The 54372-nt window shown below is 49.7% G+C and overlaps 1 protein-coding gene across 1 annotated transcript; it reads left to right on the top strand.

Moving 5' to 3' along the window:
• Positions 1–4638: 4638 nt before the first annotated feature.
• On the top strand, positions 4639–30584 carry LOC148435674 (guanine nucleotide-binding protein G(i) subunit alpha-2). Its single transcript, XM_088465660.1, has 8 exons — positions 4639–4691; positions 6642–6783; positions 8021–8181; positions 17283–17411; positions 24546–24675; positions 25489–25642; positions 26500–26697; positions 27271–30584. The coding sequence occupies exons 1-7, from the start codon at positions 4687–4689 to the stop codon at positions 26688–26690; spliced, it is 912 nt and encodes a 303-aa protein (XP_088321786.1). The 5' UTR covers positions 4639–4686; the 3' UTR covers positions 26691–26697; positions 27271–30584.
• The last annotated feature ends 23788 nt before the right edge of the window (positions 30585–54372 follow it).

Genomic DNA, 54372 nt, shown 5'->3' with positions numbered 1-54372 from the left:
CAGCCTATCTGCAGCCCTGTAATCTCTATCATGCACTGAATGCAGCCTGTAAAGTGGGAGAAACCATCTATTCCATCACAAAGTCTGTTAATGACTAAATGTTCATTTACAAGCTCTGGAACATGCTGCATTTCATGAACTTCCACTTTTATTTTATATCTGTTTACTCGGCACATTTGTGAGATGACGGCTGTGCCATCTATCCAGCGAGCCCCCCCCCTCCTTACTCTCCTCCCCTATAACACTGACAGGAAGGGAGGGGTGCAGGAAGTTGGGGTATAATGACATCTCTGCTGCTTTCAGTAACAAATCTCTGCTGTACACAAGGGAAATGCAGATCAATGTAACAACTGACTCCTGCACTGACAGCAGCGCATGTTACCATGATGTAACACGCAGTATGTGCAGTGACTGACAGCAGCGCATGTTACCATGATGTAAGATGCAGTATGTGCAGTGACAGCAGCGCATGTTACCATGATGTAAGACGCAGTATGTGCACTGACAGCAGCGCATGTTACCATGATGTAACACGCAGTATGTGCAGTGACTGACAGCAGCGCATGTTACCATGATGTAAGACGCAGTATGTGCAGTGACAGCAGCGCATGTTACCATGATGTAACACGCAGTATGTGCACTGACTGACAGCAGCGCATGTTACCATGATGTAACACGCAGTATGTGCAGTGACTGACAGCAGCGCATGTTACCATGATGTAAGATGCAGTATGTGCAGTGACAGCAGCGCATGTTACCATGATGTAAGACGCAGTATGTGCACTGACAGCAGCGCATGTTACCATGATGTAACACGCAGTATGTGCAGTGACTGACAGCAGCGCATGTTACCATGATGTAAGACGCAGTATGTGCAGTGACAGCAGCGCATGTTACCATGATGTAAGACGCAGTATGTGCACTGACTGACAGCAGCGCATGTTACCATGATGTAAGACGCAGTATGTGCAGTGACAGCAGCGCATGTTACCATGATGTAAGACGCAGTATGTGCAGTGACAGCAGCGCATGTTACCATGATGTAAGACGCAGTATGTGCACTGACAGCAGCGCATGTTACCATGATGTAAGATGCAGTATGTGCATTGACAGCAGCGCATGTTACCATGATGTAAGACGCAGTATGTGCAGTGACTGACAGCAGCGCATGTTACCATGATGTAAGACGCAGTATGTGCAGTGACAGCAGCGCATGTTACCATGATGTAAGACGCAGTATGTGCACTGACAGCAGCGCATGTTACCATGATGTAAGATGCAGTATGTGCAGTGACAGCAGCGCATGTTACCATGATGTAAGACGCAGTATGTGCAGTGACAGCAGCGCATGTTACCGTGATGTAAGATGCAGTATGTGCAGTGACAGCAGCGCATGTTACCATGATGTAACACGCAGTATGTGCAGTGACTGACAGCAGCGCATGTTACCATGATGTAAGATGCAGTATGTGCAGTGACAGCAGCGCATGTTACCATGATGTAAGACGCAGTATGTGCACTGACAGCAGCGCATGTTACCATGATGTAACACGCAGTATGTGCAGTGACTGACAGCAGCGCATGTTACCATGATGTAAGACGCAGTATGTGCAGTGACAGCAGCGCATGTTACCATGATGTAAGACGCAGTATGTGCACTGACTGACAGCAGCGCATGTTACCATGATGTAAGACGCAGTATGTGCAGTGACAGCAGCGCATGTTACCATGATGTAAGACGCAGTATGTGCAGTGACAGCAGCGCATGTTACCATGATGTAAGACGCAGTATGTGCACTGACAGCAGCGCATGTTACCATGATGTAAGATGCAGTATGTGCATTGACAGCAGCGCATGTTACCATGATGTAAGACGCAGTATGTGCAGTGACTGACAGCAGCGCATGTTACCATGATGTAAGACGCAGTATGTGCAGTGACAGCAGCGCATGTTACCATGATGTAAGACGCAGTATGTGCACTGACAGCAGCGCATGTTACCATGATGTAAGATGCAGTATGTGCAGTGACAGCAGCGCATGTTACCATGATGTAAGACGCAGTATGTGCAGTGACAGCAGCGCATGTTACCGTGATGTAAGATGCAGTATGTGCAGTGACAGCAGCGCATGTTACCATGATGTAAGATGCAGTATGTGCAGTGACAGCAGCGCATGTTACCATGATGTAAGGTGCAGTGACAGCAGCGCATGTTACCATGATGTAAGGTGCAGTGACTGACAGCAGCGCATGTTACCATGATGTAAGACGCAGTATGTGCACTGACAGCAGCGCATGTTACCATGATGTAAGATGCAGTATGTGCAGTGACCGACAGCAGCACATGTTACCATGATGTAAGATGCAGTATGTGCAGTGACAGCAGCGCATGTTACCATGATGTAAGATGCAGTATGTGCAGTGACCGACAGCAGCACATGTTACCATGATGTAAGATGCAGTATGTGCACTGACAGCAGCGCATGTTACCATGATGTAAGATGCAGTATGCGCAACCATTGCTGATTGCATCGCTCCTGGCAGCGGGTGTAAGGGCAGCTTCTGGCACTTGCAGGCAGATCTTGGAAGGAACGGGCACATGTTGGACTGGATCCGCTTATTTAATGTTGGTGAGATAATACCTCGAGGATAAAGAGTTTAGCAGTTTAGAGATGATCAGATTAGCGCCTTATCTGCTAATAAACCTCTCATCATTTCAGGCTCACTGGGACTCGCGGGGTTAATAGATCCAGTACAAGTGGGCCATGGAGTGGGACTTTAACGAAAGCAGTGCCATATATTAACCCCTTGTTTGGCGGCTGCAGCTGTGACGGGGCAGGATTTGCGCCCTAGCAGATTGAGGAGTGTTGGCACGGGGAGGAATTTAGGAGACAAAACCCTTATTGTGGACATGACAGGACACATGGCGGTATCAGCAGGGACCGCCAGCTGTCAGGGCATGTGATGGGGGCTCTTTCTGTATTACCCATAACTACATATGGTCTTCCATGGTCTCTAAATCCTGTATATTCAGTGCTGAATCATTCAGGTGTAATTCATTTCCCCCGTCCCTCCTGCATAGGAAGATGAGAACGCCATCAGCCATACTTCCCATCAGCGCATGGCTGATCGCCGTTACTCCTGATCTGTCAGCTGAGTACGATTAATCCCGCGTCCACCTTACCCATCCCTTCCTCCGTCTGCTGTGAGAAGACCTTCGCTTCCCTTGTCTCATCACATATCGCTCTCTGGTGCTTTCATCTCTTTACACATGGCTTCCCCTATTACTCTCATGCCCAGTGCCAGGAGAGCACCGGCTTTCTGTCCTTCTACAGGTAACGCCTGGCGCTGATCCCCGCGTTATATTTGCGCACGGTGGCCTATCAGAAGTATTTGGGACAAGCTGAGTGGATATATATTTACTAAACTTCCTCTCCGAAGATGTCACTTTAACTTACAGCTATAGAAGAATATTGTTGATAGAGAACAATAGCTTCCACATAGCTGATGCAAATAATGGCAAACATTTCACGTTTTGTCAAGGTACGGAAACATCTGCAGAGCTTATTACGGGAGTCTTTGATTAGAACCTTCTAGTGTGAATGTGTTTTGAGAGATTACAAAGTATAAACAGTGGGAGAACATACAAACTCCACACCGATTGGGCCTTGGAAGGAATCGAACCCAGAGCTGTGGGGCAGCAATGCTAACCTCTGTGCTGACCATGTTACATCATGGGATTAGTAGAGCCAGTGGGGCATTAGCTAAAATGGTGCCTTCTATTCCACCCGCCCGTGGGCCGTTGTGGCTGTGAGCTGGCAGGTTTTGTGCCGCTGGTTTTACAGCAGAAGATTGAAGCCCCCTGAGGTGTTGGCACTGAATACTCTATAAGCTGTATACAGAGGTCTTTGTATTGTCTATTTCAGTTAGAGATAAACTGAATATATCACATGTGTAAGATACGGTATATTACCCATAACTACATATTGTGTATATATTTACGTGTCTGAGATCCCGGACACGCGTGTAATAGACGGTATATATGGTTTGTGTATATATTTACGTGTCTGAGATCCCGGACACACGTGTAATAGAGGGTATATATGGTTTGTGTATATATTTACGGGTCTGAGATCCCGGACACACGTGTAATAGAGGGTATATATGGTTTGTGTATAAATTTACGTGTCTGAGATCCCGGACACACGTGTAATAGACGGTATATATGGTTTGTGTATAAATTTACGTGTCTGAGATCCCGGACACACGTGTAATAGACGGTATATATGGTTTGTGTATATATTTACGTGTCTGAGATCCCGGACACACGTGTAATAGACGGTATATATGGTTTGTGTATAAATTTACGTGTCTGAGATCCCGGACACACGTGTAATAGACGGTATATATGGTTTGTGTATATATTTACGTGTCTGAGATCCCGGACACACGTGTAATAGACGGTATATATGGTTTGTGTATAAATTTACGTGTCTGAGATCCCGGACACACGTGTAATAGACGGTATATATGGTTTGTGTATATATTTACGTGTCTGAGATCCCGGACACACGTGTAATAGACGGTATATGTGGTTTGTGCATATATTTACGTGTTCTGAATAACCCTCCCTTTCGTGTTCCTGCAGGTGCTGGGGAGTCCGGGAAGAGCACGATTGTCAAACAGATGAAGTAAGAGCTCGCGGCATTTCTACACTGTATTGTGCTGTGTATTTATCTGAGATAACTGTATAATAATAATAATAATCCTCCTGTTCCTACTGAGAGTGATGTCAGACGGGCTTTTTAGAAAACCTAAAAAATTGTCAAAATTCTTTGGGTTATGCAGGGGCCCTTGTTGCTGGGGGGGAAGGGAGTGAGGGCCCTTGTTGCTGGGGGGAAGGGGGCGGGGCTCTTGTTGCTGGGGGCAATGGAAGCAGGGGACCTTGTTGCTGGGGGGAAGGGGGCGGGGGTTCTTGTTGCTGGGGACGATGGAAGCAATGGACCTTGTTGCTGGGGGAAAGGGGGCGGGGCTCTTGTTGCTGGGGGCAATGGAAGCAGGGGACCTTGTTGCTGGGGGGAAGGGGGCGGGGGTTCTTGTTGCTGGGGGCGATGGAAGCAATGGACCTTGTTGCTGGGGGGAAGGGGGCGGGGGCTCTTGTTGCTGGGGGCAATGGAAGCAGGGGACCTTGTTGCTGGGGGAAAGGGGGCGGGGCTCTTGTTGCTGGGGGCAATGGAAGCAGGGGACCTTGTTGCTGGGGGAATGGAAGCAGGGGACCTTGTTGCTGGGGGCAATGGAAGCAGGGGACCTTGTTGCTGGGGGGAAGGGGGCGGGGGTTCTTGTTGCTGGGGGCGAGGGAAGCAGGGGACCTTGTTGCTGGGGGAAAGGGGGCGGGGCTCTTGTTGCTGGGGGCAATGGAAGCAGGGGACCTTGTTGCTGGGGGGAAGGGGGCGGGGGTTCTTGTTGCTGGGGGCGATGGAAGCAATGGACCTTGTTGCTGGGGGAAAGGGGGCGGGGCTCTTGTTGCTGGGGGCAATGGAAGCAGGGGACCTTGTTGCTGGGGGGAAGGGGGCGGGGGTTCTTGTTGCTGGGGGCGATGGAAGCAATGGACCTTGTTGCTGGGGGGAAGGGGGTGGGGGCTCTTGTTGCTGGGGGCAATGGAAGCAGGGGACCTTGTTGCTGGGGGAAAGGGGGCGGGGCTCTTGTTGCTGGGGGCAATGGAAGCAGGGGACCTTGTTGCTGGGGGAAAGGGGGCGGGGCTCTTGTTGCTGGGGGCAATGGAAGCAGGGGACCTTGTTGCTGGGGGGAAGGGGGCGGGGGTTCTTGTTGCTGGGGGCGAGGGAAGCAGGGGACCTTGTTGCTGGGGGAAAGGGGGCGGGGCTCTTGTTGCTGGGGGCAATGGAAGCAGGGGACCTTGTTGCTGGGGGGAAGGGGGCGGGGCTCTTGTTGCTGGGGGCAATGGAAGCAGGGGACCTTGTTGCTGGGGGGAAGGGGGCGGGGCTCTTGTTGCTGGGGGCAATGGAAGCAGGGGACCTTGTTGCTGGGGGGAAGGGGGCGGGGGTTCTTGTTGCTGGGGGCGATGGAAGCAATGGACCTTGTTGCTGGGGGGAAGGGGGCGGGGGCTCTTGTTGCTGGGGGCAATGGAAGCAGGGGACCTTGTTGCTGGGGGAAAGGGGGCGGGGCTCTTGTTGCTGGGGGCAATGGAAGCAGGGGACCTTGTTGCTGGGGGGAAAGGGGGCGGGGGTCTTGTTGCTGGGGGCAATGGAAGCAGGGGACCTTGTTGCTGGGGGAAAGGGGGCGGGGCTCTTGTTGCTGGGGGCAATGGAAGCAGGGGACCTTGTTGCTGGGGGGAAGGGGGCGGGGGTTCTTGTTGCTGGGGGCGATGGAAGCAGGGGACCTTGTTGGGGGGAAGGGGGCAGGGCTCTTGTTGCTGGGGGCGATGGAAGCAGGGGACCTTGCTAGGGATGAATGCTATGGCTGCTGCAGATCTAGATCCAGGATGAATATTTATACCTGATTGTGGGGTGTACACACATGTGACATTACGTGACCGGTATGTGCAGCTGGCAGTGATGTGTTACAGTATATATGTATAGTTTATACAGGATGTCGGTGTTCTGAGCACTTATGTTGTGTTCCAGGATTATCCATGAAGATGGTTACTCGGAGGAAGAATGCCAGCAGTACAGGGCTGTGGTTTACAGCAACACAATACAGTCCATCATGGCCATTATTAAGGCTATGGGCAATCTGAAGATAGACTTCGGGGACACAGCCAGAGCGGTAAGTGATTACAGTGTCTGCCGTAGCCTGGAATGAATACAGGATAGAACGGCTGCAATTCCTACTTACCGTCATTATTATACACGGTCCCTAACACATCTGTCTGCACCAGCCCAAGCTTTCCCAGGTGGGATCTGTTGTAAGAGACATTGACAGACGAGCCCTCACCTGAGCAAGCACTAACGTACCCAGACGTCAGCAGGCAAAGAGCATTTGGGTCTAATAGGAACACTTCTAGCTAAGGTGGGCGGCTCTCAGGTCTCCAGCTGGCGTGGAACTACAAGTCCATGAAAGCAAGGTCACCCTCTGTCGGGGAGGAGGGGGGGGTGTCAGAATGAGCACCACTGAGGACTTTCCCGTAGTTTCTGTGCAGCGGTCTGTTACCCCCCTGTCACATTGTGAGTTTGTGATCTCCTTGTCATGGAGATAATCAGCCAGTGGAAATGCAGTCACTGGGGATGGGATAATCTAATTAGGAACGGGCGCCATTGCTAAGCTGCGTCCTCATTAAACTCCTCTCTGCAGGGTGCTCAATGCTTGTTGCTGGCGTGAAGTTAACCCCCTCCTGCCTGGCCACCACTCGCATATATGTATGATCACATACATCCTCTAACAGCGTCCTAATATCCAGGTAAAGGGGACGGAATTCACCTAATTTTGTTTCCCAAATATATTTATTTTATATTATTAAAAAAATGTCTGGTCCCGGGGCAGCGTCCTACATTTAGGATAACTCCAATTGATGTTTCATACTATACGTAAAACTCTCCCTGTGACTGACGGTCAGGGGTACAGTACAACAGATATACCCAGTCATTATTCGTACTCCCGTGTGGGGTGTGGGGCATGACTTGTTAGCCCACTCCCTGCACCCGATGGCGCACGTTTCTCAGCCCGCGGAAGGAAAGAAGCCACTAAAGCTCTGTATGTATCACAGTCCTATGTGTGAGCACCAAGAACTACTTCCCTCCTCCTTTTACCTTTCCTCATGGTCCTTGATAACCCGGCGGTGGGGACAGGCCCGTCTGAACCTGGGAGCGGACCCCCTGCTGGATTGATGAATTGTATAACAATATAGTTGTAGTCGGTCTGTGGCACTACAAGTCCCACATCAGCTGGAGGGGCACAGGCTGCTGACGGCTTATAATGGATGTGTACAGTAACCTATCACATGACGCTCGCCCCCTACTCAGCGTTACAGTCTGACGTCCCGCTGTTGTCCCTTCTCTATTTGCAGGATGATGCGCGGCAGCTCTTTGCGCTGTCTTCTACGGCAGAGGAGCAGGGCATCTTGCCAGATGATCTGGCCGGGGTCATTCGCAGGCTGTGGGCGGACCAGGGGGTACAGGCATGTTTCAACCGTTCCCGGGAATACCAGCTTAATGACTCTGCCGCCTAGTAAGTGTCTGATGGGGAGTCCTGTGTACTGGGAGACCCGCTCATAGCATCATTGCTATAATAACACACCTACATCTACAATACTTTATTACTGCATAATGTGCTGTCACTGGAAATATAGTAACTTCTGCCTCCAGAGAATAGTGATTTATGTTACATTGCTCATTAGCATAGAAACACAAGGGCCAGACACTTACGCTATGACTTGTGTGGTGTAATCTCTGAGATCTGTATGCTGGCAAATGGCCGGATCCTATGGCGCACAGGTGGTCCGGATCCTATGGCGCACAGGTGGTCCGGATCCTATGGCGCACAGGTGGTCCGGATCCTATGGCGCACAGGTGGTCCGGATCCTATGGCGCACAGGTGGTCCGGATCCTATGGCGCACAGGTGGTCCGGATCCTATGGCGCACAGGTGGTCCGGATCCTATGGCGCACAGGTGGTCCGGATCCTATGGCGCACAGGTGGTCCGGATCCTATGGCGCACAGGTGGTCCGGATCCTATGGCGCACAGGTGGTCCGGATCCTATGGCGCACAGGTGGTCCGGATCCTATGGCGCACAGGTGGTCCGGATCCTATGGCGCACAGGTGGTCCGGATCCTATGGCGCACAGGTGGTCCGGATCCTATGGCGCACAGGTGGTCCGGATCCTATGGCGCACAGGTGGTCCGGATCCTATGGCGCACAGGTGGTCCGGATCCTATGGCGCACAGGTGGTCCGGATCCTATGGCGCACAGGTGGTCCGGATCCTATGGCGCACAGGTGGTCCGGATCCTATGGCGCACAGGTGGTCCGGATCCTATGGCGCACAGGTGGTCCGGATCCTGTGTGCCATAGGATCCGGCCACCTGTGCGTCAAGACCATCGCGACCATCGGGCTTGCGACGAGACCCTTGTGGTAGGGTCTCGTTGCCACAAGCCCCAGAGAGATGTCTGCTCTCACAGAGCCGAAATCTAGTGGGGCCGCCCCCAAACGGAGGCGTTCACATGGGAACGCCTCTGTCTGGGCAGCCACGCCCCCGGCCCGCCCACCAAAGGGGGCGTGCTGTCACTCAACATCGACAGCACGCCCCCTTTGGTACGAGACCCGGAGCGACGGATTGCCCGTTGCTATCCAGGTCTCGCGCATGCGCGCTGGGCCACCATCGACCCGCTTGCATGCGCATAGCGCTCGCGAGCGGGTCGGAATCAGGCACTGAGTTACAGGAAAAGGGAAGTGACTGTAAACCAATAGGAATCTTGCAGCTGTGTGATCCGCACGGTCACTTTCCCCCCCTTCCCGATGCTGTAATAAAGCAGCAGTGAGTCCTTGGGATACACTTCCCGTGGCTCTGCTAAGGGGGAGGAGCATGCAGCCATATAGGCAATAGTACAGGCATGCTGGGAGCTGTAGTTCAGATAGTGGAGCGTATGGGTAGACGAGCTGCAGCTGTCCAGCAAATGTTGATCTGTTCACACCAGGGAAAATGTTTCTGTGACGATATATGAAAATTAAATGACATTTTAAAATAGATGTGTAAAGGAGACGGAATATATTTAGCTTGTGTGCAGGTGAATAAGCGTGGGGGGGGGGGGGGATAGAATAGCGATTTGCATGTAACATGCTCCTGGATGCAAATATCAGAGAGAGCTTCCTGTGTCCCAGCACACGCTCCATTAACACTGTCCTCGCTGAGAGACACCCAGATCACCGTGCATGGCTCTAATCCAGGGGTTCCCAACTGCGGTCCTCAAGGCACACTAACAGTCCAGGTTTTAAGGATAGCCGTACTTGGGCACAGGTGACTTAATTATTAAATCAGTTATTTTGATTTACCACTTGTGCTTTAGCATGGATATCAACAAAACCAGGACTGTTAGTGTTCCCTGAGGATGGGAATTACTGCTCTAATCTCTGCCCACACCCAGGAGTAGTGTATATCCTGCAATGTGCATCCTCTGCTGTGCTGGTGGCTGTCTGGCCAGGAGTAGTGTATGTCCTGCAATGTGCACTCTCTGCTGTGCTGGTGACTATCTGGCCAGGAGCAGTGTATGTCCTGCAATGTGCATCCTCTGCTGTGCTGGTGACTGTCTGGCCAGGAGTAGTGTATATCCTGCAATGTGCAGCCTCTGCTGTGCTGGTGGCTGTCTGGCCAGGAGTAGCGTATGTCCTGCAATGTGCACCCTCTGCTGTGCTGGTGGCTGTCTGGCCAGGAGTAGTGTATGTCCTGCAATGTGCATCCTCTGCTGTGCTGGTGACTGTCTGGCCAGGAGTAGTGTATGTCCTGCAATGTGCATCCTCTGCTGTGCTGGTGACTGTCTGGCCAGGAGTAGTGTATGTCCTGCAATGTGCACTCTCTGCTGTGCTGGTGGCTGTCTGGCCAGGAGTAGTGTATGTCCTGCAATGTGCACCCTCTGCTGTGCTGGTGGCTGTCTGGCCAGGAGTAGTGTATGTCCTGCAATGTGCACTCTCTGCTGTGCTGGTGACTATCTGGCCAGGAGTAGTATGTGTCCTGCAATGTGCAGCCTCTGCTGTGCTGGTGGCTGTCTGGCCAGGAGTAGTGTATATCCTGCAATGTGCACTCTCTGCTGTGCTGGTGACTGTCTGGCCAGGAGTAGTGTATATCCTGCAATGTGCACTCTCTGCTGTGCTGGTGACTGTCTGGCCAGGAGTAGTGTATGTCCTGCAATGTGCACTCTCTGCTGTGCTGGTGACTATCTGGCCAGGAGTAGTGTATATCCTGCAATGTGCAGCCTCTGCTGTGCTGGTGGCTGTCTGGCCAGGAGTAGTGTATATCCTGCAATGTGCAGCCTCTGCTGTGCTGGTGGCTGTCTGGCCAGGAGTAGTGTATATCCTGCAATGTGCAGCCTCTGCTGTGCTGGTGGCTGTCTGGCTGAATGTAATGTATTTCTTACTGCTAACACATCTGCTGCAGTCATCAATTGTCTTCAGCAGACGAGTGGTTAATGGCAAATGAGAAAATATGCAAATCGGGCTTTGCATGAAGAGCTCTGCGCTGAGCGACCCGTCTAAGGGGATCCGCCCGTGTGTCCTGGCTACAAAGTGCTCCAAACACCAACAGGACTATTAATAATATGCAAAGTCCCCACCCCATGTCCCCCACACACACAGACCCCAGCCATATTTGTCACATGCTTCCCGTGCTACGATTCATGGACTTACCTGAGCACAGGTGTATAGGCCACTTACCTCATCCTGACGGCTCAACGGAGCCAAAAATGTAACGTTTCTGGTCTTACTCCATGTATACACCGCGTACAGTGTGATGGAGTATTTCTTACTCCATGTATATACCGCGTACAGTGTGATGGAGTATTTCTTACTCCATGTATACACCGCGTACAGTGTGATGGAGTATTTCTTACTCCATGTATACACCGCGTACAGTGTGATGGAGTATTTCTTACTCCATGTATACACCGCGTACAGTGTGATGGAGTATTTCTTACTCCATGTATACACCGCGTACAGTGTGATGGAGTAGTTCTTACTCCATGTATACACCGCGTACAGTGTGATGGAGTAGTTCTTACTCCATGTATACACCGCGTACAGTGTGATGGAGTAGTTCTTACTCCATGTATACACCGCGTACAGTGTGATGGAGTAGTTCTTACTCCATGTATACACCGCGTACAGTGTGATGGAGTATTTCTTACTCCATGTATATACCGCGTACAGTGTGATGGAGTATTTCTTACTCCATGTATACACCGCGTACAGTGTGATGGAGTATTTCTTACTCCATGTATACACCGCGTACAGTGTGATGGAGTATTTCTTACTCCATGTAGACACCGTGTACAGTGTGATGGAGTATTTCTTACTCCATGTATACACCGCGTACAGTGTGATGGAGTATTTCTTACTCCATGTATATACCGCGTACAGTGTGATGGAGTATTTCTTACTCCATGTATACACCGCGTACAGTGTGATGGAGTATTTATACACTGCGTACAGTGTGATGGAGTATTTCTTACTTCATGTATACACCGCGTACAGTGTGATGGAGTATTTCTTACTCCATGTAGACACCGCGTACAGTGTGATGGAGTATTTCTTACTCCATGTAGACACCGCGTACAGTGTGATGGAGTATTTCTTACTCCATGTAGACACCGCGTACAGTGTGATGGAGTATTTCTTACTCCATGTATACACCGTGTACAGTGTGATGGAGTATTTCTTACTCCATGTATATACCGCGTACAGTGTGATGGAGTATTTCTTACTCCATGTATATACCGCGTACAGTGTGATGGAGTATTTCTTACTCCATGTATATACCGCGTACAGTGTGATGGAGTATTTCTTACTCCATGTATACACCGCGTACAGTGTGATGGAGTATTTCTTTCTCCATGTATACACCGCGTACAGTGTGATGGAGTATTTCTTACTCCATGTATACACCGCGTACAGTGTGATGGAGTATTTCTTACTCCATGTATACACCGCGTACAGTGTGATGGAGTATTTCTTACTCCATGTATACACCGCGTACAGTGAGATGGAGTATTTCTTACTACTTCACACATAGCCAAAGACCTATCCAGCTAGTTACCATTGGAGCCTTCAGGGTAGCCCAATTGCACATGGTCTGGCCATTTAGTTCTTCAGACCCTTGTCTGGGTCACTTCCGGCATCATAAGGGCTGTCAGTGTGATCAGAAGATGACTGTACACATAGGCAGATCGGGTATACCTGCAGGCATCTTCCAACCACCAGAACATACACGCCTTTCTGCTTGGCCAGGTGCCCTACATGGGCCTCAGCATTGCAGCAGGTCTGTCTTGCAATAAATTGAGTAAAGGCTGATGATATAGGACAACATGTCAGTACTGAGACCTGCTCTCTCCTACACCCCACCCTTATTCCTACGTGATACAAGTCCAACTAGTCCTGTCTACTAAGGGCCAGGTGTATCAAACCTTGGAGAGATAGTTGAGAATTTGCCCATAGCAACCGATAAGCGTCTAAAGGCACACATCCACTAGAAGACAGGCAAAAGACTGCACGATTACCACATTGTAATTGTGCAGTCGTTTGTCTGTCTGTGATGTGCCTACACTACGAGCAGTCATTCAGTGTAGGCACAATCAGGGGAGTATCTATAATGGGTGCAGGGAACATGGGCCCCTGGGTCCAGGGGGCCCCACACCGGACACCCTGCACCCATAGAATTACTTACCTCTCCGGAGTCCCACGTCGGCGCGGGGGTCCGACACTGTAAAAACGACTGGAAAATGGCCGCCACGGCCATTTTCCCGTCGTTTGCCATGCGAAGTGCAGGAAAAATGGCTGCCACGGCACTTTTCCCGGGGGCCAACGCATCCTCTATAGACTCTGGGCGCACTCTAGTGCCCAGAGTCTATAACTCCCAGCGCTGGCCGCACACAGCTCAGTGCGCTGCCGGTCGCCAGACAGAGAGGATGGGACCCCTGTCGGAGACTGCACACGGACCCCCTCTATAGAAACGTCCCTGGGCACAATCATCTGTAAGCATGCTGAACCTGACATTTTCATCAGGTTGACCAGCATGTTTACACGATGATAGATGTCTAAAAGACCAATTTTTTTAAACAATCTGTAAATGATTATCGAACGATATCGATATAGTTCAATCGCTCATTTTAATCATCTAGTGCAGTGATTCCCAACCTCTGTCCTCAAGGCACACTGAAGCTGGCCACACACTAGACCAACTTTCATCCAACCAGCCAACTAGGTGATTGGTTGGAATGAAAATCTGGTAACGTATGGGAGTAACTGATCAGCAATTTGCTCCTAAATGCAAGAAAACAGATGAAAATGGCGTCAGACAAGTTTGTTAACTGTTTGATCCAAATAATAATAATAATAATTTTCCGGCGTTTGGGAGCAAATTGCTGATTGTCATTTACTTTATACCTTACCAGATTCTCATAACAACCAATCAACTAGTTGGCTGGTTGGATGAAAGTTGGTCTAGTGTGTGGCCAGCTTAACCGTCCTGGTTTTAGTGATATCCATGATTGTGCACAGATGGTTAAATCAATATAACTGAGGTACTAATTAAGTCACATGTGCTCAAGTATGGCTATCCCTAAAACCTGGACTGTTAGTGTGCCTTGAGGACCGTGGTTGGGAACCCCTGGTCGATGACAGAAGCTGTTTGGTTGCTATGAGAAACCTCACAAAGCTTATAAAGTCCCTTCAGCTGCTGTAAATACAGATATGAGCATTAAACAATAGTCTTATGGATTAATGATTTGCAGAACATGAAAAGCAAAATGAGCCCATTATATAGCATCACCTCATGTAACAGATTGTTACCACAAAAGCCCATTATATAGCATCACCTCATGTAACAGATTGCTACCACAAAGCCCATTATATAGCATCACCTCATGTAACAGATTGTTACCACAAAGCCCATTATATAGCATCACCTCATGCAACAGATTGTTACCACAAAAGCCCATTATATAGCATCACCTCATGTAACAGATTGTTACCACAAAGCCCATTATATAGCATCACCTCATGTAACAGATTGTTGCCACAAAGCCCATTATATAGCATCACCTCATGTAACAGATTGTTACCACAAAGCCCATTATATAGCATCACCTCATGTAACAGATTGTTACCACAAAGCCCATTATATAGCATCACCTCATGTAACAGATTGTTACCACAAAGCCCCTTTAATGCAAGTTCCAGGAACTACTAACAACTCTCAAAAGTTCTGATCTAAAGTGAACACAATTTATAAAGTTTGCAGCTAGTTAAATAGAGCAGGGTAGGGATGAATTAATCCCTATGCCGTGCTGCATGTGATCCCCACACAGGTAGTAATGAAGTAATGAGATGTGTGGGGACAGTACATGTACTTCTGTGTGTTACTATGGGCTCACCAGGAAGATAGAGGATTAGTTTTCACTAGTTACATTATATTCAATTTAAAACCTCTGTTTCATGGTATTACACGTTACACACACATAATATATAGATATATACTTTTGTGACTGTTAGTTGCTGACCGAAAGACTCCGGACACTTGTCGGTCAGTATATATCCCCTCTCCTTACCCTAACCTTACCTCCCTGGTACCTGAAATTAAGCTCACCCCTAGTGCCTAACCCCTAAACCTTCCCCTCCCCCTAGTGCCTAACCCCTAAAACTTCCCCTCCCCCTAGTGCCTAACCCCTAAAACTTCCCCTCCCCCTAGTGCCTAACCCCTAAAACTTCCCCTCCCCCTAGTGCCTAACAACTAAAACTTTCCCTCCCTCTAGTGCCTAACCCCTAAAACTTCCCCTCCCCCTAGTGCCTAACCCCTAAAACTTCCCCTCCCCCTAGTGCCTAACCCCTAAACCTTCCCCTCCCCCTAGTGCCTGACCCCTAAACCTTCCCCTCCCCCTCGTGCCTAACCCCTAAACCTTTCCATCTCCCTAGTGCCTGACCCCTAAACCTTTCCCTCCCCCTAGTGCCTGACCCCTAAACCTTTCCCTCCCCCTAGTGCCTAACCCCTAAACCTTCCCCTCCCCCTCGTGCCTAACCCCTAAACCTTCCCCTCCCCCTAGTGCCTGACCCCTAAACCTTTCCCTCCCCCTAGTGCCTAACCCCTAAACCTTTCCCTCCCCCTAGTGCCTAACCCCTGAACCTTCCCCTCCCCCTAGTGCCTGACCCCTGAACCTTCCCCTCCCCCTAGTGCCTGACCCCTAAACCTTCCCCTCCCCCTAGTGACCTTTCCCTCCCCCTAGTGCCTGACCCCTGAACCTTTCCCTCCACCTAGTGCCTGACCCCTGAACCTTTCCCTCCACCTAGTGCCTAACCCCTGAACCTTTCCCTCCACCTAGTGCCTAACCCCTGAACCTTTCCCTCCCCCTAGTGCCTAACCCCTGAACCTTTCCCTCCCCCTAGTGCCTAACCCCTGAACCTTTCCCTCCCCCTAGTGCCTAACCCCTAAACCTTCCCCTCCCCCTAGTGCCTAACCCCTAAACCTTCGCCTCCCCTTAGTGCCTAACCCCTAAACCTTCCCCTCCCCCTAGTGCCTAACCTCTAAACCTTCCCCTCCCCCTCGTGCCTAACCCCTAAACCTTCCCCCTAGTGCCTGACCCCTAAACCTTCCCCCTAGTGCCTGACCCCTAAACCTTCGCCTCCCCCTAGTGCCTAACCCTCTTCCCAACGCCTCTATTTACCTTTATATTTCTGGTGGTCTGGATTCCGGCATCGGCATTTTGAGCGCCGGAATCCCCGCAGTTCGGATATTGACCTCATCCCGTTTGGGACTTTGTGGGCCTTTAAAATGAATCGCCTGCGTTAAATTGCAAATAATGTTCCATGTATCTGTAGCGATAGCGCAGTCGCCCTCCGCCGGTACACCGTGTCAGCAGCGCTGGCTCTCCGCGCTCTCCTCGCGGTTTCGGAGAAGAGGAACTGATGAAAGTGCAGCCGACGTCCTTGGAGGCTCATTTGGAGCATCTCCCTAAGGGGTTAATGTGCTAAATAACGACATAGGGTCCGTACAGCTCTGTCAGCAGCTGCATAAGTGCTTCATTAGAGCTCCTAACGAGGTCAAATCAATATTAATTAGCAGGGTGGTAAGTGAGGGACCCACCTGGGGTTTATTGTTCGGAAGCAGTTTCCTCCCCATTGAGACAGCCGGCATGTTGAGACCTGATCTGTCCATGAACACACGTCTGCCGGGGGAACGCAGACAGGTTACACAACGCTTACTGTATATAAGAGCTTAGACATACGCTGCTGCAGGTATTTCAGATGAGTGTTTTTGTTGATGTCTTGAACACGTATATATATGAATATAGTGCCTGACCCTGGTGTGGACGGTTCTGCAAATATGGAGGTGCTGAGGAGGCGTCTATAGGAAGAAGACGCCTCCTGACGGCAAATTCGATCCGAGTGCTGCGGCTTTGGGGGTCTGCGAGCGAGATCACAAGACCCGTTCTGCACCTGTGCAGACCCCAAACAATGCGATTAGTAGGTAAAGCATTGGGTTTACGTAGTAATTTGAATAAGACCCATACTGTCCAGCCCGTAAATGTGCTCTCTGGTGTAAGTGTCCCGCATAACGCATCTCTCTCCCCACAGTTACCTGAATGATTTGGAGCGAATCGCCCGGTCTGACTACGTACCCACACAGCAGGATGTTCTGAGGACGAGGGTGAAAACCACGGGAATAGTGGAAACACACTTCACTTTCAAAGACCTGCACTTCAAGTGTGTATAATCAGACAGTACCTGTGTACCTGGTGCGGTGTATATTATATAACATTATACAGTACCCTAATCATAGCCCCCAGTGTTACTGTCATGTCCCACCACCAGTGTGTATAATCAGACAGTACCTGTGTACCTGGTGCGGTGTATATTATATAACATTATACAGTACCCTAATCATAGCCCCCAGTGTTATGGTCATTTCCAACCACCAGTGTGTATAATCAGACAGTACCTGTGTACCTGGTGCGGTGTATATTATATAACATTATACAGTACCCATCATAGCCCCCAGTGTTACTGTCATGTCCCACCACCAGTGTGTATAATCAGACAGTACCTGTGTACCTGGTGCGGTGTATATTATATAACATTATACAGTACCCTAATCATAGCCCCCAGTGTTATGGTCATGTCCCACCACCAGTGTGTATAATCAGACAGTACTTGTGTACCTGGTGCGGTGTATATTATATAACATTATACAGTACCCTAATCATAGCCCCCAGTGTTACTGTCATGTCCCACCACCAGTGTGTATAATCAGGCAGTACCTGTCTACCTGGTGCGGTGTATATTATATAACATTATTATACAGTACCCTAATCATAGCCCCCAGTGTTACAGTCATGTCCCACCACCAGTGTGTATAATCAGGCAGTACCTGTGTACCTGGTGCGGTGTATATTATATAACATTATACAGTAGCCTAATCACAGCCCCCAGTGTTACTGTCATGTCCCCCACCCAGTGCGGGATGTAGTCTGGAAGCCGACAGTCTAAATGCCGACCGCCGGCTTCCAGACTCTCTAATCCCGGCGTGGTACTAATGACAGGCGTTGAAAACTCGACGTCTGTCATTTACCATACGCCGGAAGACCGACACACGGCATACCGAACGAAGGTAAGCCGGGCGCCGGTCGTGGACAGCCGTGGGGGGGGAGGGTTGGGTTTAGGGTTCCCGGGGGGAACTTAGGGTTAGGCACCCCCCTGGGAGGGTTAGGTTTAGGCTAGGAGGAGGGAGGGTTAGGCACCCCCGGGGGGAGGTTAGGGTTAGACACCCCCCGGGAGACTTAGGTTTAGGCAGCGGGGAAGGGGGGTTTGGTTTAGGCACTTAGAGGGGGGCTTAGGGTTAGGTACTTGGGGGGGGGGGGGGGGGCTTGAGGTTAGGGTTAGGCACCCCTAAGGGAAGGTTAGGGGGTAGAATAGGTTAGTGACACTTACCTTAGGGACGATCGGGATCTTCACCCATGCGGCCGGCGGTAATACCTATCACACCCCCTAGTGCATATAATCAGGCAGTACCTGGTGCTCTGTATACTATATAACATTATACAGTACCCATCACAGCCCCCACCCAGTGAGTATAATCAGGCAGTACCTTGTGCTCTGTATATTATATAACATTATACAGTACCCTAATCATAGCCCCCAGTGTTATGGTCATTTCCAACCACCAGTGTGTATAATCAGACAGTACCTGTGTACCTGGTGCGGTGTATATTATATAACATTATACAGTACCCATCATAGCCCCCAGTGTTACTGTCATGTCCCACCACCAGTGTGTATAATCAGACAGTACCTGTGTACCTGGTGCGGTGTATATTATATAACATTATACAGTACCCTAATCATAGCCCCCAGTGTTATGGTCATGTCCCACCACCAGTGTGTATAATCAGACAGTACTTGTGTACCTGGTGCGGTGTATATTATATAACATTATACAGTACCCTAATCATAGCCCCCAGTGTTACTGTCATGTCCCACCACCAGTGTGTATAATCAGGCAGTACCTGTCTACCTGGTGCGGTGTATATTATATAACATTATTATACAGTACCCTAATCATAGCCCCCAGTGTTACAGTCATGTCCCACCACCAGTGTGTATAATCAGGCAGTACCTGTGTACCTGGTGCGGTGTATATTATATAACATTATACAGTAGCCTAATCACAGCCCCCAGTGTTACTGTCATGTCCCCCACCCAGTGCGGGATGTAGTCTGGAAGCCGACAGTCTAAATGCCGACCGCCGGCTTCCAGACTCTCTAATCCCGGCGTGGTACTAATGACAGGCGTTGAAAACTCGACGTCTGTCATTTACCATACGCCGGAAGACCGACACACGGCATACCGAACGAAGGTAAGCCGGGCGCCGGTCGTGGACAGCCGTGGGGGGGGAGGGTTGGGTTTAGGGTTCCCGGGGGGAACTTAGGGTTAGGCACCCCCCTGGGAGGGTTAGGTTTAGGCTAGGAGGAGGGAGGGTTAGGCACCCCCGGGGGGAGGTTAGGGTTAGACACCCCCCGGGAGACTTAGGTTTAGGCAGCGGGGAAGGGGGGTTTGGTTTAGGCACTTAGAGGGGGGCTTAGGGTTAGGTACTTGGGGGGGGGGGGGGGCTTGAGGTTAGGGTTAGGCACCCCTAAGGGAAGGTTAGGGGGTAGAATAGGTTAGTGACACTTACCTTAGGGACGATCGGGATCTTCACCCATGCGGCCGGCGGTAATACCTATCACACCCCCTAGTGCATATAATCAGGCAGTACCTGGTGCTGTGTATCTTATATAACATTATTCAGTACCTATCACAGCCCCCACCCAGTGAGTATAATTAGGCAGTACCTGGTGCTCTGTATACTATATAACATTATTCAGTACCCATCACAGCCCCCACCCAGTGAGTATAATCAGGCAGTACCTGGTGCTCTGTATACTATATAACATTATTCAGTACCCATCACAGCCCCCACCCAGTGAGTATAATCAGGCAGTACCTGGTGCTGTGTATCTTATATAACATTATTCAGTACCTATCACAGCCCCCACCCAGTGAGTATAATTAGGCAGTACCTGGTGCTCTGTATACTATATAACATTATTCAGTACCCATCACAGCCCCCACCCAGTGAGTATAATTAGGCAGTACCTGGTGCTCTGTATACTATATAACATTATTCAGTACCCATCACAGCCCCCACCCAGTGAGTATAATCAGGCAGTACCTGGTGCTCTGTATACTATATAACATTATACAGTACCCATCACAGCCCCCACCCAGTGAGTATAATTAGGCAGTACCTGGTGCTCTGTATACTATATAACATTATACAGTACCCATCACAGCCCCCACCCAGTGAGTATAATCAGGCAGTACCTGGTGCTCTGTATACTATATAACATTATACAGTACCCATCACAGCCCCCACCCAGTGAGTATAATCAGGCAGTACCTGGTGCTCTGTATACTATATAACATTATTCAGTACCCATCACAGCCCCCACCCAGTGAGTATAATCAGGCAGTACCTGGTGCTCTGTATACTATATAACATTATTCAGTACCCATCACAGCCCCCACCCAGTGAGTATAATCAGGCAGTACCTGGTGCTGTGTATACTATATAACATTATTCAGTACCCATCACAGCCCCCACCCAGTGAGTATAATCAGGCAGTACCTGGTGCTCTGTATACTATATAACATTATTCAGTACCCATCACAGCCCCCACCCAGTGAGTATAATCAGGCAGTACCTGGTGCTCTGTATACTATATAACATTATTCAGTACCCATCACAGCCCCCACCCAGTGAGTATAATCAGGCAGTACCTGGTGCTCTGTATACTATATAACATTATACAGTACCCATCACAGCCCCCACCCAGTGAGTATAATCAGGCAGTACCTGGTGCTGTGTATACTATATAACATTATTCAGTACCCATCACAGCCCCCACCCAGTGAGTATAATCAGGCAGTACCTGGTGCTGTGTATACTATATAACATTATTCAGTACCCATCACAGCCCCCATGTTTACATAGCAGCTGACTATTTAGAAGCCTCTGCCTCTTCTAACCTCATCTCCCCCTACCTCCACCCCTGAGTGACAGCATATTACATGGTCATCTACCTACACGTGTGCCCTGAGGAGCCCGTCCTGCCACAGGAGTCGCCCAGGGTAGAAATGCCCCAAGTCCTGGCAGAAAATGGACATTTCAGTGTTACATGTAAAGTTCGTTATTTTCCTTGGTGGTTTCTCTTTAATTAGTGGTTTCTGTAATTGCTTATTTAATTGGGTGAAGAATATTAGATGTTTGTGTAATGCACGTTGCACTGCTGCGCCGTGCCTGGTTATCCGTTATATAGTCTAGCATACCCGCTGCTACAGACGCCACACTACAGGTAGGAGGGGTAAACTGTTACCATGGGGATAGGATTCGGCTAATAGGCCCGAGGCATGCTCAGGGCAAATGCCGCAGTGTGTCTGGATTGCAGTTAGTTTAATGTTAATCCTTGCTGTCTAATATAGGAAGGGAGTACTGATTGGAGGACGGTGGTAATGGCTGTTACACAGCAGATTTATCCCATGCAGAGGCAGCGCTATGTACCACAGATAAATCAGGCCCACCTCGCTGTGCCTGCTATTAATGCGCAGACAGACCTTATACAGAACAGTGCCTCCCTGTGGCCAAGTCCTGTCACTTCTCAACAGTGACCTGAGGGGGAATGTAATAGGCTGCACATTGTATGTGACAGACGGGGCTCTATCCAGTGCTGCACGATAATGGTCATATTATATCGCACCCTATCGATGCGATATAGAGGGGAATTCAACGCAAACTTCGCTGTCGAAGTTTGCGTTTCATATCGGAGCTTTTACCAGGGATAAAGTATCGGGCGCGCGCCCGCTTATCCCCGTATTCAATATGAAACTAACGAAAACGGGAGCCTGCGAAGTGGGATTTGCGTAAAGTTCCGAAATTTTCCTTCAAAAAATTGTAGGACCCCCCTAAAGTTGTAAAAACATGGGGGATCACTATGGGTACCCCCGTTTTTTAGCCTGTAAATGAAAGTCGGGGATTTAAATAGCCGCAGCAGGTGTTTTTTTCCCGACATTGAAGAAGTGTTGCAGAAGAGCACTTAGGTTATTTTTTTTCACCCCAATTTTTAAAATTATTTTTTGGGGTGTCCCTATTTTTTTAAAACTTTTTTTTGACACAGTTATCTTTTAAATGTCATTCCCAGGGGTGCAGGCTATTTTTTTTTAAGCCTGCACCCCTAAACCCCAGTTCTGCACTTTTTTTCGCCACCTATTCAGTGGTGAAAAGTTATCCCCGTTTTTTTTCAAAGACTTTTCGAACCTGCGAAAAGTCTTTGAAATTGAATACAGTGTAACAGCAAACCTGCGATAATGACGTCATAGCTGCGAAAACATCGCAAAAACTATGTTTTCGCTCCCATATTGAATACCCCTATTAATGTAGTAGCTTGTTGCTGTTTAGGAATACTTCCCAATCCAGCGATGACTTGCGGTAACCAGTCCCCTCCGCGCTCCAGGTTAGCAGTGCGGAGACGGAAATATTGCAGTGACGAAAAATCGTCTTTACACGTGTCGGCAGTTTCTCGCGCGCCAGCATGTATTTACGTAGAAGGGCGGACACCATTTCCTCCTCTACCCACCGTGGCCATCATGCTGTAATAGCCGCTAAACTGTATAAAGGGGGCATAGCGAGCAGAGAGTACGCGGAGGAGGCAGCCGCAAGGTTTTTCATATTCAATTGCCGGGTAGAAAACCAGTTGCAGTAATTTCTATAGGAATGACCGCGTGTACTTTCACGCAGCCCCAGAGCAGAGCTAAAAAGAGAAAACATCCCTATTGTAAGCTTAAAATGTCGGGACCCTTAGACACCCCCCCTAGTGACTAATTAGGCAATTGGAAGTTTTCAATTAGCCTAATTGGTCCAGTCCTTACTTGTTATTATTAGTTGTTAAATCAAATGACCCAAAATCAACTTTTTTGTTAATTTATTTATACACCCAAATTTAAAAGCAATTATTTAAATAAATTATTTTTTTTTTCCCATTTTTATTATATATTTTATTTAATTAGCCTAAATTACTCCAAAATCACCCCTTTTTTTTTTTTTCTACTATTTTTTTTTTTTTTTTTTTTTTTGCATTTTTCAGTTAATTTTTTTGTAATGAAACAAAGAGCTTGCTTTTTTAGCATTTTTTTTATGCACAAATCGTCTATTTCACTGCATTTAAAAAAAAATATATATTTTTTTTTCTTTGGGACAATAATAACCATTATCCATTATTGCAGTTACCCAATGTGTTTTTTATTTTTTTGGTGTACAGGCTGTTCCTTTTCTTCCTCTTTTTTTTCCTTTTTTTTTTTTTAATAATTTTCTGTGGGTTTTGTCCAAAAGAAAATTATGCAACCGATATTATTATTTTTTCTATTGGATATCAGCTATCAGAAGTGCGCATACCTGCAGTAATAGAACATTTGTTGCGATGTCTAGGTACATTTTTGTGGGGGAAACCTCACAGCCAATTGGATATGCCCCAGGGGGGCACTGCTAGAGAAATCTCAGTCCATGGCTGGTGTTCCTGGGTACAGTAACCCCTATTCATGGCTGGTATCCCTGGGTACGGTAACCCCCGTCCATGGCTGGTATCCCTGGGTACGGTAACCCCCGTCCATGGCTGGTATCCCTGGATACGGTAACCCCCGTCCATGGCTGCTATCCCTGGGTACAGTAACCCCTATCCATTGCTAGTATCCCTGGGTATAGTAACTCCCATCCATGGCTGGTATCCCTGGGTACGGTAATCCCCGTCCATGGCTGGTATCCCTGGGTAAGTGGGGCCTGCAAGAACATTGTAGTCTACCCCCATAGGATAAACCGGTGCTCTTCTGATTGCACTAGGGCTATTTCTGACACCCCTCGGGCGGCCGATGTGGGATTAGTAAAAATGTCAAATAAATAATGATTACTACTTTTCTGGTGAACTACATATCCCAGCTAGCCCTGTCATACCTAATTTTAAAGGGCTGTCACTTGGAGAAGTACAAGTGCCAACGTTCCCCGGAAGGCAGAGCCCACTCCAACCTGCAAAAACTATTCTAACAACAGACACCATAGACCAAAATCTATCCAATCATGGTAGTGTTATGTGAGCATACAATCCGCTTTATCACTACCAGATGAACCGTGTAAACCTGTGGGCTACCACATGGTGGCACTACAACTCTCCAATAAACACCACCTGCTTTTTTACTGTAATATTTGCAGAGAAAGGTGTTTAGGTTGTGTGACCCTCATTCCCATTATTACCGCAGGATGTTTGATGTTGGAGGGCAGCGATCTGAGCGGAAGAAGTGGATCCACTGCTTTGAGGGCGTGACGGCGATTATTTTCTGCGTGGCACTCAGCGCTTATGACCTTGTGCTGGCAGAAGACGAGGAGATGGTGAGTAACGGGGGAGAAGATGGTTGTGCGGCTTCGTTCTGCGGCTGTTTCCCCTTTTATCCCACTATATTGGCAGCCATGTGATCAGCTACAGTCCTGTAGTAAGTGCTGGGACTTTTCCTTAGTGATGGGAGTGCGGGGAGGTCACATAACGGGTTAGAATCTGGATGTGACCCGTGTTATAAGCCGCTTATTCTGCCCCCACTGCCTGGAAATGCAGCTTTTATATGTTATGGTTACAGTCTTGTTACATGGATGGTCGCAGGTTTGCATCTGTGAGGGAAGAGCGTTACGTGGTGCACTAGACGGCTTGTGCCAGCGATCAGCAGGTGCCAGTCACTTTCCTGGTCAGAAAGGTGGGCAGAGGAGCCTGATTGTTACTTACATGTAAGCACAGGGATTACTCCATCTTTACAATGGCTGACACACCATAGAGCAGCTGATCTAGACACGACCGGCTACTTCCTGTGGCAAAGACCTATGGGAACACTTAGCTGTCTGCAGATATACACTCAGGGTTATAGTCTTGTGCATTCCCAGCACAAGCTGAGGCTGATTCACCAAAACCACAGTAACCTGATAACTTTGCACTTCCATTCCCAAGTGTCAGGTCCTAGCCCCAGCCGGGGGATGCAAAGGGCTATTAGAGAAGAGTAAAGTGTATACATGTAGTTCTAGTGTGTGTAAGTTATGGAGCGCTGAGCGGGGATACCTGGCGTGTACAGGGAGAGAATCGCTTGTCTGCTCCTCCTACAGGCCGTAATGCGTCTCCCATGGCGGCACTGACGACCTCTCACCCGCTCTCTTCCCTAGAACCGGATGCATGAAAGCATGAAGCTGTTTGACAGTATCTGTAACAATAAATGGTTTACAGAGACGTCCATCATTCTCTTCCTGAACAAGAAGGACCTGTTTGAGGAGAAGATCACACAGAGTCCTCTCACCATCTGTTTCCCGGAATACACAGGTGAGAGATGACGCCGTGCGCACGCCGACCGAACGTCTCCATGTTTCCAACCGATGGCAACAAACCAAATATTGGCTTTCCGCCTTTCCATCAGAGATATTTGTTTTTCCCATTAGCTGCTTCCATATCTGCTCTATTGTATCCTCTTCTTTTAATACTCGCTCTTAGATCTCCCCCGTCTCTGTATATTGTGCTGTGTCCCCATGACTCCTTCAAGTCTGTGTGTGTGTGTGTGTGTGTGTGTGTGTGTGTATGTGTGTGTGTATGTATGTATGTATGTATATATATATATATATATATGTATATATATATATATATATATAAGCTCCTAGAACCATTGATATGGAATGGGATTTTAACTGTTCAAATCCCGAAATGAGGCCGAAAGAAGGAAATCCCGACAGCGGAGGTAAGTAACGCTAACCTTCCCCTCCCCCCCAACCCTCCTTTATGGGTGCCTAACCATATCCCCCGCTCCCTAAACCTAACCCTCCCGGGGGGTTGCCTACCCCCCCCTTCCCCAAGCCTACCCCTCCTGGGGGGTGCCTAACCCTAAGTCGCCCCATGAGCCCCCTAACCTAACCCCCCCTTCATTCTGACGTCGGGATTGTGACCTAGCAGCTATGCAACTGCCGGTCACTTAACTACATCCCCATTGATATATATGTAAACCGCGGACCCCGTCGGCGTGTTGGCCTTGCCATCATTGGAAAGTTCAGATGTAGCTAGAGATATGGAATTATACTGTAGTGGTATTTGGTAGGAGGGGGGTCATTAGACTAATTGTTGTGTCTAACGCTCTTCTCCCTGTTCCTCCGTCGCTCATTTCTGCCCTTTATTTACTGCTGTCCCATCAGGCGCAAATCAGTACGATGAAGCCGCCAGTTACATCCAGAGTAAGTTTGAGGATCTGAACAAGAAACGCGACACCAAGGAGATCTACACGCACTTCACCTGCGCCACCGACACAAAGAACGTCCAATTCGTGTTTGACGCAGTCACAGACGTAATCATCAAAAATAACCTAAAGGACTGTGGTCTGTTCTAACCCCGAGGTGAGAAGCTGGCTGCGCCCTTTGTTGTTGCCGCCATACTTTGCCGATACTATAGACTTTGGATGTGGTCTTTCACCGTCCTCGCTGCTCTCTGGCGCTACTGACTAACCTGTAATACACTCTCCTACTTATGGGATCTCTAAGGGGGCTAGAGCCTGGGTGCATGGTGGTGATGGTCACAATATCGTGTACACGCCCCCTGCGACGCATTGCATTACAGCAATGATGACCCAAGTTGCAGCAAATCGCGGCATCAAGCTCCCACACACTTTCCCAGGAAAGTGGCCCAAACTGGGTCCCTGCTCTCCTGGGAGCAGTCCCTGAAATTCAGGACATTCCGGGAGAGTAGGACCTGTAAGCATGTAGGTGCAGTACTGGTTATCCGCCTCTAGGTGGTGGTGTGCGCTGTGTAAGCCATTCATAGCAGTGACAGTCTGTACACAGAGCAGACTGGACCTGACCCAGCAATAGTCACCGCTAGGGACACACCACAGTGTCTGTGCCAGTCTGTCTCCTGTGATACATGTAAGGTATGACGCATTGACTGACAGTGTTTTTCTTTACCTTCCACAGGGGTTCCGGCAATGTCAACAAATTGGGGAGCAGAGACCCTTTTGCCCCTCTCTGGATTTTACAGTTTTTATCCTGAGTGTCTCATTTTGTAATTAACCTTTCCTCTGCTGGATGGGAGTCTGCTGTGAAGGGCAGCGCTCCGTACAAGGCTGAGCTTTTGCAATCTGCTGCTGCTGCATCCTATTAACCCCTCGGCTCTCACACCCAGGAGTTGCACACTCCCCTCCGCCTCTGGCTTTTCCGGAGAATGGGAACACAGGCGCTGTGTCTGGAGGGAGGCAGGGCTCCGGGTGGGGAATGGCGTGGGATTTGGAAAAGCCGCAGCCTCTTTTTCCAGGATTGTCTCGGACATTTTCTTACAGTACATCTTTTATTGCCAAGGCCATGCGTCCAGCTGTCTGTGCATGTAATAGTATATGGCAATTATTAACTCCTTGATTACAAGGATAAGCACAAAACAGGCCCATGTCGCTTCCAAGGTTCTCCCACTCTGTTCTGGGAACGGGTCACACCTACCTACTGCATGTTCCCCAGCTACAGCGTTCCAGGTTATGGCTTCTAGAACGTCTCTCTGTATATTACTCCTTTCCTTGTCAGACGGGGACCTGTAGCACAATGTCTGCCATCCGTACCGCATTCCCCCTATTCTGGCTCTGCTAGTCCAGCTTACACTGCACTTCATAACTCAAGGGTTAATCCCTCCATCCAAACTCACGTTCCTGGAAGAGAAAGGGTGTCATAGAGTTCTAATAGAAGGATAGCAATGAGAAAAATAAACTAGAATTTAGGTCTGGAGCTGCTGATCTCCTCTCATTTGGAAGGGGGGTGTAGGTGATATTTAAGGAGATAAATACCAGTAGATTTTGTGCCTTCAGCAATTCTGTGTTTTTTTTTTTTTATATATATTTTATGGTTATCTTAATATTGTAGCTTTAGCTCAGCACATAACAGGATGATAACAGCTGCCTTTACTTCTTAATAACTCCCTTTTATTGAGGTCTCCGCCCATTTACTAATGTTCTGCATTTCCCATTATAAGATTCCAGAAGACTTTGCTCTTCTCTACTTCCTGTTTCCGGAAACTTGCTCCTGTCTCCATATGCCAGGATCCTCCCCTTCCTCCATATGCCAGGATCCTCCCCTTCCTCCATATGCCAGGATCCTCCCCTTCCTCCATATGCCAGGATCCTCCCCTTCCTCCATATGCCAGGATCCTCCCCTTCCTCCATATGCCAGGATCCTCCCCTTCCTCCATATGCCAGGATCCTCCCCTTCCTCCATATGCCAGGATCCTCCCCTTCCTCCATATGCCAGGATCCTCCCCTTCCTCCATATGCCAGGATCCTCACGTCTCCATATGCCAGGATCCTCCCCTTCCTCCTGTCTCCATATGCCAGGATCCTCCCCTTCCACCTCCATATGCCAGGATCCTCCCCTTCCTCCCGCCTCCATATGCCAGGATCCTCCCCTTCCTCCATATGCCAGGATCCTCCCCTTCCTCCATATGCCAGGATCCTCCCCTTCCTCCATATGCCAGGATCCTCCCCTTCCTCCATATGCCAGGATCCTCCCCTTCCTCCATATGCCAGGATCCTCCCCTTCCTCCATATGCCAGGATCCTCCCCTTCCTCCATATGCCAGGATCCTCCCCTTCCTCCATATGCCAGGATCCTCCCCTTCCTCCATATGCCAGGATCCTCCCCTTCCTCCATATGCCAGGATCCTCCCCTTCCTCCATATGCCAGGATCCTCCCCTTCCTCCATATGCCAGGATCCTCCCCTTCCTCCTGTCTCCATATGCCAGGATCCTCCCCTTCCTCCATATGCCAGGATCCTCCCCTTCCTCCTGTCTCCATATGCCAGGATCCTCCCCTTCCTCCCATCTCCATATGCCAGGATCCTACCCTTCCTTCTGCCTCGATATGCCAGGATCCTCCCCTTCCCCCCGCCTTCAAATGCCAGGATCCTCCCCTTCCTCCCGCCTTCAAATGCCAGGATCCTCCCGCCTCCAAATGCCGGGATCCTACCCTTCCTCCTGCCTACATTTGCCAGGATCCTCCCCTTCCTCCATATGCCAGGATCCTCCCCTTCCTCCCGTCTCCATATGCCAGGATCCTCCCTTTCCTCCATATGCCAGGATCCTCCCCTTCCTCCATATGCAAGGATCCTCCCCTTCCTCCAGCCTCCATATGCCAGGATCCTCCCCTTCCTCCAGCCTCCATATGCCAGGATCCTCCCGCCTCCATATGCCAGGATCCTCCCCTTCCTCCCGCCTCCATATGCCAGGATCCTCCCCTTCCTCCCGCCTCCATATGCCAGGATCCTCCCCTTCCTCCCGCCTCCATATGCCAGGATCCTCCCCTTCCTCCCGCCTCCATATGCCAGGAACCTCCCCTTCCTCCCGCCTCCATATGCCAGGATCCTACCCTTCCGTCTGCCTTGATATGCCAGGATCCTCCCCTTCCTCCCGCCCCCAAATGCCAGGATCCTCCCGCCTACAAATGCCAGGATCCTCCCCTTCCTCCAGCCTCCAAATGCCAGGATTCTCCCCTTCCTCCAGCCTCCAAATGCCAGGATCCTACTGCCTCCATATGCCAGGACCCTCTCCAGCCTCCATATGCTAGGATCCTCCCGCCTCCATATGTCATCTCTTATTGGCTAAGGTTGACAGGTTACCAGCTTTGTCTCCAACTCTTGCGATGCAGACGTCAGTGAGGTGCAGGACCCTTACTATGGCCTCACTCCTCATGAGAATTGGAAGCTTGTACCAGGGGCAGGCCAGGCTCTTACAGCTGGGGGAGGAAGGGAAAGAGCTGGGGCCAGGTGAGCAGTGGGTGGAATTCGTTTATTTATTTTTTGGTGGGGCGGGATATTGTTTATATAGTTTTGGGAATATGAAATGGGAGCTCCCACAGAGACATGGACCAAATATGAGCAGGTGACACTGACCACATACTGGCTTTACCCTTCTAGATGAGAGCAGTCATCTCTAGGCTAAGTGAGGACGCGGGGTACAGCTGGTTGATTGAGCAGGGACCAGTGGCATCGATGGGGCATAAAGCACATCCATGGCATCAGTTTCTTGCCGATGGCGACACTCCTGTGAACACAGGCTCCGCCCACAACATGGCTGCCTCCATGATATTCATTTTAGTGGGATGAAGGAAGTCGCACCTTTCTTAAATTTGGGGCGTCTGATGTACATTGCTTGTTCCCGCTGCCGGGGCCGCTCTGTCCCCTCACTCTCTTTTTATTACTTTGTTTTTTCTCTGAAATTGTTCACAAAGTTTTAAATAATAAAATGTAGAAATTGATTCTGGACCTTTCATTGACCATTATCCTTGTTATATTGTACAGCAGGTAACACAGGGCTGATGTGATCCTCTCAGCAGGTCTTCCAATGGGAACATAGGGCTGATGTGATCCTCTCAGCAGGTCTTCCAATGGGAACACAGGGCTGATGTGATCCTCTCAGCAGGTCTTCCAATGGGAACACAGGGCTGATGTGATCCTCTCAGCAGGTCTTCCAATGGTAACACAGGGCTGATGTGATCCTCTCAGCAGGTCTTCCAATGGTAACACAGGGCTGATGTGATCCTCTCAGCAGGTCTTCCAATGGGAACAAATGGCTGATGTGATCCTCTCAGCAGGTCCTCCAATGGGAACACAGGGCTGATGTGATCCTCTCAGCAGGTCTTCCAATGGGAACACAGGGCTGATGTGATCCTCTCAGCAGGTCTTCCAATGGGAACAAAGGGCTGATGTGATCCTCTCAGCAGGTCTTCCAGTGGGAACACAGGGCTGATGTGATCCTTTCAGCAGGTCTTCCAATGGGAACACAGGGCTGATGTGATCCTCTCAGCAGGTCTTCCAATGGGAACACAGGGCTGATGTGATCCTCTCAGCAGGTCTTCCAATGGGAACAAAGGGCTGATGTGATCCTCTCAGCAGGTCTTCCAATGGTAACACAGGGCTGATGTGATCCTCTCAGCAGGTCTTCCAATGGGAACAAAGGGCTGATGTGATCCTCTCAGCAGGTCTTCCAATGGTAACACAGGGCTGATGTGATCCTCTCAGCAGGTCTTCCAATGGGAACAAAGGGCTGATGTGATCCTCTTAGCAGGTCTTCCAATGGGAACAAAGGGCTGATGTGATCCTCTCAGGGAACAGACCTTAGAGGGCTCTTCTCATATATTAGGCTCCGCATTTCCTATAATACACATGGAAGCAATCTACTTTTACTAATGATAGTTCTGGAATAGCTGTGGAAACCATACCGCGCATTCCTGTAACGCTGTGATCTCACTAGGTGCCACGGAAGTCATACCGCACATTCCTGTAACGCTGTGATGGCACTAAGTGCCACGGAAGTCATACCGCACATTCCTGTAACACTGTGATGGCACTAGGTGCCACAGAAGTCATACCGTGCATTCCTGGAACGCTGTGATGGCACTAGGTGCCACGGAAGTCATATCGCGCATTCCTGTAACGCTGTGATCTCACTAGGTGCCACCGAAGTCATACCGCACATTCCTGTAATGCTGTGATGGCACTAAGTGCCACGGAAGTCATACCGCACATTCCTGTAACGCTGTGATGGCACTAGGTGCCACGGAAGTCATACCGCGCATTCCTGGAACGCTGTGATGGCACTAGGTGCCACAGAAGTCATACCGCGCATTCCTGTAACACTGTGATGTCATTAGGTGCCACGGTAGTCATACCGCGCATTCCTGTTACGCTGTGATCTCACTAGGTGCCACGGAAGTCATACCGCACATTCCTGTAATGCTGTGATGGCACTAAGTGCCACGGAAGTCATACCGCACATTCCTGTAACGCTGTGATGGCACTAGGTGCCACGGAAGTCATACCGCGCATTCCTGGAACGCTGTGATGGCACTAGGTGACACAGAAGTCATACCGCGCATTCCTGTAACACTGTGATGTCATGAGGTGCCACGGTAGTCATACCGCACATTCCTGTAATGCTGATGGCACGAGTGCCACTGGTCATACCACATATTTATAAAACACTGTGATGGCACTATATGCCATGGAACCCATACTGCACATTCATATATGAGCAAAGTTGTACTGTGGGGAAGTGATCAATGAATAGCAATAACATAGTTAACAAAAGAGCAATTAGCAGAATGTATAGCACCTGTAGAGTAACATTAGTGGCGGTGAGTCCATTTGAATCATACTAAACATACTTATACGAAAAATAGCAAAACGCGGGTAAAGTGAGGGGGAGATGAGGAGAACGGGAAGGTAACATTGTTTATCAACAGTCGGGAAACTGAACAGAATAAGAGAATAAACCATTCAAAAAGCTCAACTAGATAACAGGACAGGAGGTGGGGTGTGCAGGTAGGGAGCTTGGCACGTGGTGCACAGAGGACCATGGAAGCTGGACACTGTATTGTAGGCTAGCTATATACTCCATCCTGGACACAAACTAAATGCTGGGCCTCATTAAGTACAGATCATATTTGCGAAATCGCACGCCACAGCTCAGCCGGCCTAAAGACGCCCACTGCGACACATCGGCCCATCACGCACATTTACACCTGGTCTGTCTCGTTGCGCACAGAGCGCTCTTGTGCTGTGTTTGCAATTGCAGGGCTAATTTATGCACGCCCATGAAACGGCGTTCGAAGGGCCTAGTGCAGTGCAAAGGGCACAATACCTGACTCTACCAGGGTGACTGGTTACATGTCCTGTGCCACCTAATGCAGTGCAGAGAGGGCACAATAACTGACTCTACCAGGGTGACTGGTTACATGTCCTGTGCCACTTAATGCAGCACAGAGAGGGCACAATAACTGACTACCAGGGTGACTGGTTACACTTCCTGTGTCACTTAATGCAGCGCAGAGAGGGCACAATTACTGACTCTACCAGGGTGACTGGTTACATGTCCTGTAGTACCTAATGCAGTGCAGAGAGGGCACAATAACAGACTCTACCAGGGTGACTGGTTACATGTCCTGTACCACCTAATGCAGTGCAGAGAGGCCACAATAACTGACTACCAGGGTGACTAGTTACACTTCCTGTGGTACCTAATGCAGCGCAGAGAGGGCACAATTGCTGACTCTACCAGAGTGACTGGTTACACTTCCTGTGTCACTTAATGCAGTGCTGAGAGGGCACAATTACTGACTACCAGGGTGACTGGTTACACTTCCTTTGTCACTTAATGCAGCGCAGAGAGGGCACAATTACTGACTCTACCAGGGTGACTGGTTACACTTCCTGTGGCACTTAATGCAGCGCAGAGAGGGCACAATAACTGACTACCAGGGTGACTGGTTACACTTCCTGTGGCACTTAATGCAGCGCAGAGAGGGCACAATTACTGACTACCAGGGTGACTGGTTACACTTCCTGTGGCACTTAATGCAGCGCAGAGAGGGCACAATTACTGACTACCATGGTGACTGGTTACATGTCCTGTAGTACCTAATGCAGTGCAGAGAGGGCACAATTACTGACTCTACCAGGGTGACTGGTTACACTTCCTGTGGCACTTAATGCAGCGCAGAGAGGGCACGATAACTGACTACCAGGGTGACTGGTTACACTTCCTGTGGCACTTAATGCAGCGCAGAGAGGGCACAATTACTGACTCTACCAGGGTGACTGGTTACATGTCCTGTAGTACCTAATGCAGTGCAGAGAGGGCACAATAACTGACTCTACCAGGGTGACTGGTTACATGTCCTGTGCCACCTAATGCAGTGCAGAGAGGGCACAATAACTGACTACCAGGGTGACTAGTTACACTTCCTGTGGTACCTAATGCAGCGCAGAGGGCACAATTGCTGACTCTACCAGAGTGACTGGTTACACTTCCTGTGTCACTTAATGCAGTGCAGAGTGGGCACAATTACTGACTACCAGGGTGACTGGTTACACTTCCTTTGTCACTTAATGCAGCGCAGAGAGGGCACAATTACTGACTCTACCAGGGTGACTGGTTACACTTCCTGTGGCACTTAATGCAGCGCAGAGAGGGCACAATAACTGACTACCAGGGTGACTGGTTACACTTCCTGTGGCACTTAATGCAGCGCAGAGAGGGCACAATAACTGACTACCAGGGTGACTGGTTACACTTCCTGTGGCACTTAATGCAGCGCAGAGAGGGCACAATTACTGACTCTACCAGGGTGACTGGTTACACTTCCTGTGGCACTTAATGCAGTGCAGAGAGGGCACAATTACTGACTCTACCAGGGTGACTAGTTACACTTCCTGTGGTACCTAATGCAGCGCAGAGAGGGCACAATTGCTGACTCTACCAGAGTGACTGGTTACACTTCCTGTGGTACCTAATGCAGTGCAGAGTTGGCACAATAACTGACTACCAGGGTGACTGGTTACACTTCCTGTGTCACCTAATGCAGTGCAGAGAGGGCACAATAACTGACTACCAGGGTGACTTGTTACACTTCCTTTGTCACTTAATACAGCGCAGAGAGGGCACAATTACTGACTCTACCAGGGTGACTGGTTACACTTCCTGTGTCACTTAATGCAGCGCAGAGGGCACAATTACTGACTCTACCAGGGTGACTGGTTACACTTCCTGTGGCACTTAATGCAGTGCAGAGAGGGCACAATTACTGACTACCAGGGTGACTGGTTACACTTCCTGTGGCAGATAAGGACATAACCGGCTCCTCACTGCACAATATGTCAGACAACTGCCTGTGCCGCCGTGTCAATAAGAACTGCCTGTAGCACTTGTCAATAATCTGCCTCTGACTAGGACCCAGTAACATCACTGTAAATGCAGTCTAACCATACACTAGTAACCAGTGACAGACATGTTGGAGGTGTAGGAGTGATTGGTGTCATTTCCCTGCCCCTGCTGCTGAATACCTCTATTCACTGCTTCTCCCGGGCATTCCAGGTAAGTTGCTAAATATGGGTAACATGAAAATGTTCAAGTGGGCACTATTTACACAAAAGGACAGGAAAGGTTTGAAACGCCAGCCCTACAGGCTGGTACAGTATCCTAGTCTTGGGGGCACTGATGCAGGGGAGCTTGCAATGCCATCCCAAGCAAGTGGCATCCCTAGACCCCTCCTCGTTGGAAATTCTCTATATAATAAAGTTCCCGCGTGCATAACGGTGGGTTTCGTTCTGATTGAAATGAATAGTTACATATGTGACCATTTGAGTGAGTGCAAATTAACACACTTTATTTACAAGTAACAAACAATAAACATACAAAGTATACAGTATATTCAACTTTTGCCTAGGTATTCAGGTGACACTGGTGCTTTTAGGAAAAATCACCCTTGCTCAGGAGGTGTGTGAAAAAAAAAACCTCCTGGCATGTGTTTTTTAAACAAAACCACGCACCTAATAGAATAGCAAAAAACCTGCTCCTGCAGGAAAAACCTCGCAGGTGCGGGTTTTTTTGCTATTATCGCACACAATTGAATATGCCCCTAAGACTTCAAAGTATTTTACTGCAAATTTTCAACTCTGTATCTGTAATAAAATTTGAGTTGTGAGCATTTAGGCATTACTTTTTGAACAACCCTCGTACCTATATAAGACCATCTCCTGCACATATCTATATAGCACCATCTGCTGGAACATACCTTTATAATATTACTAGCAACCGGCCCTGGCTTTGCATGGGAGCAATTTAATCTATCCACAGCCCCCATGCTGTCTCATAACAACCTATGCCATGTCACCACAACCTCCTGCTTCTTACCCTGGCCCCATGCATGGCACAACAGCCTCCTGCTTGGTGGAGGAGTGGTGGCCAAAGTCCACCTGCAGGTTCAGCAGGGTGGCAGAACTCGGGGGAAGAAGAAGCCCTGCTCCTTAGAGCTTACAGTCTAAAGGGGAGGGGTAGACAGGTGACACAGTGGAGAGACAGGGAGGAAGAAGCATGGAGCAGTGGGTTAGGATGAGAGGCTGGGAAGCTATGATGAAGTAGTGGATCTTCAGAGCCTGTTAGAAGTTTTGCAGAGAAGTGGAGAGTCTGATAGAAAGAGGGAGAGAGTTCCAGAGGTAAGGAGCAGCACAGGCAAAGTCTTGGAGGCGGGAGTGGGAAGAAGTAATCAGTTGGGATGAGAGGCGGCTGCATTTGTGGAGTGAAGTGGGCGGGTGGGAGTGTGAAGATAAGATGTAACGGAGAGAGGATTGGGTGAGGGCTTTGTGAGTGTAAATCTGGGTGTACATTAGCCCTAGACTATCAGCATTTATACAAGACACCCCTGGGCCAAAAGTTTCTTATAGAGAAATTCAGCAGAAATTAAATGAAGTGAATTGTGATTATAGGTCACCCTTAGGGTCAGTTATGTGGTGGTCACCTTTAGGTCACGTTATGTGGTGGGTGACAGGGCTGCGCTTCTTTATGTCCACATATTTTTTGATTGGCAGCAGCCATTAGCACTGGTTTTGCCTATCACTGACTAATTTTATTTGGTGCTTGACCACCAACCCGAGGCACCCAGTTAGATAGGAGAAGGTTACATTAGTCCAATCTGGAGATGACCAGTGAATGGATGAGGGTCTTAGTTGCCCCCAGAGTGAGACAGGGTCTAACCCTGGAGATATTTTTGAGTTTGAGATACGAGTGAGGGGAGAGGTCAGGGGAAGAGAGGTAGACCTGAGTGTCATCAACATAGAGATAATAATGGAGGCCAAAAGAGCTGATGAGTTCACCTAGAGAGGATGTATAGAGGGAGAATAGGAGAGGTCCAAGAACAGTAGTTGGGGGGACACCTACCTGCAGAGAAAGTGGAGGGGAAATGGAGTCATGAGAGGAGCTGGAGTAAGAAAGGTCAGAGCGGTAGGAGGACAGCCAGGAGAGGGCAGCATCACACAGACTGAGGGAGTAGAAGATTTGCAGAGAATGAGGATGTCAGTGTTACTACACATGTACAACCACTGTAAGGGCAGCTCAGTGATCAATCTCTGCACTCTGGAACCTTTCCCATAGGTAAGATCAGGCTAACATCATGTTTAGTTATACATTGTATGGGGACTATCGTTTTTCATTACTTACCAAAGCGAATGAGATATTGCAAATTTCTACTTCAGGGTCCATAGGGTATCCACAGGATACCTTGGGGGTATAGGTGTGACGTCAGTCATCGGGCACCATAGAGTTAAGCTTTCAGCCTCCCAGGATGCACTAGGGTCCCCCTCCTATACCCCGCCCCCGAGCCAAGGCACCCCAGTTTAGTTTGGTGCCCGGCCGGAGTCGGGTGCACCTGTTGGAGTGGGGGCTAAGAAGAGCCCCTGAAGTTTTCTGCAGGCAGCTGTGGCTGCACATCTGGAAGTACAGCATGGACAGTCAGTCCTGACGTCCATGCTGTCTTCCCTACACCCCCGCCGGTACCAGAACGCCGGTACCGATCCGGGGATGCTGGTGAGCATCTGGGGTCACAGCTAGCGGTGACCCCAGATGTTCCGGACCATGGCCGGAATCAAGGGGGACAGCGGGGTCCCGCGGTGGGTCCCCGCTGTTACATGGTCCAGAGTCCCCAGGCAGGGGGCTCCCTGGGGACTGGCTGCAGCGTGGAGCCAGGTATATAACCTGCGCTTCCACTACCCCCCTGGGACAGCGGACCGCAGCAGAGCGGTAGCGCTGCGGCATCCCGGGGGTTAAATGCGTGCCAGGAGAGCGCGCCTTCCCTGTCTCACAGCCGGCGCCTCCCCCGCTACACACAGCCCTCTCTGCAACACGCCGACTGACCCTGTGGCAGCGCTCCTTCCCCAGGCCAGCCTCCTCCCTGCTCCTCGGCGGCCATCTTCAAGAACGCATGGTGAACGCTGCTGGAAGTCTGGACGGAGGCATCGTGGTCTGGGTCCCCCCGCATACCTCTCCTCCGCTGTGGTCAGGTCTGTGTATGCAGCGCTGTGTCCTACCAGACTCTGTGTCTGTGTAGTTGATTTATCAGCGCTGGTTAGTGCAGGAATTGAGTTTCTTTGCATTGTATGTGACTGTGCTAGCGCTGCTGCCTGTACTTTTCTTCTCTGACTGTCAGCCTTATTACTGTCCCTGTTCTTTCTGCTAAAGCCCTTGCGGTGCGGTGCTGCAGGGTGGTCTCTCGCCTTTTTAAAACAATTGGTGAGAGGGGTCACATACTTTCTACCATCATGTCTGAAAGTGACTTTCCTCTCCGGCTACAGTGTACTACGTGTAAAGTACCTTTAGCGGAGGGGGAGGGTAGCGCGAAGGGCCTCTGCCGGCAGTGTTTGTCAATGGTGCGGCCTATTACGGTTACAGCACCGGTACAGGAGCCACCCTGGGCTTGTTTCGCTCAGGCGCTTACAACCTTAGTGGGCCAGTTAGCTCCGCAGCCCGCGTTTACGCAGATGGGTTTGTCCCAGCAATCAGTGGTGTAGTCACCCATGCAGGGTTTCCCAAGACAATTGGTGGTACCCCGCAGTCTCCCTATTTCCCCTCTCCCAGTTTCTCAGGAGCCGGCGTGGGTTAACTCCCTGACAAGTTCTGTACAGCACTTGTCGGATGTGTTGCAGGGGGAAGCTGTGATGCGGCCACATAAACGGCCGGTGGCGTCTCTGTCGGCTCCTTATGAGGATGACGAAGGGACGTCTGATGATGGGGAGATTCTGGATCCTTACGATCAGGAACCTCTCCATACTAAGGACGCAGACGCTAGGTCCAAGGTGTATATTCCTGGACTTATTCGGGCAGTCCGCACAGCCTTGGTGATTGAGGACGAAGTTTCCCCAGCGGCTAAATTCAAGTATGCCTTTTTTAAGGATGTGAAGGGTGACGCCATAGTCTTTCCTCTTTCGGGTCAGTTGGTGGACCATGTAGAGGAGGCGTGGAAACAGCCTGGCAAGCGATACCAGCCGCAGAGGCGCCTGGCGGTGGCTTATCCGTTCGCGGATAATTATTTTGCTAAGTGGGAATCCCCTCCACAGGTGGATTCTCACGTGACCCGTCTTGTCCGTAGTGCCACATTACCAATGCCATCCATGTCCTCCCTTAAGGATGCTACGGACCGCAAGGTAGAGATCTTCCTGAAGTCCGCTTATTCCCTTGCAGGGGGGGCAGCGCGGCCATTTGCTGGGTTGCCAGAGCGATGGAGCGCTGGGCGGATTCGTTGGAGGCGTCCTTCGATTCCGACTCTCCAGCTGAGCAGGCGGAGTTGATTGGTAATCTCCGTGATTCGGCCACTTATATCAACGAGGCAGCCTTAGACATTAGTACCCTAGTGTTTCGAATTTCTTCAGCAGCGGTGGCTGCTCGTCGCACCTTGTGGTTGCGATTCTGGAAGGTGGACGCTGATTCCAAAAAGGGTTTGGAGGCATTGCCCTTTAACAGAGAAGTTCTCTTCGGTCCAGATCTGGACAAGACTGTAGCCACACTGGCGGCAGCCAAATCGGCATGTCTCCCGTCGGCCGCTGTTCCTTCTGGTTCAGGACCATTGTCCTTTTGGTATTATAGGGCCCAGGGCAGACCCAAACCACAGTCTTTTTCCCAACAGGCTGGTCCCAAGAAATCGGCCAAGCCCCGGAAGCAGGCATGGAGTACCAGACGTCCGGCCCCTAAGCCAGATGACAAGCCTGCGGTCTGACGGTCCGGGCCTCCCACGGGTACGCCCTCTCTTTCCGGCACAGACCCCCGGCTCAATTTTTCACCACGGGACTACCATCAGACGGGAAGAAGCCATGGAGCTGCGGAAGGTCTTGCACACTATGCTCCAGGCTGGAGTTATAGTGCCTGTTCCATTCTCCCAGAGGGGCCAGGGTTTCTATTCCAATCTCTTTTTGGTGCAGAAACCCAATGGGTCGTATCGTCCGATTCTCAACCTCAAAGCTCTCAACAAGTCTTTGCGGGTGCCGAAGTTTCGGATGGAGACCCTACGGTCCATCATTCTGGCGCTGGAACCTGGGGACTACATGGTGTCATTGGACATACAGGACGCTTACCTGCATGTCCCTATTCTTTTGCGCCATCAACAGTTCCTCAGGTTTGCAATCCGCAGCGACCACTTTCAGTTTTGGGCGTTGCCTTTTGGCCTGGCGACAGCACCGCGTGTGTTCACCAAGGTGATATCGGTTATGGCGGCTTCTCTGCGGCTGCAGGGAGTCCGCATGTTGCCATACTTGGATGACCTTTTATTAGTGGCAGGATCTCCGGAGCTCCTTCTGCGCCACTTGGACCTGACCATTGCGCTACTGCAACGGTACGGCTGGTTAATAAACTGGCAGAAGTCCACTCTAATCCCGTCTCGGCGGATTCTGCACCTCGGAGCCTTATTGGACTCGGGACAGCAAAGAATCTTTGTGACGGGGGAAAAGATCTCTGCTTTACAGTCGAGGGTGCGCAGTTGTCTGCACAGCAGCCGGGTGTGTCTACACTCGGCGATGAGGTTACTGGGCTCCATGGTGTCCGTGTTCGACATGGTGGAATATGCCCAGTTTCACTCCAGACCTCTGCAGCACCTGATCCTGTCCAAGTGGAACGGGCTGCCTCAGTCTCTAAAATCCCAGACGATAGTGCTCACCCCGGAGGTTCGCCTGTCCCTTGCCTGGTGGTTGCAGACGACCCATCTCAACAAGGGACGTCCGTTCTGGGTACAAAATTGGGTCCTGTTGACAACGGACGCCAGTCTTCGGGGCTGGGGAGCAGTTTCGGGTCCACACTTGTTCCAGGGCAGGTGGACTCCGACAGAGGCGGAGCTTCCAATAAATATCTTGGAACACCGTGCGGTCTTCAATGCCCTCCAGCAGGCACATCGGGTTCTCCAGGGTCGCCCAGTGCAGGTCCAGTTGGACAACGCTACCACCGTGGCCTACATAAACCGGCAAGGAGGTACCTGAAGTCGGCCGGCTATCGTAGAGGTGTCTCGGATCCTGGTATGGGCGGAGCGCAATCTTCTGGCCATATCAGCTGTCTTCATCCCGGGAGTGCTAAATTGGGAGGCGGACTTTCTCAGTCGCCAGGACGTTCATCCGGGGGAATGGTCCCTGCACCCGGACGGTTTTCAACTGCTGGTGGACAAGTGGGGTCTTCCAGAGATCGACCTCATGGCGTCCCGGCACAACAACAAGTTGCCGGTGTACGGGTCTCGCACAAGAGACGAAAAGGCGTCTCTGGTGGATGCTCTGTCCGTCCGGTGGACGTTCCGGTTCGCTTACCTGTTTCCTCCGGTTTCCCTTCTTCCACGGGTAATCCGGAAATTCAAACAGGAAGGAGGGACGCTCCTGTTGATAGCTCCCGCGTGGCCCAGACGGCACTGGTTCTCAGACCTTCCGGGTCTGTCCATGGACAGTCCTCCGCGGTTGCCGCTACGACCGGACCTTCTGTCGCAGGGTCCTTGTCTTCACCCGGACCTGACTCGGCTGTCTTTGACGGCGTGGCTGTTGAGACAGCCATGTTGAGGTCCAGGGGGTTTTCCAGCTCTGTAGTGCGTACCATGTTACGAGCTCGGAAACCGTCTTCCGAGAGGATATACCATCGCGTGTGGCATACGTTCTTCCAGTGGTGTCGACCGAGAGGTTATGCACCGCGGGAGTTTCGTCTGTCTTGGATACTCGCTTTCCTACAAGCGGGACTAGATCATGGGCTTCGCCTTGCTTCTTTGAAGGTACAGGTTTCGGCCCTGTCTGTCTGGTTTCACCGTAGGATTGCTACAATCCCGGATGTGCGCACCTTTATGCAAGGTGTTCTCCGCATTCAGCCACCCTTTGTTCCACCTGTGGCACCTTGGGATTTGGCTGTGGTCCTGAGGGCTCTCCAGGGACCGCCGTTTGAACCACTGGGCTCAGTGGATCTTAAATGGCTAACAGCTAAGACTGTTTTCCTTCTGGCCATAGCTTCGGCCAGACGTGTTTCTGATTTAGGGGCTCTTTCTTGTAAACCCCCTTTCTTGATTTTTCATGGGAACAGGGCAGTGTTCCGGCCTTTAACTCACCTGGCCTTTCAGTGAGTGAGGCCACTTTGGATGTTGTGCGGGCCTTAAGGACTTATGTTGACCGCACTTCTTAGTTTAGGAAGTCGGACGCCTTGTTTGTCCTTTATGGCTTCCGTAAAAAGGGTTGGCCTGCTTCAAAGCAAACTTTGGCAGCCTGGATCCGTATGGCTATTTCTGAAGCTTATCTTCATGAAGGTCTGCTCGTTCCTCCTTCTTTGAAGGCTCATTCCACTAGGTCTGTGGGTCTTTCGTGGGCAGCTCGACGTGGTGCCTCTGCAGTCCAGATCTGCAAGGCTGCTACGTGGTCCTCTGTCCATACTTTCGTGAGGTATTACAGGTTTGACACCTTCGCCTCTCAGGATGCTTCCTTCGGGCGGCGGATTCTCCTTTCAGCACAGGAGCGTCCGCACCCTTAAAGGATACTGCTTTGGGACATCCCCAAGGTATCCTGTGGATACCCTATGGACCCTGAAGTAGAAAATATGAGATATGGTAAGAACTTACCTTTGTTATCTCTATTTCTACGAAGTCCATAGGGTTCCACAGGACTGTCGCACCTGTGCTGCAGATGGGCTTTGTTCTGGTCACCGGTTTTTCCGTCTCCCTCTGGTGAGAGTGTGATTCTTGTGTGTATCCAGATCTTCTTTCTCTCTCTTCCTTCTCCTCCTCCGGCCTATGGCTTGGTAACTAACTGAGGTGCCTTGGCTCGGGGGCAGGGTATAGGAGGGGGACCCTAGTGCATCCTGGGAGGCTGAAAGCTTAACTCTATGGTGCCCGATGACTGACGTCATACCTATACCCCAAGGTATCCTGTGGAACCCTATGGACTTTGTAGAAATAGAGATAACAAAGGTAAGTTCTTACCATATCTCATATTATCTCCTGCATTAGAGGCTTAATATCTAGCCACGTCAGTGTAATATCTAGCCTGGTCAGTGTAATATCTAGCCACGTTAGTGTAATATCTAGCCTGGTCAGTGTAATATCTAGCCACGTCAGTGTAATATCTAGCCTGGTCAGTGTAATATCTAGCCACGTCAGTGTAATATCTAGCCTGGTCAGTGTAATATCTAGCCACGTCAGTGTAATATCTAGCCACGTCAGTGTAATATCTAGCCTGGTCAGTGTAATATCTAGCCACGTTAGTGTAATATCTAGCCTGGTCAGTGTAACATCTAGCCACGTCATTAGAAAAAGTCAGGTGTGTTTGTGATTTAAAAGAAAAAATAAAGTGTTATGCTGGGCATACACTGCCAGATAAAATGTCTGTCAGACCGACAGACATTTTATCTGGCAGCCTGCCAGCCGCAGAGGTCGCCGGCATACACTGTGAGAGAAATCTCACAGTGTATAGCCCGACATCCGCGCTCCGCCCCCGGGGGCGGAGACATTTCCCTGTTCCTTCCGTAGGAAGGAACACAGGAAATGTCCATCTGTCGGCTGCGCTGGGCATACACTGCCCGATGCGGCCGACAGTTTCCCGGGTAAATATCGCATCGGACGGGCATGCTGGACAATCCAGCATGCCCGACCGAGCAATATTTAACCCTCGGTCGCCCGCATACACGCTGCAATTATCGCAGCTGCTATGCCCAAATATGCAAATGTGGCAGCTGCCAGGAGATATATTAAGTATGGATGTGCGCCGATCCCCGTGTTTTGGATTTGAGGTTTTCGAATATTGATAAAAACTGCTAAAATCACAAAATGTGGCCTTTGTTTGTTCCTACAGTATTATTAACCTCAATAACATTCATTTCCACTTGTTTACAGTCAATTTTGACCACCTCGCACAATATTGTTCACCAACATAGGCCGTGGAATATCCTTCCTCAAAACAATTAGTCCTAAACCATGTGTAACTAGCAACAGCAGGCATGAATGCCCCCTACACAAGTGCACATGCCCCCAGCAAATGCCTATTCTCAGTGCCCAATCTGTAATTCCCTCATGGGGGACACTGATGACTGGCACTCTGCGCCCATGTAAAGCCCAGATCAATCATCCTTTTTGTTGAGTAATTCCCCAAAATCTCCCCAACCATTAAAAACAGTGCTCCGTACCTGCAGGTTAGAAACCGTGCAGGTCGGTTACAGTATCCTCGGTGCACATGTGCTGACGGTGTCGGTAGTGCAGAGGTGCCAGTGGTGCCCTCAGTGTGGGAGTGCCGGCACTGGCAGTGTGTGATTGCTGACGGTGTCAGCAGAGCCAGTACGTGGGCGGCAGTGCAGGAGTGCTGGCGGTGTCAGGCAAGGGGGATGTTGCCCATAGCAACCAATCAGATTCTACTATGTCCTTCTAGAAGATAATAGCTAGAAACTGATTGGTTGCTATGGGCAACATCTCTTCTATAAACCCACACTTTAGCAAATATACCCATAAGAGTAAGTGCGACTTACAGTAGACGCAGAAGTGGCTTACTGATAATCGTTCAACTGCGTAAACATGGGAATAGCATACATCTCTGAATCAGGACTTTAGTACATTGCGCTTCACAAAATGTTACAGATAGGTTAATGATCACCCTATACATGCTCTGTGTACCAGCCACTGCAGTGATATACACGTTCCAGTGCCATCATTTTATCTCTGCCACCAGTACGGTTACCACCTGGAAGTGCCGCCACCTTAGATGCATTGACATGCCTGAGTTGCTTACATATAGTGCCGTTAGCCATTTTGTGGGTGGAACCAATATTACTGAGAACACATCCTATCAAGAGCGTGAACTAAGGATGGCCATCGGTGTGCTTACCATCAATGGCTTTATAGCCAGTGGCCATCAATGGTTACCAACTATGCAATGGATGACCTTCGTTGGTTTTACCAACCAATGGTCATTCCTGTCCTTTGACTTACTGGCCTGTTGGCCAATCAGAACCTAAGGATGAGGTTCCCCAGGTATTGGGGCGGAGCTATGCTCTGTGTCCCAGCACCTTGTAAAGAAACAAAAAAACATTCAATGCCATTGATGGAGGGAAAACATCTGTTCTCCCCTATCGATGGTAAAAGCATTCGACATCGGCCATAAACTAGGGATGTGCAAGCTCGGATTAGTTCGGATTTTCCCGGCAAATTCTGATGTTTTTTTTTTTCCCACCAAAAATCGGGTTTCAGAAAGAGGCAAAACGTCATCTTTCATGGACTTTTGTCCAGGAATGATGATGTTTGTCCATGAAAGATGACGTGTTGCCTCTTACTGAGACCCGATTTTTGGCGGGAAAAATTCGAACTAATCCGATCTTGCAGATCCCTACCATAAACCATTGATTATGAATCATCGATGGTCATTCCTAGAGTAAACTGCTGTTAGATGGATAGATACCCCTTGGCTGAATTCCATTAGTCAATGAGCAGTACCTGGTGACCAGGAAGCCCCTCACATGAGTGTAGACTCACAAACATGCATATCACACCCAGGGCCGGCCCAAGACAAACTTTTTAGGTAAGCAAAAAAAAAAAATTTAAGCGCCCCAAGGGGGTACCAATGCACGGGCCGAATGCTCAAAAAATAAATGAGTATGGTCTAGTGGGAAACATAATACACCCCCACCTCATATAATAATACACCCAACACCTCTCAAATAATATTAATAACCCCCATCCCACATGATACATCCCCACCCACATAATACACAGCACACCCCTCAAATAACATTAATAAACCTCCACCCAACATAACACACCCTCACCCCACATAATACACAGCACACTCCTGTAATAACAATATACCACCACATCACATATTAGAAAACACCACTCCTAGGATCACATTAATATACCCACCACATCACATAATAAAAAACACCACCCCTCAGATCACATTAATATACCCACCACCCAATATAATACACAGCACATCCCTCAAGTAACATTAACCCCCCACCCCACATAATATACAGCACACCCCTCAAATAACATTAATAAACCCCCACCCAACATAACACACCACCTCAGTGACAGTGCACACATACCTTTTTATAGAGGCCCTGCACTGAGACCGGCTGCAGGACACGGCACCCCGCCCATCCACGATTAGCAGCAGCAGCCAGCAGGTCGCCCCCTGAAGATAGCACGCAGGACAGCCCTGGATGCAGGTAAAGTTGGCCGCGGTGGTGTGGTGGCGCTTGTGTGACTTCACACGCCGCGACCTCACACAGTGGAGAGGAGGAGTTCTGAACGGTGCAGAGAGGGCTTGTGAAGCCTTCTACTGCGCCTTAATTACTGTACTACGCACACATAGGGTCCGGAGACACTGGCGGCGGAGCTGGAGAGTTCTCTCTGCTCCAGTGTCTGTGGCCGCTCCGCGTTCCCGGCGGCTATTCCCGGCGCCCTCTGCCAGCTGGCGCTCTACGCACCTGCGTAGTCGGCGTAATGGGCGGGCCGGCCCTGATCACACCCCTCACTAATGGAAAAAAGGCTTTATAATAGTTTATTATTTATTTATCAGTTATTTATATAGCGCTTTAGAGAATATTTGGCCATTCACATCACTCCCTGCCCCAGTGCTTACACTCTATATTCCCTATCACATGGTCACACACATACACAGTAGGGATCACATCACTCCCTGCCCCAGTGCTTACACACATACACACTAGGGGTCACATCACTCCCTGCCCCAGTGCTTACACTATATTCCCCATCACATGGTCACACACATACACACTAGGGGTCACATCACTCCCTACCTTAGTGCAGCTTACACTCTATATTCCCCATTACATGCTCACACACATACTGTCACAGTTGGTGTTTGTGATTTACCCGACCCTGGTGATGAACCGGATTCAGCGGAGACCGACTTGACTGGAACCATGGGTAACGTGAATAACTCTTTTAACAAAAGAATTGGATAGCAGTGAGAACTGCCTTTGATGATGAATAACTGGAACTGGAAACTTGAAACGTTCAAGTGGGACCAGAAGGAAAATGGAGGAACCGGATTGGGACTGGCAGGAAGGCTTACTGAGCTGGACAGGGTGCCAGTAGATGGGCTTGCAGACGGATGGTAGCACGGAAGCTACTTGGTGCGGCTGGGAAGCCGTTTAGAGACTGATGGTAGCACGGGAGCTACGTGGAGTGGCTAGGGAGTTGTAAGGTGAACGGTGGTAGCATGGGAGCTACTAGGTGCGGCTGGGTTGCCGTAAGGAGACTGATGGTGGCTCGGAAGCTACTTGGAGCAGCTAGGGAGCCGTGAGGTGAGTGATAGTAGCACAGGAGCTACTTGGTGCGGCTAGGGAGACGTAGATGGTTGGTGGTAGCGAAGAAGCTACTTGTCGCGGCTAGGGAGCCGTAGGTGGTTGGTGGTAGCGTCGAAACTACTGGTTGCGGCTTGGGAGCCGTAGATGGTAGCGTGGAAGCTACTGGTTGCGGCTTGGGAGCCGTAGATGATAGATGGTAGCATGGAAGCTACTGGTTGCGGCTTGGGAGCCTTAGTTGATAGATGGTAGCGTGGAAGCTACTGGTTGCGGCTTGGGAAGCCGAATGGAGATGGCAGTAGCAGGATTGCTGGACACAGCAGGTTTTCAGATAGAGTTGGTCTAGGAACCAGCAGGAGCCTGGGATACACTTGTACTCAGAGGTACAGCTATAGCATAAGCTGTACACCACGGAACGTAACGAGATGTTCAGGCTCAGAATGCTATCGGGAGGATATATATACCCCTGGGTCTGGCAGCAATTGGAGGATACAGACAGGTGGTCTGGCAGTAGTATTCCGAGTGGTGGAAGGCACAACATGCAGAGGGAGTAATCATCTCTGTAGCCCTTGAGAATCAGGACCACACCTGCGATTCCAATTAAGACTAACAATGCTCACAGACAGAGGAGAGTCCAGGTGGCTAATCACTGTGGGAAGGAGAGCAGTCTGCACACATAGAAATGTTACAACCAGTATGATTCAGAGCACATCTCCCAGGTGACTTGCAAACACAGATCCATGGAGCAGCTGGCAGAGGTAAGTCTAAAGCAAAGGTAAAAACTAGCCAGGGTTGTGACAGTACCCCCCTCTTCATGGGTGGACTCTGAACACCCAAATAAATACATAGGAGAACATGAAAAAATGAGACACCCAGAAAATTGAAAAACCTTCTTCCAAACATGACATTACAGGAGCTTCAAACATAGGGACACCGTCACTCTTGAAACATCTCTTTAGACATATTCTTAATTCTTACATTTATTGGGATACCAGGAGTGGAAATTCTTCAAAGGAGATGGTTCAAGACCTTCGTCGATTCTTCTTTCTGCTGCGAGAACTTTTTGTGCCAACCAACGGACATGGGATCTCTGGTAACTCCTGTGGAAATACATGACTGGAAAGGACAGGGTCAAATGGCAGATAGTTTTCAGGGAATGGAGAATTATCATATGCAGGATCGATTTCAGACTCCGAGTCAGTATCTAAAGGTAAAATGGAAGATTTAGTAGGACTTGAACATTGATTGGACTCTTGGGATTAACTAAGCGAAACATGACCAATTTTGATGGTGTTTTGGGAGGTAGCGCAGTATGAAAAGGACAAGGAGGTGGGCGCACATCTCAGAGACGCAGATTCTATAGTGCCACTTTCCTTGGATGCTTCGAATTCAGCACGTTGGCCCTTGAAAACTTGACCTTGTTCGGATTTCAGGGAAGTGGAGGACTCCACAGAGGATGATTCCTTAGTAGAACCAACAGACTAATGGACCAATTTTCAGAACTGAGAACTTCACTAGAATTTCGTTTGACAGGTTTAAGACCAAATTCTTTAATAACCGCTTCACTGAAAGTTTTTATTTTTAGAAGCACAGGATCTTTAGACTCAATGAAAGGATTGGCCCAGTCCAACGCCTTACCTCTAAAGGAAGAGAGAAGGTACTTAGTAAAGTTGGTAGGAGTGATACCACAAGCTGGATCTGCTTCCATGATTGCAGCATATTGCTCCAGTAATGCAAAGTATTGCGATAAGTCCCCATCAAAATATATGCATCCTGGAGTATCCGATGAAGTTTGTGTGTTCGAGGATTGTGGAGCACATTCAAGTGCAGGTCTGGAAGAGACTTGAGGATGCTCCGATTGATGAGGAGTCAAAACAACTGAAGTTGACAGCTGTTTGGTACTTGGACCAACTAAAGGAACTGGAAGGAGTCCTGAGGAGCCAGAGACAGCAGCTTCAACAATCGAGGCTGAGAACAGACTACGGAAACTGTCATCCTCTGGAACAATATTTTCAGATGTTGAACAGGAGCCATGATCAGGATTAGTAGTACATGACACTTCTTCCTGGGAACTGGAACCCGCTCCTGGGGTACGAGACTTGGAACCCCCTCCTGGGGCATGACTTGAGATCCCCTTCTGGAGTGAGGCACTTGAATTCCCCTCCTGGGGAATAGCACTAGAAACCCCATCCTGGGGTATGAGACTTGAGGCCCCTTCCTGGGGCATAATTCTTGTAACCCTCTCCTGGGGTGAGAGACTTAAGGTCCCCTCCTGGAGTACAGAACTTGACACTCCCTGTTGGAGTATGGGACCCAAAATCCCCTTCTGGGGAAGCTGACTCGACTTTTCATTTTGGGGTATGGAACATGAACCCCCCTTTTGGGATGCGAGGACAGAGACTTCCTCCTGGGGTGAGTGACTCAAAACCCCTTCTTGGGTTACGAGACTTGAGGATCCTCCTGGGGTTGAGACTCTGGAGACCCCTCCTGGGGTTGCCAACTGGAGTCCCCTACTGGGACAAACAGAATCCGGGCTGAGAACAGAACAGGCAGAATCCGGGACAGGACCGGAACAGGTGCTGATTAATTATGGATCCAGTCTCTAAGATGGCGTAAAAGTGCCGCCTGATTATAGTGTATCATATTAGGGAAATGAATCCCTCCATGGTTTTTTTCTGCTGTAGTTTTTATCAAACTAATTCTGGATTTTTTATTTCGCCAGATGAAAATGTGAAAGAATCTATTCATTTCTAACCGTCTCTGTTTGTTAGTAATAGGGGGAGAGTTTGTAAAGGATATAATAATCTTCATAGAGACACCATTTTAATTAAATTAGCTCTACCCATATATGACAGGTTTAGGTGCTTCCGGTTCTGTGTGTCGATGCCAAGGCGATGTATGGCTGTGGAGATGTTAATATTATAAAGACGTGATATGTCCTTAGGAAGTTGTATACCTAGGTATTGAGTTCTTAGCCTATCTAAGGCCTATATTGTGTGCCCATAATGGACATGTGCAGCCTTTTATAAGTAGTACAGCCTCTGATATTTCAAAGTTGATTTAGCACTTTGGGCCTGATTCAGACCCACTCGCGAGCGGCTGTCCGCTCGCAAGTGGGTCGATGTTCTGGACTGAGCATGCGCACGACGGAGGGAGCAATGAACTGATCATTGTAATAGATCAGATAATCAGTTGGAACTGGGGACAGCGGCTGATTTTCCCATACTGCCAGCTTGTGCAGACGGATGATAAACGCTTAACTGTAAAAACATCGGCATAGCGCACAACTATGAATCAGGCCCTAAGTGGCACGCTCCAGGCTATGAAAACCACTTTCTTACCTCTTCAGTGCCTGTCAAGGATAGCACAGAGGTCTGCTCACAGTGTGCATCTCTCCAGGATAGCACAGAGGTCCGCTCACAGTGTGCATCTCTCCAGATAGCACAGAGGTCCGCTCACAGTGTGCATCTCTCCAGGATAGCACAGAGGTCCGCTCACAGTGTGCATCTCTCCAGGATAGCACAGAGGTCCGCTCACAGTGTGCATCTCTCCAGGATAGCACAGAGGTCCGCTCACAGTGTGCATCTCTCCCTGATAGCACAGAGGTCCGCTCACAGTGTGCATCCCTCCCGGATAGCACAGAGGTCCGCTCACAGTGTGCATCCCTCCCGGATAGCACAGAGGTCCGCTCACAGGGCCTAATTCAGACCCACTCGCAAGCGGGTTGATGGTCCCCAACTGCGCACGCCGGAGCCGGCGTGCGCATGCGCAAGACCCGGCCAGCGACGGGCGCTCCGTCGCTACGGGTCCCGCACCAAAGCGGGGCTGCTGTCGATTGTGATTGACAGCTTGCCCCGTTTTGGAGGCGGGCATGGGGGGGTGGCTGGCCAAACGGAGGTGTTTCCGAAAGAACGCCTGCCATTTTGGGGCGGCCCCACTGACATCACGAGTGATGTCAGTGGGTGAATTTCCGGCTCTATTAGAGCCGAAAGCTCACTGGAGCTTGCGGGAACGAGACCCTACCACAAGGGTCTCGTCGCAAGCCCCGATGGTCGTGACCATTGCGACCATCACCTGGCCGCACACTAAAGCTATGGATGGTCTCCCACAGCTTAGCGAGTGGCCGGAGGCCGCCTTTAAAAAAAAAAACAGGGACGCCCTGATTCAGAGCGAGCGCTCTCCAAGAGCGTCCGGCTCTGAATCAGGCCCACAGTGTGCATCTCTCACGGATAGCAGAGATCCGCTCACAGTGTGCATCTCTCCAGGATAGCACAGAGGTCCACTCACAGGGCCTAATTCAGACCCGTTCGGGAGCGGGATCGATGTTGCCCAAGTGCGCATGCGCACGAGGGAGCCGGCTCCGTCATGCGCATGCGAGAGACCCGAATAACGATGGCCAAGCCTCTCTCCAGGATAGCACAGACGTCCGCTCACAGTGTGCATCTCTCCTGTATAGCACAGAGGTCCGTTCACGCTGCACATCGCTCCCGGCTGGTGCTGAGATCTGTCTGTGCTGTTCTGCCCCGTCCGCTCAGTGTCCTGTTTCTGAGCATGGAGATGGCTCTCCGCAGCCTCCTGCTCACAGCGTGTCCTCCCAGCATGATGGCACACAGACTACACGCCAGAGTTCCCTCCTAAACCACAGTATGGGCGCAGCCATGTTGGACTCTGTCACCTGACGCTCTCCCTCCACTCAGAGTGCTGCTCCCAGCTCCCTGGGGATCCTCCCCTATAAATTGCATTTCCAGACTGGCCTCTGTTGTCAGTACAACATCGCTTCTTGCTGCAGTTACAGCTCAGTGCTGAGCTCCCAGGTACTCTGTATCTGAACGGTTCCAGGGCCTGATTCATTAAGGATCGCTATTGAGATCACAGCTCCGTATCGCACGCAGGAAATATGCTAATGATTGCTATCCCACTGCCAGCATAGAGGCGCTCTTGCCAGCATAGAGACGCCCACTGCCAGCATAGAGACGCCTCCCACTACCACTCTTTTACATCTGTAATAACTTGCAAACCTCCATAAACATCAGTAACATCAAGTACTATCGGCCCCTCACACAGAATTGCAGCAGCCCTGACCTTACTTAGACATCGCTAACCTCGTTGCACGCAGTGAGTACACAAGCTGGCTATGCCATCGCACTGGCTAATTTAGGCACGCCCACCCCCACCATCACCACACCCAAACGCTCACTGCCTGTCAGTCACTCTGCGATAGCTCTCCGTGGTCTGTGTGATCGCATACACATGCACAGTATGCAACAATCGGCCATCTGCATACTAGCAATAGCGATCATTAATGAATCAGGCCCCCAGTCCGTTATATCCGGTTCCTAGATCTGGTAAACAAGTCTCCTATACCATCTTACACACCAGTCTGGTTTTTACCACATAGGGGGAGTATTCAATTAGGTTGCGAAAGGTGAGAATCGGCGAAAAATTATCGCCGATGACGTCATTTTCGTATCCTAGTGCTTTTCTTCACCACTTCTTCATAGCCGCAAATATGCACCTGCTGCGGCTATTACAAACCCCGACTTCCTTCAACAGGCAAAAATGGGGGTACCCATAGTTATCCCCCATGTCTGGTCATCTTTAGGGGGGTCCCAGGCACATTTTCTGAAAATACCCATTTTTTTTTGTAGATGGTGCGAAAAGTGAATGTCAAAAAACAGGGATAATTTTTTGCTTGCCTTTAGTAGTGGATTGGGGTTTAGCCTGCACTCTTGGGAATGCCCCCTTAAAACAAAATGTGAAAAAAAAAATTCGGGACACCCCAAAAAAAAGATATAAAATTTTGGGGTGTAAAAAAAAAAATAGGGGAATAGTGTTTAAAAATAGGGAAGTAGGTTCAGGGGTATTCTGTAAGTATGCGGCAGGTGTTTTGTAGAATAGGCTACTAGTGGCAGGTGCTTTTTTGCAGAATTAAAAAAAAAATAGTTTAGGGACTTAAAAATATTCTAGTACCCATTTTCATATACCCCAAATTTGATGGGACCACTTTTAAAAACGAAAAAAATAGCCTAAGTGCTCTTCTGCATCACTTCTTCAATGTCGGGAAAAAAACACCTGCCGCAGCTATTTAAAAACCCGACTTTCTTCTGCAGGCAAAAACAGGGGTACCCATAGTGATCCCCCAGGTCTGGACATCTTTAGGGGGGTCCTACAATTATTTCCCGAAAATTCCCGTATTTTTCCCCAGATCAAGGTTTCGCCGGTTCCCGGTTTCGCCTACTTTGGAATTGAATACAGGGAATAGTGGGACGCCGGACAGTGCCACCCTGAGATGCCCACTTTCAATGTATGTGGGCAGTGTAACTTTGCCGGTGCATCTGAACACTCCACCATCACCGCAGTATCGCATCCACCATTGACACTTGCAGCAGCCTATGACTGGCGCAGTGTCTCCTACACGTGGCCTGTGTGGCTGGAAGCTATTGGTGTTGTCCTGACTGCCCGTCACTGTGTAATGATCAGACGGAATTGCACATTGGTAGGTATGGTATAATGCTCCTGTGAGTACGCCATGATGATGTCCATTACATCACCTTAGCCTGCCCACCATGGCTTTGTAGACCTGCCATCGTCATCTCCTGGATGGTGGCGACGTGCATCTAACAGCTCTTCGAAGAGATACTGGGCGATGAGTATCTTCATCCACTTGTGCTATCGCCGGCTGTGGCTTCCCAGGACTCTCTGCCAGCTGCCATCCAAGCTGCAGGTCCTGCCAGGAGAGCATGATGCAGCTCCACGGGGAGCTAATGCCACTCGTCAGGGACGCCATCAGAGAGGCAGCTCGCAGCCAACATCATCGGTGCCGGCGGAGTCTGAGACAGATGTAAATCATCATCGGCTTTGTCTAAAAGGCGCCACACACTTTACAGCACCAGAAGTGATTGTATGTGTGTGTGTGTGTGTGTGTGTGTGTGTATATATGTGTGTGTGTGTGTATATAT

This window comes from Taudactylus pleione, unplaced genomic scaffold (genome assembly GCF_031769625.1).
Source record: "Taudactylus pleione unplaced genomic scaffold, aTauple2 ptg002115l, whole genome shotgun sequence".
Classification (NCBI taxonomy): domain Eukaryota; kingdom Metazoa; phylum Chordata; class Amphibia; order Anura; family Myobatrachidae; genus Taudactylus; species Taudactylus pleione.
Note: the sequence above shows the minus strand (reverse complement) of the source record. Positions and strands in the feature narration are given on the sequence as shown.

What these genes read in the sequence shown, in the direction of transcription:
- LOC148435674 (XM_088465660.1), top strand. An exon ending in TCGGGGACACAGCCAGAGCG is followed by an intron (nt 6,784 to 8,020) that starts GTAAGTGATTAC and finishes CTCTATTTGCAG; the next exon opens with GATGATGCGCGGCAGCTCTT. An exon ending in TGGCAGAAGACGAGGAGATG is followed by an intron (nt 24,676 to 25,488) that starts GTGAGTAACGGG and finishes TCTCTTCCCTAG; the next exon opens with AACCGGATGCATGAAAGCAT.